The sequence below is a fragment of the Mytilus galloprovincialis genome, chromosome 10 (assembly GCF_965363235.1).
Source record: "Mytilus galloprovincialis chromosome 10, xbMytGall1.hap1.1, whole genome shotgun sequence".
Classification (NCBI taxonomy): Eukaryota; Metazoa; Mollusca; class Bivalvia; order Mytilida; family Mytilidae; genus Mytilus; species Mytilus galloprovincialis.
The window spans coordinates 50,470,804-50,542,892 of NC_134847.1; the positions used below are offsets into that span (position 1 = coordinate 50,470,804).

The 72,089-nt window shown below is 32.2% G+C and overlaps 3 protein-coding genes across 3 annotated transcripts; all 3 read right to left on the reverse strand.

Annotated features, from left to right (window-relative positions):
- Positions 1-29,029: 29,029 nt before the first annotated feature.
- Positions 29,030-34,910, reverse strand: LOC143047749 (trypsin beta-like). The gene is made up of 7 exons (XM_076220983.1): positions 34,770-34,910; positions 34,122-34,192; positions 32,816-32,979; positions 31,962-32,040; positions 30,741-30,918; positions 29,582-29,718; positions 29,030-29,212 (listed from the first exon to the last, which is right to left on the reverse strand). The coding sequence occupies exons 1-7, from the start codon at positions 34,807-34,809 to the stop codon at positions 29,060-29,062; spliced, it is 822 nt and encodes a 273-aa protein (XP_076077098.1). The 5' UTR covers positions 34,810-34,910; the 3' UTR covers positions 29,030-29,059.
- A 12,843-nt stretch (positions 34,911-47,753) lies between these two features.
- LOC143047750 (trypsin beta-like) lies at positions 47,754-53,203 on the reverse strand. Its single transcript, XM_076220984.1, has 7 exons — positions 53,088-53,203; positions 52,277-52,347; positions 51,559-51,722; positions 50,721-50,799; positions 49,519-49,696; positions 48,935-49,071; positions 47,754-47,935 (listed from the first exon to the last, which is right to left on the reverse strand). The coding sequence occupies exons 1-7, from the start codon at positions 53,125-53,127 to the stop codon at positions 47,783-47,785; spliced, it is 822 nt and encodes a 273-aa protein (XP_076077099.1). The 5' UTR covers positions 53,128-53,203; the 3' UTR covers positions 47,754-47,782.
- Positions 53,204-63,657: 10,454 nt separating this feature from the next.
- On the reverse strand, positions 63,658-69,289 carry LOC143047751 (trypsin beta-like). Its single transcript, XM_076220985.1, has 7 exons — positions 69,140-69,289; positions 68,060-68,130; positions 66,976-67,139; positions 66,270-66,348; positions 64,804-64,981; positions 64,205-64,341; positions 63,658-63,840 (listed from the first exon to the last, which is right to left on the reverse strand). Exons 1-7 carry the CDS (start codon positions 69,177-69,179, stop codon positions 63,688-63,690), a joined length of 822 nt encoding a protein of 273 aa, XP_076077100.1. The 5' UTR covers positions 69,180-69,289; the 3' UTR covers positions 63,658-63,687.
- Positions 69,290-72,089: the final 2,800 nt, after the last annotated feature.

Genomic DNA, 72,089 nt, shown 5'->3' on the forward strand with positions numbered 1-72,089 from the left:
TATAGACTACTTTATAATGTGTATTTACATTTTCCTTATTGTTTTAGGATCAACGTAGAATGGTATTTGTTATATTTTGGTTCCTTCTTCGTTCTTCTTCTAAAAATGATGACGGTATAGACTTCGTTATGCAAATCCTTAAAATTTTCCGAAACTTTTCAGAGCCTATTGATGTAGATTTGAATGAATTGTTTTCGATGATTACCGCTCCACCTGAACGTTCCATGACAAATTCTAGAAATATATTATTTTGGGATGATCCCCCATCTCCACACCGCCAGGGGAGAAATGTGTTTGGATCATTAATTCTGCGACGTCGCCAATTTTATAATTCGACAGGAGAAACACCAGAAACATTTTTAGATATTTATCACTCATTTTATTAGAATATGGTTCCTAATTCCCGACGTAGACCCTCCCGGGTTGATCGACGAAATCAGTTGTTGATGACATTTATGTGGCTGAAATCATACCCATTGATGAACCAACTTTCTCTGATCTTTGACTTAAGCATTTCCCAAACATCACGCATTGTTCACGCAACCTGGCAATTACTTGCGGCCCATTTATGCCATAATATTACTTGGCCAAGCAACGAGGAATGGTTGGGTATGCGGGGCAGATGGAGACATATTCCCGAGGTCGTAGGTTGTATAAATGGAACCTCGCACGAAATATATCGCCCGAACAACGAAATACAACAGATGTATTACAGTGGTCATCGTCGCTTTCATTGTATACATACGCAAGTTGTTATTGACAATGAATTGCGAATACGACATGTAGATTCAGGAGTTTTAGGACATACCAACGATGCTCAACCGTTCGCTCTGATGTCGGAGATTTCCGGAAATGGACAGCTCCCTATTCCGCTACACTTTTTTTTACTTGGCGACTGCATATATCCATCGAGACATCCCCTGATTACACCATTTACTTCAGTTCAAATCAATCGACGTCCATTTGCCCGTAGACGAAGTTTAAGACATTTTAACCGTGTAGTGAGAAATTATCGTGTATATGTAGAGCATGTTATTCGGTTACTCAAACTTTTTAAAGTTGTTGGAACTTTGTACAGACATCATAGGGATACTTTAAGTAGAATTGTTTGTTTGTGTGCAGCTCTTGCGGCCCGAAGAACCAATTTGTTTATTTAATTTCATATTGGGTTTATTAGTATATGTTTGTGACTTTTTATATATGATTGATTCTTCTTACTTTTGTATTTTATGCATTATAAAATATCTTCATCGGGACCAACTTGATTTAATTTATCCCTTCCTCATATACGTGTTATACGATACGTCGATACGGATACGTCAGCAAATACTTGACTTATGCAAATGTGGGGTTGTGTCAAAACACAAAAGAGATTACCTGTGTATACATTGAATATAATTTAAAAACCTGCATTGATCCTTTTGGAGGAAATTCCGTATGGAACGAATATTCAATAACATTTTTACCATAAGAAATATGAGAAATAGATAGCAATGCAAAAATGAGAGAGGGGGAGACGTTCATGTAAATGCAGTAGATGTGCGGGGCAACGGAGACACGGGGTACATGCGTGTGTGAATTCTTCAGCGAACCATTAACAGGTCTTTCAAATAATCTGGTATTATAATCTATTTTATACCTACTCGTGAATAAGTTTCTTACGGTAATTTTTATAAAAACACGGCCGACACTCGGCTAACCGAGAGATTGGTCGGTTAATCTATATTGAGTATGTGGCTATATCGGCGGTGGGTCTGTTAATCGGGTTGGCTAAAGTCTGTTAATTAGGTGTTATCGAGGAAATCATTGGAAATTCTGCATGTTTCATTGTATAACTTTTTAAATATATGTTTATCATAAAAATTATTCATGTCTAACAAAACAATTCAATGTACCGAATCCAGTGGTGTAATTATTATTTTTCTAGCTTCGATGTACGATCTATAAAATGAAAAGGCGTGTTACTCATCAATAAATTTATTTAATGAATGGCTGTTATTTATTTTGAATTTATTGAACCATAAAATTAATTTTTGACTCTTCACATTGAATATCCGCGAAGCGGATTATGTTAAATGTGAAGAGTAAAAAATTTATTTTATGGTTCAATAAATTCAAAATAAATTATTGCCATTCATTATAAATAAATGTCTATCAAAAATAAGGCTCAAAGATATATATTAATAAGGATAACAACGTACACAGATGTTTGCGTATGAATACACAACGTCAGAGTGGGCGTGTCGCCATAAAAATTGATAACATTGAAAATAAACCTAATTCTTTTAACCAATCAGATGACAGTAAATACACCAAATTTATTTATACACATTTTACACACACAAAATGTACACAAAAAGACACGTTGGTTGAATTTACTTGCATGCGATATTTTGAACATCGAACAAAGACAGGCATTATGTTTGTCAACCAAAATTGATATCATTGTGTGAAAAATCTACACAAAAATCTGTATTTTGGTGACATAAATCAATCTTTATTTAAAACCTGGTCTGTTAATGGGTCGGATGTATAAAACCCGGTCTGTTAATCGGTCTGTTAAGAGTTATGAATGGCAATAAAAGTATAATTTTATTGCTGTATGGGGTGTTATCGGATCAAATGGGTAGGCTCAAGACGAGTGGCTAAAATACACGGAAACAACACATGAGCAATGAAACATAATATATACGGAAACACTGACATGAACAATGAATTTAGGCCATGAATATTGAAAACTGACATAAAAAAAAGTGTAATATTAAAGTATTATTATACATCATGTTAAAATGCCATATTTTGATTGCCTAATACGAAGGTGTTAATTTACTCTATCACATGGCTGAGCGGGTGACAATTTTTTAGAATGTCACCCTCTCGGCTAGACCAATCAAAAATCGGCAGTTTAAACGACAATGAATTGAATCTACATCAAGTTATTTTATAGACAATGCTTAAAGTTCTAATTTACTATACAACGAAACGTGGAACGACTCAAACTTATTTCTTTTACAATTGTTGGAAAAACGTATTTCACTTGTTAACATTTTTACTTTAAAACCTATAAATCATTGTGTGTTATGCTTATTGTTGATATTAAACGCATTCGTTCACCATCGATGGGTTTCAACTGGTGATGTACATTTCATCATGTTCATTGTGATGTATATTTCTCAGCCAGATATGAGGCCTTTTGAAAGGGGTATTTACCCAAAATTTAAATAAAATAAATAACAATAACAAAATAACAACAATTGAAAATATTTTTTTTCTTGATAGCAGAGCTTTTTTCCCGTTTCGGGCCTAATCCTTGTATCGTTTATATGTCAAGTCAATGCACTACTATTGTCTATTTACTTCACTTCTGATGATTTTTCAAATACCCGTTACGCTGTCAAGTACGTGACTACATAGAAAATACTTTATAATAAAACTCATCTGTTAAAGAAAATGATGATAGGACATTCATTATAATATATCAAATATCACATAGCTGAGAGGGTGATAGAGCAGATCGGTATCCCTCGAAAAAACATTGTCAACCTTGGCTTCGCCGCGGTTGACAATGTTTTCTCGGGACCCAATCTGCTCTATCACCCTCTCAGCTATGTGTTATTTATATCTTATCACATATTTGTTACGGATACGGATAAATTTTTAAGATTTACCTGTTATGTTTCATTAAATTGTTATAATGAACTTTTTTTCCCTCTTTTCTGCAACACTTAAATATGTGATAAATAGCTTAAAGATTATAACATGTTTTTCCATATTTGCCCTGGTATCATCCCTCGACCCATATCGGCCCTCGGCTAAAGCCTCGAGGCCGATATGGGAGTCTCGGGATGATACCAGGGCTAATATAGAAAAGGGCATGTTATAATCTATACATATTGATTTCATCCAAGAATGGTCGCATATATCATGTGGATTCTGTTTAGGTTGTCATGAATGACACTAATTTGTATCTAAACAGCTGAAGGACGCCTCCGGGTGCGGGAATTTCTCGCTACATCGAAGACCTGTTGGTGACCCTCTGCTGTTGTTTTTTATTTGCCCGGGTTGTTGTCTCTTTGACACATTCCCCATTTCCATTCTCCATTTTATTAACCAGTATATAAATCAGAGATAAACGTCGTAATGTAACTAAACATCAGTAAGTAAAATATATTGGGATGCTAGAATATATAAAGAATAAAGAAATAATAATGAGTAAGATAAAATAAAATGTAGAGAAAAGTAACAGACAATTTAAAGAATATAGAAATAAACAACACCCCCAATCCGGACCCTCATTGTATACACGAGAATCTGGATGGAAACACAGAATATATAGAATAATAGATAAGGACAGTAGGAAGTGATGCATTAATAAAAAAAAGATAGAAAGAAAAAGAAAAAAATAATAACTGTTTGAGAATAAAGACATGAAACTTCCCTGAGTGTTGAAACAGTAACGGATTGCTATGTACTCATATTGGTAATAAATGCTAAAAGTTTACATGCGGACAACTGCAGTTCTCCTCTGCACTTATGTAGAAAGGAACTAAACGGAATAAAATGAATTAAAACTTAAGATAACCAAATGTAGCTGCATTCACTCCTTTCCGTTTACTTCTTTAGACTGATTTGTAAACAACAGATGATTCAGTAATAGAAGAAAAGAACCAATCGGATGATGTTGACGATTTATAGTTTAACTCCAGTGACAAATATCATGTGCATATGAGAACAACAACACGTTATATGTGCCCTGTGTTGTATTAGAAAGACACTTTCGGACGGATTTGAGAACGTGCTACTTTGAACAGACAAAAAAATTAAGGCTGAAGAAAACGTTAATAATACATTCATGCATATTCTAGAGGGCAATCCATATCCATATATTGAAGTGACACACTCCTTAATAAAATGCAAAGGAAGTCAAAATAAAAATGTTCTTACTAGAAGGATACTGTTGCAGCGTATTGTCATTTTTTTTTTACTCAAGAGCATCTCATTCTTAACTTTTTCAAAGGGAAAATATAAAGGTAGCACAACTATTGTCGTGGCTAAATAACTCTTAACTGACACAATTTCAATTGTCCAACCCATTAACAGACTTTATTCCCATAATGTTTACTAAAACGTGGTATTACTGACATTATATTACAATTATGAAATATTTACTAATTTCAATTTATATTTTAGAACCAAAGTACGATTTTGTGTCCTTTAAATGATATCTAAAATTGTTTTTTTTCGCCTTTCATTACAATAATTGCTATGCGTATAAGCATAAATACTACATACTTGCGCGACGCCTTTTAGTTTTACTGAAAACTGCGTAGACTATGAAATGTTTTTACAGTTGGAAAATGTTCTATGATATATATCATTTTGTCAGACACTTTTCTTTTTTTGATTTGATTCTTATAATGTACCTAAAATCTGTATATTAAATAGATTTTAATATTAAAATTGTGCGTTTTACTCTTAACAGACGTATAACCAACCCGATTAACAGACCAACCGCCGATATAGCCGCATACTCAATATAGATTAACCGACTATCTCTCGGTTAGCCGAGTGTCGGCCGTGAAAAAGCAAACAAAGGAGTGAATGCATTTCGATCCACTTGTTTACCACCTATTTTTTATTTAACGGGATCTATTTTAAAACATCTTAAACAGGATTTTGTTTTACAATTTCAACTTGAAACATGTTGCATTATAGTTTTAGGAAATTTACTCGCGATCATATAGCTTCGTGTATTTTTTGCCTTTATTTCCTTACAACTTTGTCTTAATTTGAAAAGTTACAGCTCAATTTGTATTTTCTTTATAAGAGGTTTGTGATTTATTGATTGTTGGTTGCTTTACATCCAGTGGCAAATATTTCATGCGCGTTCAGAACGGTAAGATGTTTGTGTAATACATGCCCCACTACTCATCGGTTGAACATCCCTGCAGCGTTTCAAATGCATGATAGCATAATGACTTTGCATTTACACCTTAACACCACTTCATGCAGATATTTTGTATTTTATAAATTCCTGAAACGTTTTGTGAATATTCGCCAACCGTTTCATTAAAAAATGACGATAGTAAAGTTAACACCGATGATCGATGGGTCTTTTCTCTATTTAAGATAACAATGCTAGGGGTTCTCTAAAAATATTTATGGCGTTTTTATATCAAATCTGTTGGATGTGTACCTATTACTACTCTACGCAGGTACCTTTTTTCAGGGAGGGAGAGGGGGCAAGGATTCAATTTGAAAAAAAGACAGGACAGGAGTTTCGAGATTAAAAAAATGGCAGAATGAGCAACTTCACACAAAATAGGCAGGATGACAATTCATGTCAAACAAGGCTGAATAAACTAATAAAAAGTCCGGATAGAATAGGGCGATAAAAAAGCAAGAAATACATAACAAAAATGTTAAAGCCCGCAATAATTTTCATTAGCCTGTCCTAAGTCAGGGGCCTGTAGTTCAGTGGTGGTCGTTAGCTACTGTCTGTCATATGTGTTCTTCGAAAATGTTTACCCCTACAGACGCCACCAACTTGGAAGCTTAACCACGAGTAGAAAGAAGAAAATGTAAACAAATGAATTGTCTATATCAGAGTGTCGGATATATGTCGAACACGCTATAAAGCACTTAAAAACTTTAAGTCATTGGAAGCTTATGAGAGACCCGAGAGAGAAAAATCAACCAGACTATAGAGCTCTGTGTATGATTAGTGAAGCGACAGAATAAACTTTTTCAGGAACTGTAATACAACAATAAAACTAATATCTATTTAGCTTAATATGTATATTATCAATCTATAATCGAATGAACTTGTATAACTCTCAGCCCCCCCCCCCCTTTTTCTAGCCCACACACTCCTGCACGAATATATGTCTTTTCATGTCTTATGATAGCCAGAAATGATATCAAAAAAAGCAATTACCATCATAGGATGTTACATTATGATGTTCTAGATAAATGTGATTTGAATTTACCAAGACGCACAAGATTTAAATTTTAGATGGACAAAGAACAATACAAACATGTAGCATTGAAAAACATGTTAATTTTTATTACTATACCTTTTTTGACAACATGCATACTCTTTACAGCTATCATTTTATATACTAGTATCTTGGTTATATATTATATTATTGCATAGCAATATAATATTTCCCATAGAAAGTAACCAAAAGTTAGCGTGCAATAAATTCTAATATCAATAAATCGTTACAATTCATGACGTCACCAACGACAAAATGATAGTTTAAACCAATTTTTACTTTCAAATATTATATTGCTATACAATAAAGTTCATATATATATTGAAATTATAGTTGTTTCTCACATTATACATTTCACTTATTCTGTTAACATTGGTAACTAATATATCACATTCGTAATGTAATGAAACCTATACATATAGATATACAATGTGATTTATATTAAGTTGTCTTAAATAATTAAAACAGCAAGCTAATAACAAAATGGCGATGTAACTAATGGTTTATTCATGTATAAAAAATCCAGAAAAGGACGTGAGAGCATCCCCATGGACAACTTCTGAAGCTCCAGTACGTCTATGTTTGACGAATACTCGATCTCCAACTGTTAGTTCTATGACAGCACTAATAGTACTCGAGTCCGGAGCAGATCCTTTATGTGAGTAACCATTTATATATTTCTTGTCATTTTTGTTCAGTTCATAGTGTACTACGTCACCATCATTTGCCAAAATCATACAGGAGAAATGGTAAAGTCCTGGAACCCTCGCTGTAAACACGCCTGTTGATGGGTCATATGCTTCACCTCTATTCACTTTGACATCATCGAATTTTAATACGGCCTTTATTCCAGTTAATGTAAAATGCCGAGTTAGTGCTGCAAAAAACGCTGGCTTTCCAGTTGCACAGACAGCTGTAAAATTCAACAAAATTAAAATCATGTCTAAAAAATAAACGAAGAATTGTTGAAATATTTAATTCGATCAATTTTAACAGACCAATCAGTTGAATTTTTAAGGGCGCAGGAATTTTTGACAATATGGGCTGGCTTATTTAATTTCAATACAATTGTTTCTGCATTTTGTAGGGTTTAATGTGTGATACAAGTGAGAGGTTTAGCTAGCTTTAAAACCAGGTTCCATTTTCTACATAAGACAATGCCTGTACCAAGTCAGGAATAGGAAAGTTGTTATCTATTCGTTTGATGTGTTTGAGCTTTTGGTTTTGCCGTTAGATTAGGGATTTTCCTTTTTGAATTTTCCTCGAAGTTCAGTACTTGAGCTAAAATGGAAGCCGTAAAACTAGTTAAATAAATTTACAATATATTGTGGTTCTGGATCTCTTTTATTACATCTAATTACCTGTTCGAACATGATTCAATTCGGCTGAAATTTGCCGCATTCTTCTTTCATTCACGTATACATACAGGACCATCAGTGCTACTATATATATATATACAAACATGGCTGTTGTTGCTAAAAAAAATACAGTAAAGAATACAACTGCAGTTTTTGAATTTTATCTGAAAGATCACTTTGGCAGGAGCCTTTCTATGGGAACATTTTCATAAAGAATCGGATAACACATTGCTGAGGTAGTAGCCATGAACATGTTTTTCTCATGTTTAACAAGAACTAAACTTTGATAAACTGATACATTTTCTCTTTTACTTTCTAAAATGTTTTTGAAAGAAATATTTTATTTGTATAGAATGCCCGTTGAATTGTATTTAATGTTCTTCATATTAACTGAAAACCAAAAACACATTACATATATAGTTTTCTTACAAATTGCCTGCGGACTTCCTTTTTACTAGTACACTTGGTACAATCAAATAAAGGCAACAGTAGTATACCGCTGTTCAAAACTCATAAATCCATGGACAAAAAACAAAATCGGGGTAACAAACTAAAACCGAGGGAAACGCATTAAATATAAGAGGAGAACAACGACATAACACCGAAACGTAACACACACAGAAACGGACCAAGCATCAGACAAAACACCACGAGAATAACAAATATAACATGAAAACCAAATACATGAATTTGGGATAGACAAGTACCGTGCCACGTCTTATCTCAATATCTCAAAAATAAGAGAAAACACAAACGACTCAACGTTAAAATGCAACACACACAGAAACGAACAATAATATAACAATAGCCTTCAATTCAAACACCTGATAATGAATTGTTTAAATAATTTTCCTTTCTTTTTTAACTCTTTGTGTTGCACAATGTTAACATGGTTAAGGATAATTGACTGATTATTAAGAACTTTCTAATGGCATAACATTTATACAATAGAAACTTACATTAAATTTAGCATTACAGAAGCAACTTTTCTACAGACTCATGTTTTATTGTGGATTTTCGTCATTTAAAATCATAAAAATGGTCACTTTTATTAAAAAATAATAATTCAAGAGAAACAATTCCTTAATTAAATGTTGTTAAAATTGCTCCTCTTATATTTAATGCGTTTCCCTCGGTTTTAGTTTGTTACCCCGATTTTGTTTTTTGTCCATGGATTTATGAGTTTTGAACAGCGGTATACTACTGTTGCCTTTATTTATAAAAACACAGAGGGCTAATTTGTCAATTTAATATTTTTATCTAAATTCACATTTCGCCTTAGTTCAATTCCCATCTGGCCTTAGTATATTTTTTACTTTTTTTACCTGGAATTCACAGCTAAGGCGAAATGAGAACACACCTGCAACTTCGAAAATAGTTGAATTAATGACTTTTGAAGTGTCAAAACATCGTTTGAAGTACTTGCATGATAATATATTTTTCTACATATATACCTCTTTGCCTCATAATCTCATTAAAAGCCAAATTGCGAATATATATGCTTAAACTCTTTAAGGATTTTCTTTTAATAATAACAAACAAAGGAACTATGTCAATTGGACCTGCTTTGATACGATAACTGTACTTGAAATTTTACTTGAAAACATTTTTGTTCGCTATGGAGATTCCGTATAATAATTATCTTCAAGTAATGGGAATTGCAATGGGGTCACAACATATTGCGGACCGATTTCTGTCTGTGTTGTTATGAGTTACAACTTAAGCTATAATCATCAAAGACCCATCAAAACATCATCTGATATAAACATTTCATAACACTTTCAGAGATTTTGATGATAGATTGGCTCTCAATAATGACTAATAGTAACAATAAACACTAGCCTTCCATAATCTTGATATCTATATTTTAAACTGGAAGATTTATACCAAAACAATAACGATAAAAGAGATGATTTTTCTTTTTCTATTGTTAATTTTCCATTTTTAGATGGTGATCTTCCCCTGTCATCATCTTATGGTGTTTATATACCTCAGCTTGTTCGATACGCTCGTGTTCGGAACAACGTATTTGATCAAAACGAAAAAAACATCTGTATTACTGAAAAATTATTACACCAAGGTTTTCGATATCACAAACTAGACAAAACATTTACTAAAATTATTATCGATACAAGGACAAAATTTTGTAAATATATATAGATTATAACATGCCCTTTTCCATAGTGGCCCTGGTATCATCCCGAGACTCCCATATCGGCCTCGAGGCTTTAGCCGAGGGCCGATATGGGTCGAGAGATGATACCAGGGCCACTATGGAAAAGACATGTTATAATCTATTTATCACATATTTAAGTTTTGTAGGAAAGAGGAAAAAAGTTCAATTATAATAATTTAATGAAACAAAACAGGTAAATCTTTAAAAAATATCACAAAAGTTTTATCACATTTTCAAATTTAGTTTTTATCATTTACTCCATAGAAATTTATTGTCACATTTCCACTTATTTTAGAATATGGCAATACACAAACGCGTGAATTTGGCATAATTGGGTCTAAATCTATAACTGTTGGTTGTGCACTGTTGCTAGTTGCCATTGTAGCAGAATTTGCCTCATAACTTTCAATGCAAGCAACCATTGCATCGACATCTACATTTGCTCTAATAGGTGGAAAAGTGCTGTCAGGGGTAATATTGTGTCTGGTGTCAAAGTATCAACAGGCCGTCTTTTCATGAACTCTTTAAAAGCATTTACAGGACATCTTGGGTCACCTACAAAGAAGACCAATGGTTAAACTTACAAAATAAAGAAGAAACTTTTTTTTTCAAAACATACAACACTTTTTATAAATATTCTTAAATGTAAATCGCAGAGAATATATGTTATGTTATGTTATGTATTAAGAATTCGATTTCGGCTTTTTTTGTGTTCTGTTCCTATTGCTGCAAAGTAGTTTTATTGTGAGTTTATACATGAATTGATACTTTATTAACACTTGATCATAAAAACTTACTTATTCCTAGCAGATTTTTGTTGAACAAGGAATCAATTTCATCAGAAGTGAAGGGGTCTGCACGTCTTTTTTTTGTTTCCAAGTCCTTTCCCTTTTAATGCTTTACGCTTCGCTCCTAGAACATCCCGAGAGTGTGCAAATTCATTTTCCTTTAATATACTGATGTTGCTTTTTTCATTCAGATATCTGTGTATCGAGGATTGTATGCATTTTAGTGAATCCGGCTCATATTCTTTTCTATCTTTTGTACGTAGAGTGGGGTGCTCATTTTCGCCATATCTTTCCATGTTTTCTACAGTTTATGTTCAGGTCTAAATGTTTTTGAAGTATACTGATATTTCTATATGAAGATAACTTCAAATGCAAAATATACTTAAGCTTGAAAACCGGTTTGTTTTAAAAAAAATCATCTGAAAAGTTAGATTAAAGGGTGTTTGAAATTTCCGGATGTTTTGTCAATGGGGGACACATATTCGCCGTTTTTACACATCTATTTAAAACCAAATAACCGCAGCTTTTAACAATTTTTATCAAATCAATTGCATTATAGATGAATACTAAAGAATTCAAAATTAGGGCATTCAGTCAAATATTTAATTAGAAATACTTCTTTGAAATCGTGTTTTTTATTCAGGAAATTGTCCGAAAATCGTTGTCCGTTTTTCGGTCATTTTCGGTAGGAGCCGCAATTTTGTCTCAGTTTAAAAAAATATTATATTTGTTATAAAAATATAATTTACGGGTACATTTCTTCCATTTCAGCCATCCTTTGAAGTTTTTACACCTCAAAATCCTTAAACGGCGAAATTGTGTCCCCGGCGAAAATGAGCACCCCACTCTACTGCTATAAAAAAATCTGGCCAGATACATATTCATCGCTTCAACTATCCTCCGACACTTGTTAACCAGTCCTTCAGAATTTTAATGTCACTTACTGGTTTTTTTCTCGTATTGGCGTTTTTCATTAGTTCCACAAAGTCTCCCGTTTCGCCTTCTCCCACTACGACAAAACGAGAACCGTCACCGTCATTGTTCGCCATTGTCGTTAAGGACGCAATGACGTCACGTCATTTAGAGGGCACAATATCAATATCTCTTTTTTGCCCCAGGCAATTTTGAGGTTATTGCATATGCAAAACCTAAGGTATTCATAACAAATATGTGATATGCAGACATCTTATACGTCCAGGTATTTCACAAGCAATCTTTTATGGTTATACTCTATACAAAACACAAAATTAATGTCATTCAACTCAAAAGCTAACCAAAGACATAAAGATTTTTTCAGAAGGGATATAGTTACAATACTGTTGTCAGGTCAATAAAGATGGCATACTTTGGTATTAATATGGATTAATATGGTCTTTGTATCGAAAATAAACACATTTATTCTAAAACTAGTTGTTGGCATGATACGGGTTATGTTCTCCACATACGATGATCTGATAATCAGGATAAAAAGCCTTTAAGGGAAGTATTGAACTTGATTTTCACATGATGAAGACATATTATTAATCTTTCAACTAGTTTAGTGGAGGTCTGAAGCTGGTATGTCGGTATTGCTAGTAATCCTTTGTTAATTTATGTTTTTATTTTCTGTAACCTATTCTGACATCGGACTCGGACTTCTTTCAAACTGAGTTTTACTGTGCATATTGCTAGCTACATTGGATATTAGTATAGAGGGAGTGGGAGATCTAACAAAAATGTTTAACCACACCGCATTTTTGCGCCTGTCCTAAATCAGGAGCCTACGGTATTTGTTAGTCTTGCATGTTTTTTTTTTTATAATTATTTACATGTTTCGGAGTTAAGAGTGAGATCCATTCCCACTAAACTAGAACGCATTTTTGTTGAGGAGTCGGGTGCGAGACCAATTGGTCGCCTTGTTGGATTATTGTCTCTTTGACACATTTCCCATTTTCATTCCCAATTTTAGACATGTTCTAACATCGTAGTTAAATCCCTAATGATATTTCTGCATGTCAAAATTAACATATATTTCATTATGAAAGACTTACAGAATTTTACGAATTTTGTAATTGAGGAGCTAAATCGTAGAACCTTTGTTTAGCCTGCTATTGTTTTATCAGACATGCTATTGTTGATATTTGAATTACATATGCATACTATATGTCTTATAGAATTGAAATACGTGTCTGCTGACAGTGAACGCATGCCTTCTATTCAATATACTTTACTGCAGTACATAGAGTAGATTATATAGAACAAAGAAAGGCAATATGTAGTAAAATACGATACAATCTGAATTATCTGTGTTGTCCTTGGGCTGTTGTCTACTCTATTGGTCGGGTTGTTGTCCCTTATGAAAGAGAGTTTAGAAAATGCACAGAAATTTAAATGAAAACTTTTGGTCGTGTTTCAACATGTGACTACATTAATCAAACTATTTTTTAAGATAAGTGATTTGGATTTATTTTAAAGATTACTAGAGAAGGTCCCGATATTTCGGCCTAAAATTCGAAGTACGTCTAATGAGAGATATTTTACATTTTTTAAACCCTTAAGTGTCTACTTCATTTAATTCAAATGGTTATTGTAAAAGTGTAGGACTGACTTGACTATTGAAAACCTTCAATTCAAGATTAAAGGAAAATCCATCAAATATGTCATTTTACCGCACTTTTCAGACGGTTTTTGTTTAAAATGGAAGTGACGCATTCGTGTTCACCCTCCAAATTTCTATATGTTGAGTATAAGCATTGAATACAACATATATTTAAATATTAAACTGAACACACGTTTGGCCACATTCATTTTAGACGAAAAATAGTCCTATAATAAACACAAATGTTGAAATTGTGAAGATACCAGTATGTCTTCATGGAATAAGGATGCTAGTACCTGGTGTATATCCATTGTAATATAAAAAAGAAACAGCACACATTTATGTAACAAAAATATTCTACTTTCCAATAAATAAGTTATATCTTAACAACTTTGTAAAAACGCTATATTTTGGGTCCAAAAAGGGGTCTTATCGGGCCTACTCCTTTGCAATTTTCAGGTCTTTATAAAAAATAAATCTTAAAAGAATGATATACCTGTTACAAATAATGTTTATCCTGGAATTGTATTAAATCTCATTACCTTTTATGTCCTCTGTGGATCTACTTGTATCATGTGTGTCTGAAATGTCCCCTTGTCCTCTTCCCTTCTCATATATGTATACGTACATAGCCATCAGTGCTACAACAATATATGGAACGCCAAAACTGTCTTGTTACAACCATTTTCATTATATGATGTGCATTTACCTTTATATGATGTGCATTTACCTTTACATGATGTGCACTTGTCATTATATGATATGCAAACACCTTTATATGACGTGCAAATATGCTTATATTATGTGCAAGTATCTATATATGATGTCCAAACATCTCTATATGATGTGCAAATATACTTATATGATGTGCATACATACTTATATGATGTGCAAATGTTCTTATATGATGTGCAAGCATACTTATATGATGTGCAAACATTCTTATATGATGTGCAAAAATCCTTATATGATGTGCACATATACTTATATTATGTGCAATGTACTTATATGATGTGCAAATATACTTATATGATGTGCAAACATCCTTATATGATGTGCAAACATCCTTATGTAATGTGAATTTTCCCTTATATTATGTGCAAACATGTTTAAATTATATGATGTGGTTGTGTCATTATATTATGTGCTTGTAATCTTATATCATGTGGTTCGGTTAACTTCATTATATGATGCCGAAACGTCATTATATGATGTGCTTTCATCGTCGTTATGGTCAATGAACATGATTACGATTAGAATGATTACTGTCTACGTCATAACTGATTCCGATCTGCTTCTGCAGAATTAATATAAACCCGGATCAAATCTGTAGCTATCGTTTGGAAAATGGTTGAGATGTAAAAAGAAAAAAACCTTGACATGTTTTTTTCTCGATTTAAGATGAAAAATAACACCAGATATTATTGGAAAATTGTCAAATTGTGAATTGCAAAGTTTAGTTTTAATCAACTGGTCTACATTAATGAACATAAGAGGTCTGCAATAATGGGCATACAGTTAAAGTTATTAAATTATTCTTTTATGCCATGCTCTATGCTTATTGTACTAGGCCTATATGTGACAATATCTTTATATCTTGCGTTAGCGGCTTTTTTTTTAAAGAAGTAAATACATGAATTTCAAGTATGTTCATTGTTTTGTAAAGTTTGCTTTGCTGATCATTTTAGCTGTGGAAGTTTGTTTTTATATATCACTGTTCTGAAGAAAGACACAAAAATGGGAAAAAAACGGACATTGATACTTGGTAATGACCAATATAATGGACCGGTCATTTGCAACTCTCATAAAGAGGGGATAGGAAAAAATTAAGGGAGCCTTTAATTTTGATTTTTTTTTTTTTAACAAAGTGGTGGTATTCAATTGTATATATTTATAGATTTGACGCAGTATAATGTTTTTGCGATGTGTTCGTTGTCCGTAAATACTTTGTTGCCAGTCAAAAACTTTTTAGAAATAAGGGGCCAAAACGTCACTTAAAGCAAGCAATGCTTACGGTTCTTTGATATGTTGAATCTAGCAATATATTTAGATTTCGGATATTGGACAATATAATAGGTAATTGCACAATTTTAACTTTTGAAAATCTTAGACCACATTTATTATGTGTCACAAACCTATGATGTGTCAGATATTGAATAATGAATTAATTCAAATTCAGACCTGTATAAAGCTGGAATGGTTATGTCCATACTTGCCCTAACTGTTTAGGGTTTGACCCTCATCGTACTCCCCCCCTCCCCCCCCCCAGTAAAAATTAATAGATTTGACTCGAAAGACGTCAATTTTACGCCTAGCTCCGCTAGCCTCATCTGTTAAAATCTAAATCCTTATTTTTTCAACAAATTTCTTCTAGCAGTGTATGGTTTCATCTGGAACTAGTAATATTGAATGAAGGTGTGATAAATATCAATTAGACCATAACCGGCATATCCAAATTAAATTTTAAGTCGCAAACAACTTCCACACTTGAAGTTCTAGATCCACTATTGACGTGCTATTTTAAACTTATATAATGCGTTTTTTTGTTGTTATTACGCACAAATGTATTGAGAAAGGTGTGTGTAATTGTTCTCTGGTGTTTTTTTAGCGGGGTGTAAAGTTTATGTCTTAGGAATGATTGTGTTTTTTTTCCCTATTTCACGGTAATGACTTGAAATTTTTTTTAGAGGAATTCCCATATTTCCTACCCCGTCCCGACCACCAATGATGAAAATTGAAAATGACAATACTTATAATTTACTTATTTTTAAATCTGTTCTTATAATTTTAAAAAAAAGAAGATGTGGTATGATTGCCAATGAGACATCTCTCCACAAGAGACCAAAATGACACAGAAATTAACAACTATAGGAAACCGTAAGGCCTTCAACAATGAGCAAAGCCCATACCGCATAGTCTAAAAGGCCCCATGATGACAATGTAAAACAATTCAAACGAGAAAACTATTTTGCTAAGAAAAGATTTCTCTATAAATAAGTATCAAGATAATAGGCAATAAAACAACAAAACTCTTCAGAGCCAAAATTGCCCAAAATGGGACCTTAACCATAGAATATATTCAGACACATTGCATTCATTTTTTTTTAATCTATTGTAGTTTTAAAGATAAACGCAAAATATTAAAAGTCCCCGCCGTATATCTTCACTTAGAAAAATTGAAAACACAACTCTCTATCTGTCAGAGACCACCAGGCCGCAGTAAACAAACATAAATACAGTGTTTTTATGTTCATTCAGACACAAATCTAATTTAATTACAGATATTGTGTGTCCAAGCTATTCTTACGCGGATCTGAAAACGCTCCATTCTATTTTCTGTTTAAAGACCATTGGAATTCTCGGTTTTGTCGGATTTATATACACCTTCAAAAATGTGAAGGCTGAATTTCATTGGCTGGTGTAATATTTACCAGAACAAACAGCATCAAAGGACTGAAGTACTGAACATCGGATGACTGCAAGTTCTCGTGGATGGTCACACGCACTTGTCTAAAAAAATCACATCTCAATACCTGAAAGTGAGGTTAACTTACAGAGATATTTTTTATGAGACAACTTCGTGCTTGGATGATGAATAAAAGACAGGGAATTCAACCGCACAGTAATAACTATTATATTGTAGTGATACAAATCAGTATACTCTGGTTTGTTGTTATATATTAAAGTAATATTTGTAAATAACAGTTACATGTATACATAATTTTGATCAAAATGCTATAGCATTATATTCTAGTATTCTAATAATAGTGCAGTGCAAGTGCATGGTGAAAACTCTTCTGTAATAATTCGAATTTTCTAATAGTTTGGATTGATGTAGGCATTCATTTTCCCCGCATAAACGTTCCTGAGATATTCTTCCGCATGCGTTAACACAATTGTTCTGTACGTTTGCATATATATTTTACTTACACATATGAAGTGTGGGCAGGAGGACGTGTACTTCCCTTTTCCAGGACAAACATATTTTTCGACTTTAATGAAAAATCTCTTTTTTAAAAATAATATGTTTTTTAATTTCATTATTGTTTTATTTTTTCTCTCATTTTCAATGGAAACAGTTATTTTGATTCCCTCCTGAAAAAGATACAATATCTTTCAAGAAACTTGGAATTAAATATTACAAAAAAAAAAAAAATGCCCCCCCCCTTTTCCCCCGCAATCACCCCCAAAAAATCAATGGTCAGTATGTTAGCCCCTTTTTACGGAGTTGTATATCTGAACGGCTTTCTTTTTATATTACGGGCAACTGTCTAGTGGCGGTGCTTTCATGGTAGCATATTAGCCTCTAGTGTTGCTGATCGTAGGTTCGAATTCCGGCCGGTTCAAAACCAAAAAATTTAAAATTGGTATTTGCTGCTTCCCTGCTAAATTAAGGAGTAAAATCAAATACTTGTTCGGCTGGAAATCAGAATAATCTGTCCGGGAAACACTGCAGGTGAAATGGATTTCTGCGAAGTAGCATGTTAAAAATTCGACTCAGGGTGTCGGTCTATTACAAAACAGGGTTAATATTCATTTCACATTAATATGTTACCGTACGAATATACACCTGTCCAAAGTCAGGAGCCTGTAATTCAGTGGTGGTCGTCTGTTGATGTGTTACATACGATATTTGTTCTTCGTTCATTTTTTGTACATAAATTATGGCGTTAATTTTCTCGTTTGAATTGTTTAACATTTGTCATTTCGGGGCCTTTTATAGCTGATTATGCGGTATGGGCTTTGCTCATTGTTAAAGGCCGTATGGTGACCTATAGTTGTTAACTTCTGTTTCATTTGGTGTCTTGTGGAGAGTTGTCTCATTGGCAATCACATAGTCTTTTATATATCAATTTTCCGCTGGACGTCAAGCATACATTCATAATCATGTAAGTGTGCAATAAATGCATGAAAACATAATAAAAAGATGCAAACAAATGTAATGCACCGAGTTGAAGCTCATCCAATATCTCCTTTCATTCCGTTTGGGGGGGGGGGGGCTCGGTGGCCGAGTTGTCCAAGTATCTAGCCTGTCAACACTTACATGTAGGTTGTGAGTTCGAATCCCACACGTGGCAGGTAAGCTCGACTCCAATATCAATTGATAGAATTATTAGTTTTTCCTACCGAAAGTCAATGTTTCTTTCGGGGACTTCGGCTTCCTCCATCAATATAAACTCACTGTCACGAATTAGAATGATAGTGTTGAAAGTGGCGTTAAAAAGCAATCAATCAAAAAATTATATATGCAAGAGAGGATAATTTTGTAGCTATCGTTATAAAATATTTTTTGAAATTGACTTTGAGTTCATTGATGTCTTTTGAAATGAATAGAAATAGGACGATATGATATGAGTGCCAATGAGACAACTCTACATCTAAGTCATAATGTGTAAAAAGTAAACAATTATAGGTTAAATTACGGCCTTCAAAATGGAGCTTTTACTCAAACCGAACAGCCAGCTATAAATAAGAGCCACACAATTTGTTTTATCATATTATCGCCGCTGCCGGGAAATTCTTCAATAAGTTCCTGCATTAATTGATCTTAATCTTCCTCCGAAATGTTTGAAACGTTAATTTTTGTTAAAATGCACTGTCTCACTTTATCTGAAAAATGCACTTTTGCTTAAAAGATTAAAGATCTATTTCTAAAACGTAATAAGTTAACTGTATGCTCATTATAGTAGATCCCGTATATTCATTATTGTAGACCCATCGATTAAAATTCATAATTTGACAATTTTCCATCAATATTTGGTGTGACTTTTTTCATCTTTAACTCGAGGAACAAACATGTCAAGGTTTTTCTCTTTTTAAATGACTTAAGATTTGACCCGGGTTTATATCAATTCTGCAGAAGCAGATCGGAATCAGTTATGACGTAGACAGTAATCATTCTAATCGTAATCATGTTTATTGACCATAACGACGATGAAAGCACATCATATAGTGACGTTTCGACATCATATAATGAAGTTAACCGAACCACATGATATAAGATTACAAGCACATAATATAATGACACAACCACATCATATAAAGATGTTTGCACATAATATAAGGGAAAATGCACATCATATAAGGATATTTGCACATCATATAAGTATATTTGCACATCATATAAGGACATTTGCACGTCATATAAAGATGTTTGCACATCATATAAGTACATTTGCACATAATATAAGTACATTTGCACATCATATAAGTACATTTGCACATCATATAAGTATGTATGCACATCATATAAGTGTAGTTGCACATCATATAAAGATGTTTGCACATCATATAAAGATGTTTGCACATCATATAAAGATGTTTGCACATCATATAAAGATGTTTGCACATTATATAAAGATACTTGCACATACTATAAGCATATTTGCACGTCATATAAAGGTGTTTGCACATCATATATTGACGAGTGCACATCATATAAAGGTAAGTGCACATCATATAATGACAAGTGCACATCATATAAAGGTAAATGCACATCATATAATGAAAAATGGTCATAACAAGACAGTTTTGGCGTTCCATAACAATAGCATTAATGAATAAGTATACGTAGCCCATGTCTTTTCCGTGATTTCTTCAATAAATTATATTACTAGAAAAGTTGATAAGTAAACCACACAATCGTAGTAATGAACAGTATAGAACAAATGGTAATTCGTATAGAATTCATAAGTAGTCAGGTAAGACTGCAGACAATAATAATACATTTAAACGTAGCGTTAACGATTTTTACACACTACAACGTTACAATACATCCAGAAAACAATTAAGTTACATATCATTGGCATTAAGGGAGTTCGCTTATCAGTTTTAGAGTAATTAACTTTTCAAAACATTAGTTTATATTGATAGGGAATAAGTAAAGAGATTCAAAGAGCAAAAAAAATATATAGGTCACCGTGATTGTTTTCGAGATATAAGCAATTGAAATTTCGGCGGGAAAATATTCTCTCTTGACTTTTCATAGCTTTATCATTAACAGGTTGAAGTTCTAAAAAACTGTTAAAAAGTAATTAAAATTTTATAAGACTTTTCCAGATGGCTTATTATTATACATGTAAAAGATTTACAAATAAAAAAATGGGGGTCACCGGGCAATTTTTTTCAAGGCATTCAAATGGATAAAACCAGAGGATTCCGAAAATCTGACAAAAAATCTAAAACATGACAAGCCAGCTTCCTTAATAAGTATAGTCAGGTTTAAATGTTTATATTTTTTTATTGTAATTAATAATACTACTATTGCAAGATCATTACCGTTCATGTATCAATTTACTATCAGATCTTAAGTTATAGAGGCATTAGGTTCAATTCAAACAAAACATTAAAATTCCTTTTGTTTCAAGTATCAATAAAAGCAGAATTTCAAAATAATGTCTTTATTTCAGCAGTAAGATTTGACCAAATTTGTCAAAATAAGCTCCAAAACATCACTGATGTATTACTGACTTGCAATTCATTCAATCCGTATTCATGTCATCCGGCTTCAATTCAACCCCTTACAAAGAGATGGGTTACGCATGTTTTGCTGTTACAAAATGTTAGAAATTATTATGAATTAAGGAATGTATCTCCCTCATGCAAAGCTCTGATTCCTGTCATGGATTTGGCTATACTTTTTGGACCTTTTGGATTATAGCTCTTCATTTTTTATATAAGCTTTGGATTTCAAATATTTTGGCCTCGAGCATCACTGAAGAGACATGTATTGTCGAAATGCGCATCTGGTGCAGGAAAATTGGTACCGTTAATTTTATTAATTCTAGGTGTCTTCAGCTGTAAAAAGGACAAGAATCTCAACATTACAGATGAAACAAATCGGGATACTTAATTTGATGCCCCATTAGGTGATGGAATTAAGGAGATATTTCTTATTTATTTTAAAGATCGTGGTCTTGTCGACGTATTATTCTATACCGTCATTGGCGGATTACGGTTGGCTTAGCTCATCGCTATTTATATACTTTAGTTTAAATAACACCCCCTTGTCTCAGTGCATCCGTTCACATTTGATATTTAAATCACAATTGAAATTGATAAATGTCAGATACCCTTTTGACTTTGAAACTTTCCGGATTGATTAATCCAAAGTAACATGTATATGACTTGGCATTTAAGATTTTGGGTACTTTGTTTAACCTTTCACAAACTAGATTTAGTATGGTTGGGTCAAACTACTTCACATTTTACAAATTTTTGTTAGATAAAGTAGAAGTTAGCAACTATAGTTCACCGTTCGATGTTCACCAATGTGAAAAGCCCTAACTATATAGCAATTTATAAAAGGCCCCGATATGAAAATTTGAAATGATTCAAGCGAGATCACCAACGGCCTGATATATGTACAAAACAAAAATACGAGATACAGTTACAAATGATAACCAATGAATTACAGGCTCCTAATTTGAGACAGTCACATATTATACAGATTTGGCTAGGTTAACCATATCAACAAAAACTTAAATATAGAAAGGGTTGATAAATTTAGAACTTAAAGACAGAAAATGAAACTTGTGTATGGAAACAGTGGGAGATGAACACATTTTTTTATTAGAGTGTCATATTCTTGAAAATTGTACAGAGCCATTCATCAATGATCTGAATTGAAAATATTATTTTTTATCGATCTTTCTTTAGGGGATAGATTAAAACTGCTACTAAAAATGATATATGAACTAACAGAAAATCAGGATTTATTACTAAAACGAAACCTCGCATATGAAATATTAGAATGATGAAGTTATATATAATGATATAAACTCTGATTTAACAAATTATCAACCACTTTAAAGCTAAAACAACTTTTAAATCCTGAATCTTATATTTTGACAGAAGTTGGTGACCTTATAAAGCAATCTTCAGAACTTCGAAAATGAGGTTAATGTCCATCAAAGGGTACATTACCATTCATAACTATGTTTTTATGTTTATATTTGTAGTTCTTCACTATCTGTATTATATATATGTTTGTATTTGTGTTTGCTTGACCCATATGGGTGTATTTTGCAATTAAATTGTGATATTATATATCAGTGTATGTAAAGTGCGGATCCTAAAATATCATTTTCACTGTATATGCCAGAAATTTTTGATGTAGAATGGTAAATAAACAGACGACTTTTTTTTATTTTTGAAGAAAATGAAGAAAATTAGTTTAAAAGTATATGTTAAGAAACACATAATACTAATAAAACAAAGTAAGAGATGCGAACGTGGTTTTTTCGCGCCTAAATCCAAATAGCTGTGAAATATATACCAAAATAGGTGAATATTTAGGACATTTCACGAACAGATCGTGCAGGTGTTTTATAACTAACAGGTAAGATGTTGTTGCAGAAAAAATATTCATTTCAACACAATTATTAAAGTTGTATAACGTAGAATAGGTTTTGTCATTCAGTTTCTTCACATTTAACTGAATTCCACTATGATACTTTCTTTATGCGAGTCATGTTTACTGTCGAATAATGATACTATTCTTTCATTTTCACTGTAGAGCGATTCATTAGTATTGTATATGCGGCGCATTTTCACTGTATGATATATTTATTTTTTATCTATTACAACGTATTTTTTTAAGCATGTAAAGCAAGACTTTAGTTAGCGTGCTTGCTTTGTTTTTTTTTTGTACAATCATTATGATACATTGTAACACCCAATTTAATTCAAATATAATAATTATATAAATACAGGTTAAACTATGCCGAAACATATAATAATTGTTTAAAGATGTCAATCTTATTTACAAAGCTTGTATAAACAATTATACAAACTAAGCAATCAAGTCAACCAGAGTTTTGCTTTACATGCATTAGGAAACTAGCCGTAAAGCCTTAATTTAGCCGACTTGCTCAAACAATAGGTAAAGTAAAGAGACGGATTTGATAAAATTTAACTTACGGAGAAAAGTTTGGTTTTAAAACACTCTAAATAAATTTAATAGAAATAACATTTATTTCAAATGTATTCCATTTTTAAAATTTCTTATGAATCGTATAGGGATCTTTATCCTTGTTTTTTTTATCCATTTCCATATCCTTGTTTTTTATCCATTTCCATGACACTTCACCACTAATTACGTACATCTTGATAAAGATTGAATCGTTGGTTTTCCCGTTTAAAAGGTTTAACACTGGAGCCCTTTATAACTTGCTGTTCGGTGTGAGCCAAGACTCCATGTTGAAGACCGTATTTTGACGTATAAAGGTATACTTTTATAAATTGTGACTCGTTTTGAGAGTTATCTCATTGTCACATATGACATCTTATCTATCTGTGGCTCAGCCCGAAACGAGACGGGATAAAAAGGGATAAAAACCACACTTTTTAAATATATTTATAATGGGCTTAATATGAGTCAGAAAACAGTAGAATAGTGGGTCGCGTTAGGGTATAAGCGTGACGCGGAATTGCCGATTTGTTTGTAAGCGTGACACGTGATAGTCAAATGATTGTGTCGTGAAAACGAGAAATAAAGTATAGCGGAACACGGAAAATTTTAAAAAATGAGAACTGCATAGTATAAGCGGGATACGGGAATCTGATAAAGCAGTAAGGCGAATCAGGGATCAGACCCCCCCCCCCCCAATGAGACCCCAGAATAAGATATTTTTTTTTATCTTCATCCTATTGTTACAGTCATGCCTTCAATAACAAATGTATCCCATGCATGCATTTTTATAGACAAAAGACCTTATGGATATTTGGGGTTCTTTGACATGCTGAATCTAACCTTGTATCCAGTTTGGGGATTTTTACCAAGTTAACGAAATAGCCCACATAGAGGTGTAAAAGGTTTAAGATCATCAAACATGAATTGTAGCATGCATGTTGTGTACAATTATCCAAATGTGCATTGTTTGACCTCCTTTGTGGTAGTATCCACTCGCGGATCTAGAAATTTTTATAAGTAGGGGTCCAATGACTACCTAAGAGGGGGCCCGCTCCAGTGATTCCATATAAAAGTAACCAAATGTTTTCCCAAAAAGGGGGCAACCCCCTGTCCCCTTAAATCCTCCTCGGGTATCGAGCTGTTCATTACGGATAATTTTTTTGTATCAAGGGTACTCTAATTCACGTACCAATGCAAACAAAAAAGTTCGCCCACACCTTACATTTCATGTTTTGATGACTGTGGATAATTTATGTCACATACCGTTTCACCTTATACAGTTAAAATCATGCAAGCAACAATCGAGTCAAGAACATTTGTTCTACCAAAACTGTCTTTTTCAGAATATGGAAATTGAAGCAGTTGAGGGTACAACTGGGGAAAGTTAATCGTTTATAAGCTTTTCTGTCACCGTTGCGTTTAAGATGAATATTTCTCTGTTCGCAAGTGTATTTATTGCGTGGAAGATAACGTCCTCAAATGTTCTCGTCTCTATTTTACACAGACATCACTTAAACTCCGCAATATCAACCTTTGACTTAAAAAAAATACAGAAATATCTTTTAATTTTTTTTTTAATCAAGGAAAAACGTAATTTGAAGAATACAATATGACATTTTGAGAAACGTTTTTGTTACAAGTTTGAAAAGCTATATATTTGGTAAAGAATGAATGAGGAGTTTGTATTTCAATTTGAAAATACATTTATCATAAATTCTAAAGTCATCAACTAAGTTTTTTCATTTGTTTCAAGTGCATTTATCACATAATTCTACAATAAAAATTCCTCGCATCTTCGAAAATTCCACATCAGAAATGACTGCACTAACAGTGATAATTCATCGCATCTATAGTTAAAATGGATCGCTTTCAAAAATCGATATGCTATATTATGTTGCTTTTATAACACTTATTTGAACTTTAATGCTATGTTTGTACATAATAAAGACATATCACAATGAAAATATGTAAAAACTTTCCTTCAAATCAACTAATTTGGTATTTTCAAAACGTAAACAAATACAGTTTTCCCATGATCCTTTATTCTACAATAGACATACCCGCATATGACAGTGAAAATGAACTAGCTGGATTTGCACTTTATATACACTGATATATATAGTTTTACATATGTATATATTAATGTTGACATTTTTTTTCTCTAGCTTTTTTTATACAATCAATACAGTTATAGTTCTAATGAACAATTATTGTCTTATTATTTTATTGTTTAGTTTGTGTATTATGTTATAAATATTTACATTGTAATTAATCTGCCCTTTAAAGGGATTGTTTGGTTGATAAAGTTATTAAGATTCAGGATTTATTGATAAAGCTCACACACATAAATGTGTTACATGAGGTCAAAGAATAATACATTAACAATAAAATTATCCATTCAGCATGCAGTATTATTTAAACACATAGAAATCAATTTGTTGATATTTTAGAATAACAAAACAGTCTTTTTTATTAAAAAAAAATGTACACTTGCACATTACATATGGAAAATGATTCTTCGATTTTGATGTATTGTGGATTAGAAGTATAGTATCTAGGTAAATTTCTTGGTGTCTTGCAAAATCAAGATAATTATGCTGACATAAAAATAAAAGATAAATTGAAAATTGAAAAATCACCTGTTGAATTATTTTCAAATTTTCAAAACCCCTAACTTCAAAACCATAAAAAAGAATTGAGTGTATCAAAGAAAACATAATTTCAATTGCAAATCAATTGGAATGTTTTCTTTTCTAACCATTCGATATATAAAATACATCGATTTTTGCGCTTGGTAAATAAGTTTGTATTTGTATCTAAAACAGTACCGGTATATTTAAAGAAAACACCTATATAAGAAAAAATGTCAACAACCGGAAGTACTTTGTGATGTAATCTTCCTGCTGTCAAAGTTTCTGGAATAATACCTGCATCCAATACCACAATATATAGCTTAGTGTAAATACATATCAAAATGGTGGAGTTTTTTCAAAAACTACTTTAGTATTCTGTCTGTACCAGGAGATTTATCATGTTTCAAGTATCCATAAGTTCTTGTTCTATAATGACTCCATTTAAAATTGGTTCACTACTCAGCGCATTTATATCAATATCATTAAAATCTTGGTCACTTGCATTCATGACTTTGAAATATTCATGAAAGGATTTAATACGGATAGAATAGTTGTCTTTTTTGTAGCCATCATGTTTTTCCATGTCCTTCAAAATACCTGAGAGTAATTTGTGGATAATTATCCCAGTTCATCCGAACAGTTTGTTCTATACCAATGTAATGTACCGGTAATTTTAAGTTTCTTGTGGTATTACTTTGCCTTACTATTCATTGCTAGTTTATTAGCACATGACTTAATTATATTATACAAGTTTCTAGTCTTGCGAAAGTCATTGCGTTTGTCTTTACAATTTTTATCAAACCATGGTTTATTTTACGGTCGGGATGAACCAGTTTTTTTGTCGTCTTTTGTAAGTACTATTTCTGTCGTATCTTATAGTTATTATCATTTTCATTAACTATACCGTTACAAGAGGAACATTATTTATCTCAATATTACTCAAAACGTGATCAATCTGTTGTAAAGCTTGGGCAAGGTAGTTTTTGATAAAATTGAAGTCCAATTAACTTGAAACTTAGCACAAATGTTCCGTCTGATCTGATCTTTCTAATTGTAATGCTAAATTATAGTTTTACCCCAATTTCACGGTCCACAGATTATCTCTGACAAACTGCATTGGTCTTATAAGGGTATTACACTGCACTGAAATTGTATTTAAATCATAGGTTTTACTGACTGTGCCTCTGATGTAAGAAATGATTGAAAGGGGTTCTGAAAGTGGCCCTGCTTTTAAATGAACACATCGAGGAAGTTCCTTGTAGAGACGGGAAAATATCTGCTATTTTTCTTTTGTCCCAGGTTTAAAAATAAATGAGTGTTGATTGTTTTTGTTTAGTGTTTATGCTCGTATGTACTCGGGACTTTTTAGAGCCTGACATATTCGATAGATTGTGTCGGTCTATTGTCGGAGAACGTAATCGTAACTATATTTTTTTTAATCACATTCTGGTTAGAAATTAAAACATGTGTATAATTCCTATAAAAAAGACAAGAAAGAAGAATGATTTAGCATTTACAATGACGCCAAACTTTTAGGAATGTATCAGTTATATTTGTGTGCGTGTTTTTTCTTGAAAAGCTTGCCTGATTTAAGGATTTATTTTTTCGATTGACGCCTTCCTTCCTCTTTAACGAAAATAAAAACCAAACAAAATAATAAACTCAATAAAAAGAAATAAAACAACTATAATTCAACCACCTGAAGAAATGCCTTTGACGACGGCTGTGAACGGCTAATCAAGACATTTACCAAAACAAGTTCGTCCAGTCGCTAATGCATGGTTTGAGTACACACATTTAATATCAAATATGGCAAAGCCTTTCATTTGCATATGAATTGGTGTTTTGAAAATTCAATTGGTAATAGGCAATTCCGTAGTTTGGTAGAGATATTTTCTCATTCAATTTCAAGATTATAACACCCAAAAATATCCTGTGTGTACCATTCGATTCTTAATGTCATTTATTCATCTATTCATCCCTGCCATAATTCGTAACCAACATACGAAGATAGTTTTTGGAGTGTCAGGACATTTGATCTACCATGCCTTTTCCAGTTATATATTTGTTATAGCTAAAAGGTCTTTTGATACCAAACATAACCAATATTTTTCATATACAGTTAACTGCTCACAACCATTTAATTAATTTAAAATGCTGCTTTTCTTTTTAGTCATACATCTGAAAAGTTGATTAATTGTGGTTTTAAGGACAAATTCTAACAAACTATCAATATTTACATGAAGCTTATGTGTTTCAATTCTATCGGAACCATGAAAAAATTTGGAACATTGTCAATTTTTATATTATAATTTTACGTCTATTTTCAACAAATACATTTTTAATAATGAAAGCTTGACGAAAAATATTGAAACAAACATTTTCGTTATATTTTGAATGTTGAATTGTAGAGAACGTTAGACGTTACTATCGATAAAGCTATCAATGACAAATTATCTTTGTTTAGCTCTTTACACGTAGCCACGTGCCCTCTATCTTTGAAAAGCTGTGTAGTTAAATAAAGACCAATAATCAATCAAAGGGTTGGCTTGCTAACAATTAAAACAAAAATAGAATAACATAAGTATACTGCATTGTTTATTCGGAAATTTTAATTAGGAATTTGAAGCCATCACGAAGTCCATCCAGCTTTTGTACACACCAATTCTAGTGTAAACGCTAGGACGACTTCCTGGACATCCACTCTGACCCCAGGATGTAACACCAGCCAGTTGACCAGAACAAACCATTGGTCCTCCACTGTCTCCCTAATGATAAATATAGATGATATATATATAATGGACGTGTTAAAGAGTATATATATATATTTATGTTAGATTTCTGTCGAATAAAATTACATTATTTTTTATATAATATAACATCTACACATACTGAACACACATGTCTTATGTCTAATGTTTGTCTCTTGATATCTTAAATATTTTATCATGAAGCGTTTTTTTTTTATTAAACACGTTGAATATTGATAAATGTCAAGGTTATAACTTTCGTGCGAACAATTTCTCAGTAAAGAAACAATTTAATCCACATAATAAATATGAAACGCTGTAATATATATATATAAAACTTCATACAGAAACTTAATCAGTACCTATGTAAGAATATGAATCACTTACATTACAAGCACCGTAACCAGTTCCTTGGAATATACAAATATGGCCGTCAAGTATGTTGTTACCAGTCCAATAGTTTTTGCACTCACTATTTCTTAGCACTTGCATGCTTAATGATTTTAAATTAGTGGGTAAACCGCCTGGAAAATAAAAATTGACAATTTCATACAAAAGGCGTACTAGAGAAACATTATTATAGAATGGTCATACAGATGAGTTCCACAGCTGTCTCAAAATTGGCAGTATTCAATCAATTTTATGATATATATTTAAACAAAATTGGGAAAGTAAATGGGGCATGTGTCAAAGCGACAACAACCCGACCATAGAGCAGACGACAGCCGAAGGCCACCAATAAGTCTTCAATGTAGCGAGAAACTCTCGCACCCGGAGTCGTCCTTCAGCTGGCCCCTTAAAAATATGTATACTAGTTCAGTGATAATGAACGTCATACTAAACTCCGAATTATACACAAGAAACTAAAATAAAAAATCATACAAGACTAACAAAGGCCAGAGGCTCCTGACTTGGGACAGGTGCAAAATTGCGGCAGCGTTAAACATGTTTATTTAAAGAATATTCCCTAGGAGCATGTGGCCCTTTTCTAAGGAACCATGGACTTATCCCACCAGTTCTGCCAGACTTCGTTTTAAAAATGTACTTACATATGTTCAACAAGTTCTGCAAGACTTTGTTTTAGTAATGTATTTACATGTTCCACAAATTCTGCCATTTGTGTTAGTAACGTACTTGCATGTTCCACAAGTTCTGTTAGACTTTGTTTCAGTTATGTACTTACATGTTCCACAAGTTCTGCCATACTTTGTTTTAGTAATGTACTGACATGTTCCACAAGTTCTGCCAGACTTTGTTTTAGTAATGTACTGACATGTTCCACAAGTTCTGCCATACTTTGTTTCTGTTATGTACTTACATGCTCCACAAGTTCTGCCACACTTTGTTTCAGTTATGTACTTACATGTTCAACAAGTTCTGCCAGACTTTGTTTTAGTAATGTACTGACATGTTCCACAAGTTCTGCCATACTTTGTTTCTGTTATGTACTTACATGTTCCACAAGTTCTGCCACACTTTGTTTCTGTTATGTACTTACATGTCCAACAAGTTCTGCCAGACTTTGTTTTAGTTTATATGTACTTACATGTTCCACAAGTTCTGCCCCATCCAGTGATTTCACATGTCTGGCCAGCAAACTCGTCAGGACTTCCTGTTGCCAAGGTAATGGCTGAAATACTTCCGGTTAATGACAAACTGGATGACATTTTCATCAAGGCAATGTCATTTGGGAATGTTCCAGCTCCTGAGTTGTAATTTTCGTGCTAAAAAAAGAGTTGATAAAAGGGTTTCATTTCGCTTTTTTCACAATACAAAAATGCAATGTAATATTGCTTGTTATATACAAATTTTGTGCGTTTTAAGTAAGCTGTTTTTCAGTGTATTTTCCGAATGTTTGATATTACAATCTGTTTTACAAATCAAATATCTTGTAAATATATTACATAGGATATTTTTGTTAACGCAAGAGCCAGTTGGGTTACCTTCTTCGACATTGGTATGTCTGTATGACATTACTTTCACCTGACATATAACAGTATATAAATGAAAATTTACATATTTTTATTTATTTACTTATTAGCTTTCATAACAGAATGCAGACAATATATGAATAATATTTCAGAATGACTTATATATTATTGTATATGATGATGCCATGGCTTTTATCTTATGCCCGATGATTATATTCGGACCCAATTCCAAATATTCCATCATGACATATCGGTATTTCTACATGTGTATGCTTCTGTGATGCCGAACACGTAATAAATGAGGAAATCAGGATATTAGTAATTTTTGTCCATTTAAGATATTTTTTTTGCCAGAAACCCGTTTTTAAAGGTTGACCCAGATTCACTGTAGGGTCGTATAGATATATACTGTTTATATTGGACAAAATTAGCTTTCTTTCTTCTTCAATTTTGGTACTGAAAAGTCTTGAAGGTAGCTTATATTTTAATACCTTCATGTATGTGATCAAAATGATAAACATTATTGTCGACTCTAAAGTATAATGTAATGGTGGTGATTTATATTTAACATTATATTGATCCGTCAAATCTCTAAATGAAACAACCTTGCATCTTAACTCCTATAAATTTTTAGGAATATCATTGGATAGAGACAACCGCGTGGAGACCGTGTATATTTCAAAGGGATAAGTAGGCATGGTTTCGTATTATGTCATAAAATCACTGTGTAACTAATGATACACAACTGTGTTTAGAGTGATATGTAATTTTGTCAATACTTAACAAACACATATATTACCCTGAATCATTAAATATATAAATGATCAGAATATTACCGATACGATGAGCTCTATACTTCTCGTAGTCCCACCACTAGCATGAGCTGAAGATCCTGCTCGTATCCTGTAGTCCTGTCTGAATACAGAGAAAAAAGAAAATATGTGTTTTATTATCCATCAGCAATAAGGGAGAGCACTATGTGGTTTCATACGACTGGTGGTCTTTTACACGTTCAAACTATATGAAACACACTACAAAGGGACCTTCAACTAATAGTCTTATAACAAAGGGTTTTGCTATATACAAGTGGTTACTTTAGAAGGTTTTACTCTATAAATTCCAAATTGACTTCATATTTTCCTCTATTTTATCATTAGATTAAATAACGTTAAAGCCTGTTATGTGGATCGGTGGTTACCTCAAACCAATCCGGAATAGACCAATTATGAAAAACTGACCGCCACAAAACAGCCAATGAAGTCAATGTGGCGTTAAACACAAAATAATCCATTTGATGTGCTGTACTAGTATATTAGTTTTTTTTATCTTCGCAAACGCCACAAAACATGGCTTGAATATTGATTTTTATTTACTTGTAAAACAATGTCAAAACAAAATAAAAAACATGGAGACTGAAAAACCCAAATATAATCCGTTTGGAAACGGTTTAAAAAAAACTGTCAAGAAAGATTTAGTGTAAACCGATACTCAGAAATATGTTGAAAATGAAAGCAATAAATCAGATATAGAGATGTTACTTTTTTCTGAAAAAAGTGCATTTGACCAACCACCAGTCCTTGCAGTCATTCAATGTTCAGTTCTTCATTACTTTAATCATATATTAGTAGATCTTGATGTGGGCATTTAAGTTAAGAATTTTTGTGTTATCACAATATATCTATTCACTTACGGTCTAGAGCTGTCGACACAATGTGCAGCCGTTACAATCCAGTCAGCATTCACAATGGCACCTCCACAAATATGGCTATTACTTCTTTGTAGGGACACTTGATGAGGGTGCTGGGAAATTGTTGTATCTACACCACCGACGATTTTCCCTTTACCGTCATCGACCTAGAATAATAAAATATCAAACTTTATAATAATAATAATAACTATTTATGCATTAGTTGTAGGAACAATCCGAGGGTTGTCAACATGTGCATACATATTCTATGTCTTTCTGTCCGGACATCATAAAGTGCGAAATTATGTGCCAACTTCTTTCACATTATTAAGGTCATTTTTTTATGATAATGATAATAAAATATCAAAACTTATGATGATAATAATAAATTTCAAAATTTATCATAATAATAATAAGATATCAAAATTTATAATAATAATGATAAAATATCAAAATTTATAATAATAATAATAAAATTTCAAAATTTATATAATAATAATATCTATTTATACATTAGTTGTCGAAACAATCGGAGGGTTGTCAACATGTGAATACACATACTATGCCTTTCTGTACGGACATAATAAAGTGCAGATTTATGTGCCAAATTCTTTCTCATTCTTAGGGTCATTTTAATCTATCTTTTCCATGTTTGCCCATTATACTTATTTCGTCATGTTTTAGCACCCCATTATTCTCTATTCTTGATTTTTTATTTGTATTTGTCCTTTTTAAAACCAATTTTAAACCCCATCCAACAGTTGCAAAGAGGAATGCCAATAATTCCTGGGTTTTTTTTTTCACATCAAGATCAATTTTCCAAAAGACTTTCAATCTTTACTGTTAAATATATCACAAAACTAAAAACGCCTAACGACAGATGAAAATCATGAGTTTGACAGAAATGTTGGCAAATTTTGAGACTTATCCTAACACAAGTGTTATGATATCTTTGATTAAAACCAACAATCTGTAGTTATAATTAGCGATGTCCTCCGATGCAAAATTTGAGACCAAATGACACAGAAATTAACAACTACTGCTATAGGTCACCGTACGACCTTGAACAATTTACAAAGCCCATACCGCATAGTCAGCTATAAAAGGCCCCGAAATGACTGTTTTTAATTTAATACTATATAAACAATAAAGAATGTGACACTTTTTTAGACTTCGACCCTCGGAGTGAACCAACTACAGGGAAAATTGTTTCTATTTCTTTATTAAAAAAATAGGAGATGTCGCATGATTGCCAACGAAACAACTGTCCACAAAATTATACCCAGTTATTTACAAAAAGAAAGCTTACCGGCCATTTGTCTCCCCTTTCTACACTTTCTATCAGCTCTTTCGCCGGTTGCCATATGTCAACAGCGGAGGCTATAATAATAAATAAAGAGTAAGAAATGCGATAAATTATTTACGACAAACCAAAAAGACACAACGCGCAATGATAATTTACAGTTTGTTGCTCGCTTTTGTAAAATCAATAATATTTATAATTTATTTTATTAGAATAATACTTGATTCCAAAAGTAGCATGTAAAGGTAACAGGATAACTTTAAACAATGTTAGACAAATTAATTATATATGCACCATATAACATACAAATACATCAACAAGTGGCCTTGTTCTCATTTTAGCCCACTTTATATAATTAATCTTAAGTTACAACTCACCAAAAATGTATTTACCCACTTCCACTCAAATACAATTCTTTTTATTTAACTTCAAAAGGCAAAATGACGCATCCTTAATGTACTTTTTTATTCTATAAATGTATAAATACCATTAAAAATGTTCATCTCAATGAATGGATCACCTAATTTTAGAGTTTTTTTTAATATATTCGGGTAACATAAACAAACATATATATGAAGCACCAAACCAAATGTAATAGACTAGAATGAATGAATAAAGAAACAATAGATTGAACAAGTTCTATCAAAAACATACCAGCTACGATCAGTGTAAACACAAGTACTAAGACTCCCATCTTTCTATTTCCTAGATGTCCGATTAGTAACAAACTTTTAAATATTTAGCTTTTTATACATGGTGTAAAATGAAACTTGCACGTTGTGCATGACACTTGTGTATTTCTTAGTCACCTATAATACTTAAAATTGAAATTTATAGACTCTGGACAAAAGCTTGAGATACTTTAAATTACTGCTTAACACAGTTTATAGTTTGAATTAAGTAATTTATTGTCGGCTATCAGTTTGACGAAAAATAGCTAGAACTGATAACACGTGTGGTGGAAGACAATTTTCGTCATGTTATAACATGTACTAAATATTGCTTAAAATGGTTTAAATTAAACAAAACTTATAAAATAAATTCAAGTAAAACAGAATATACATTTGAAATTTATTGAACAATAAAGAACAATAATTAAAAGCAAAGAACGTTTTTCTTTAGAAAACTGTGATCACAAAGTTTCAGAAATATTTTCGTCGCTACATGTCTTACAGCAGTATGATTACAAAAAAGAAGATATGGTATGATTGTCAAAGAGACAACTCTTCACAAGAGGACAAATGACACAGAAAGTAACAACTACAGGTCACAGTACGGCCTTCAACAATGTACAAAGTCCATGTCGTATAGTCCTGACGCTGTTTGATAGTTTCATGCATTTTCTCAATGACATTAAACAGATCACTGGTTCATCTATACTTTTTATGAACAAATCCTTTACAATTTTGATAATTCCCCTCCCCTCTTCTTTGTTAAGCATGCAAGAAATTAATAACATGTACAAAATCGCAACTTGTACACGACATATATATACTAGTACATCAATGTGAATGATTTTTTTCTCTCTATTTCTATATAATCATGACAATTTATTAATCTAATGAAAAATTAGTATGTTTTAATAATTGTTTATTTTGCTTATTATGTTATGAATAAGTATATTACGGAGCCCCGATAGGGACATGCAAAGAAAAAAAATATATTGTGCGCACAAAATAATATATTGTGCGCACAACTTAAATATATTGTGCGCACAAAATATTATATTGTGCGCACAAAATAATATATTGTGCGCACAATTTAAATATTTTGTGCGCACAACTTAAATATATTGTGCGCACAAAATATTATATTGTGCGCATAATTTAAATATTTTGTGCGCACAACTTAAATATATTGTGCGCATAATATAATATACTGTGCGCACAAAACTAATATGGTGTGCGCACAAAAACAGTTTTCACTTGACCATGACCTCATTTTATGGATCATTGAACAAGGTTAAGTGATCATGGTTGAAACCTCAGATACCAAATTCAATAGTTCTTCTATATTTGACTGTATGGAACGAGTTTAATGTCTAAATGTCCACTCGACAGATGTCATCTGACATTGACCTCATTTTCAGGGTTAAGTGGTCCGGCAAAGTAAAATTTTGTGTTTTGGTGTAATTCTCGGATACTTTACGCCTTTAGTTAGATAAATTTAATGTTTGGAATGTTTGAATGGTGTAATTGTCTATCTTGCAGTAATTATAACCTGACCATGGGTCATTGGTTTATGTTATTTGAATCTTGTTTGGTCAGTTTTTCAGATACTATGAGGAATATGTGAATTATATTTGTTTTATGGAATGGTTGGGATGTATATGTTACAGGGAATTTGTAAAATCAGGGATTTTGTAAAATCACTGGACTAATCAGTGATTGTGTAAAATCACTAACAGTTTCAGTGGTTTTGTAAAATCCCTGAAATTGTTAGGGATTTTACAAAATCACTGAAAATAGAGCTAGGGATTTTGTAAAATCCCTGATTACAATAAAGTATAACATGCTATTAGAAATGTGTTTTTTCTTAATATAAAGATTGACCAAATGAATGATCACTAATGATTTAGAAATATATTTGTTTAATAAACACTATGAGCTAGAACTTGTGTATAATGATAATGACTAAAAGGCATATAAACGGGTATTTAGACCACTCTGAATTTGCTTATTTTTGTAAGACAAATTTGGGTGACATTCCTACCACTATAAGCTATTGATAAGAACTTCATACCTTCATTTATCAACAACATATTTACTTTATTTGGATTAAAAGAGTTGAGAAATTTTAGAAACTTATTCAAAGTTATACCACTTTGTGATAAAATACATGTGTCTGATAAATGACCAAAGTAGGTAAAACTTTGTTTATTTTTGCTTGGTTAGATTAACCTATTCATAAACATGCAAGTACAAAACGAAGTATTATTATCAATATTTTCTGTTGTCTTTTTTTATTATTATTTTGTGAATATAAATGTTATTTTGTAGGCTGCAAATTAATAATACAACACTTATTTGCTTTTTATTTATCAATTTTCATGCACAATAAGATGCTCTTGATCTGATATGCATGTAATATTTGCCACTGGATCACATACCCTAGCCCACTCAATTTCTTATACCTTACATATGTGTTTTTCTTCTCTAATGACAGCAATCAACCTAATGTTCAGTTTTTATATTTGATTTAAAAAAAATTGATAGAATTGGTTTTATTTTCTACAGTAATTATACAGAAAAACTATAATAAACAGTAACTTTCTTTCAAACACGGTAGTGATAAGAGCTTGTTTTGTCTTCTTTCTGTGGCTCATTGACAAAATATTCCCAAATTTTATCATATTTTCCCTGGTTCCATATGTTGCACTTTAATTTTACCTCAATTATTAAGGCTAGATTAACCTCAAACTTATTGAGTGTTACTGTTGTAGTCTTTTTTCACAGAAATTCTTAATAAAAATGAATGAATGTATTTTACAAATTCCCTGAATTTAATCAGTGAATCTGTAAAAAAGATCTTAATTATTTTAGGGATTTTGTAAACTCACTAGTCAAAATCAGGGATTTTATAAAATCACTAATCAGTTCAGTGATTTTACAAATTCCCTGAAATTTCAGTGATTTTACAAAATCACTGATTTCACAAATTCCCTGTAACATATATATATATTTGTCTGGTCGGTATCATTTGATTTTTACCTTATTTTCATAGTTTATTAGTCAATGTTAAATATCTTAGAGTTGGTATATTTTTCAGTTACGATAATAAAGATATAGTTTTACTGTATTTAATGTACAAAATGATTATAAGGCGAGCATGTCGTATAAGTTATTGTTTCTCAGATACATTTGGTTTTCAATGCAGCAAGAAAATTCCGCACACAAAGGCGTGCTTTAGCTGGCCAATAAACAAAAATATGCACTAGTTCAGTGATAATGGACGTCATACTAAATTTCATAAGTGTTTTTCGTTTCGCGTTTTTTATATGATTAGACCGTTGGTGTTCCCATTTGAATGGTTTTAAACTATTAATTTTGGTGGCCTTTTATATCTTGCTGTTCAGTGTGAGCCTAAGATCCGTGTTGAAGACCATCCCTTGACCTATAATGGTTTACTTTTATAAACTGTGACTTGAATGGAGAGTTGTCTCATATCACATCTTCCTTTATCTATCCAAAAATATATACAAGAAACTAAAATCAAAAATCATACAAGACCAAGAAAGGCCATAGGCTCCTGACCTTAGACAGGCACAAAAATGCGGCGGAGTTCAACATGTTTTGTGAGATCTTAACCCTCCTTTTATACCTATAGTCAATGCAGACAAAAAACCAAACATATGTATTGAACCAATACCGACAGTAAAACTCAGTTTCAAAGAAGTCCGTGTCCGATGTCAGAATAGGTAACAAATGAAACTGAACAAAATGACAATTATACATAAATTAACAAAGGACTACTAGCAGCAAATGTCATGCCAGCTCCACACCTCAATTAAAATGATTGAAAGATTATGTCTCAATCATATGAATATCAAGCACAATCCCTCCCGTTAGCGGTTGTGCATCATACCATCATAAAATATATGAGCAGAGTACAACCCGTATTTGTATGAACTATGGTGTATATGTATAGAGTTGTCTCATTGGCAATGGCATAGATCGCGATCAATCGCACCACAAGTTTTTCAATAAATGATGCCCCTAAACGGACCATATTTGGAAAAAAAGAATCATAACTGTTTCGTTTGTTTTCAAAATATTCCACTGAGGAATACATTTTCATTGACTATTTCTAAATTGCTTCGTAACATTTCAGTGTCATAATGTATACGAACAATATTCTGTAAAATTGTATAATGAAATCGATCAAAAATAGATACTATAAGTGACCTCTTGTCCTCTTTTCTATTAATCAAAAATAAACTATAACTTGACCTGAAACATTTGTTTGGCTTTTTAACTTTTTTGGTCTGAGCGTCACTGATGAGTCTTTAATGTATGTAGACGAAATGCGCGTCTGGCGTATTACATTATAATCCTGGTACCTATGATAACTATTGTACACAACTCTTAAACATTTCAAATCATAATAAGCATATACTTATCTATGTCGGGAGCTTGTTATTCATTGATTGTCGTTTATTGATGTGGTTAATATCTGTTTATCGTTTTGTTATAGCCATTTTGGGCCTTTTATAGTTTGCTGTTTGGTGTGAGCTAACGCTCGGTGATGAAGACGGTACTATAACTAATACTGTTGATTAGTCATTATTCGTTGGATACCAATATTCGTGGGTTTCGAGGGTACAGGGGAACCACGAATTAAAATGTTCAACGAAAAACAAATTTCTAAAAAGATGTATCCAGACTTTGACAGAACCACGAAATCAAATATCCACGAAAATGCAAGGTTTCCGCAATCAACAAAATTTGGTACCAACGAAAATTAAAGATTCCACAGTAATTGTTAACTTTTAATAAATTATGACTTGTAAGGAGAGCTGTCTCATTGGCATTCATATTGCATCTCAGTTTTATCTTTGTTTGATCACAACTTCATGTTGAATTTCTTAGACTGAACACACCGTCACATTCCAATAACGAACAGTAAATTTTGGGTCAAAACCGTACTTAATCAGGATCAACCATAGTCATCTTTAATAAAACAAAAAACTTGATATCTTTAGAGAAACCACATTATTCATTTAAGTTGATGACACTAAAACTTTAGCATAAACCAAAACATTTACCATAAAAAGAGACGGACGTAAAGACTTATAAATATAATGACCATCTCTATCGTCGATGAAGTATAACAAATCAAAGTCGTGAATTGAGTAACATTTCAGTCTTGTGTCAATAAACATAAACAAAATCTTGAGATTTTCAGACATAAAGTATAATGCATAAGTGCAAATAGTAGTTTTATATTTGGTACAAGAAAACAGGTACAACCATATTATGAAAGTCTCTCGCTCTATTGCCAAGTCGATCTTAAACCGTTCCAATAAGCTCGGATATTAAGTGGAGGCTTCCAACGCATCTGTTGGTTAACCAAGTTTCAGACGAAATAAACGTAGCTTCCTCAGTATTCCTGTCAGGAGTCAGGAGTCGATAAAAATGCAGTGATGATTTTTTGCTGGAGAATTTCCATGTAATCTAGCCCCATTTCAAAAGAAAACCTTATGCATTTCTCCATTCTGTCATTTTAAAAAAGGAGACATTGAAGCCCCGTACCTTGTGTAAAGGTAAAAAAATTTAACGCACAATATATTATTATGTGTGCACACTATATTTAATTTGCGCGCACAATATGTTTAAGTTGTGCGCACACTATATTCAAGTTGTGCGCACAATATATTTAAATTGTGCGCACAATATATTATTTTGTGCGCACACTATATTATTTTGTGCACACACTATATTATTTTGTGCGCACAATTTATTTAAGTTGTGCGCACAATATTTTTTTTTCTATGCATGTCCCTAGCGGGGCTCCGTAGTATATTGTATTTAATCTGCCCTTTAAATAAAAGGACACCTTGATTGGTTAATAAAATTATCAAGATTTATTGATAACGCCCACACATAAATGTGTTACATGAGGTCAAAGTATAACACTCAAACAATATAATGAGGCATAATGCATTCTGTACTTTTAAACGGATAGAAATAAATTTGTAGATATTTTAGAATAAAAAAGCACTTTCTTTGTAAAATTAAAGTCGTACGAATAGACTTGCGCATTACATACTAGTATGGACAATTGATGTATTGTGGATTAATAGTGTAATATCTGGGTAGATGTTGGTTTCTATAATTGCCAATAGAATCATGCTGACATAAATAATTAAACGTAAAATTTATCACCAACACATTCACGACATAAAGTACGTATTTTCCATGGTCTAGGTACATTTTGTCAAAATCTCGTCTCGATTGTAATACGTAAGCCTGATGTCCTTGTTAAATACCTTTTTTTTAATCTATGATGACTTAGATTTTCTGTTCAGATAGTCTGATCCATTTGTTTTCCTTCAAATATTCTATTGTCCTCGAGATGAATATGCTATATCGCCAAACCATTATGTAAAAACTGATAACTCAATATTCGATCAAGTTTTTTTTATCACAAAAGGCAATCTGGTTCGTAAAAAGATATCCATCCAGTGTTTTGAATTTGAAACATAATAACAGAGATTTCTTGATTCAAGCAGCAGCCTGTACTTAGCTCTACGGAGTTCATCCCTTTTTAATACTTTACACCGGTATAGATAAAAGCAACAGTGGAATACCGCTGTTCAAAGTCATAAATCGATTGAGAGAAAACAAATCCTGTTTATAACCTTATGTTTTATTCTACTATTTTTCATGCTGTTAGGCTACTGGACTTGTAGAATCCTCGGGGACAGATTGTCTTCCAGCAGAGATTTTGGTCCGGTGGTATTAATAAATAAAGGCAACAGTAGTATACCGTTGAAATCAGTCTATACCTTACTCGATTGGCAAAAGAAATTTTCTCAATTTTTCATACACCACAAATTTAGGTTCAGTATTTCTAATTTTTATACTTCTTTTGGAAAATTTCGAGTGCATCTGTTGAATTATTTTCAAATTCTCAAAATCTAACCTCGAAACCTTAAAGAATTGAGTGTATCAAAGAATCACAAAAAATAAGTTGCAAATTTATTGGAATGTTTTCGTTTTTAACCATTCGATATATAAAACGCATCGAATTTTGCACTTAGTCAATAAGTTTGTTTTTTTGTACCTTAAACAGTACCGTTATATTTAAAGATTACACATAAATAAGAAAAGTCTTCAACAACCTCGTCCATTGTGATGTAATCGTGCTGCTCTTCAAGTTTCAGGAATAATTAGATACCAGGCTAATAATTAATACGCCAGACGAGCGTCTCGTCTATATACGACTTACCAGGGACGCTCAGATCAACATAGTTATAAAAACAAACAGGTGCAAAGTTGAAGAGCATTTATGACAAAATTTTCCAGAAAAGTTGTGCCAAATACGGATAAGGTCATCTATGCCTGGGATAATCCCTGCATGCAATATCACACTAAAAAGCTTAGTGTAAATACATATCACAATGATAGAGAGTTTTTGAAAAACTACTTTAGTATTCTGTCTGTACCAAGAGCTTTATCGTGTTTCAAGTATCCACAACCTCTTGTTCTACAATGATAAAAATGAAGATGTATTATGGTTGCCAACTCTCCACAAGAGACCAAATGACACTGAAATTAACAACTATATGTCACCGTACGGCCTTCAACGATGAACAAAGCCCATACCGCATAGTCAGCTATAAAAGGCCTCTATAATGACAAATGTCAAACAATTCAAACGAGAAAACTATCGGCAAAATATATGTACAAAAATAACTCCATTTAAAAGTTCATTATAAATTGGTCCACTAAACAGAGGCATTTATGTCAATATAATTTAAATTGTCTTTATCACTTGCATTCATGATTCTAAAATATTCATGGATTGCTTCAATACAGATAGAGGGTTTGTCTTTTTTATACTCATACCATTTTTGTGGTGTCTTCCAAAATAACTTCCAGTAATTTTTCGATAATGATCCGAGTTGATCAAAACAGATTCGTAAATTGTCAATTTGTATATTGATGATTTGTACCTTGTCGATTCGTTAAATGACAATGTGTGAAACGTCATCTTTGTATTATGCTAACGATCATTATGACGACAGATGGCGCTCGGTTTCTTCTTCGGTGTACAAACCTCCTGTAAGTAGGAGCACCTCCATATAAAATATAAACCTAAGTAATTTTAATTAGTTAATTATAGCAAATGCGTCTAAAAGAAAACAAAACAAAAATTGCATGTTTACAGGATCCCAGTTTTGTTTTGTTAACTGATGTGGACTTTCGTTCAAGAACGGACTGAACTATATAAAAATGCATCCCGATTAGTTTAGTCCATCTATCCTAATTGCGAGTTTAATGAAATAGTCGTTGGTCAGCGGAATACAACGACTTGATTTTTCAGGTAAATACAATAAGGAGATGTGGTAATAAACCGAATGATTTCCAATGAGACAACTATCCACCAAAGTGAAGTTCAAATAAAGACGATGTAAGCAAGAATATGCAATCTACGGCCTTCAACAATGAGAATACCATATAGTCGGCTATATAAGGCTACATCATTACTGGAAAAATCAGGTATTAGTAATAAGCGATTTATATTGATCCTAAAATCCTATCATCGGACCATTTTTATTCTGACAGGAGGGGAAAGGACTGACATATATATATTAATATACATGCCTACTGAATAGTTCTGGTCAAGAAGCTTAAAAATTGCCGCTACCAGATTTCCTTTCTATAAAAATTTACAACCAAAAGGACCAAAATATTCACGGTTCCCTCGATCTCAACAGCTGCTTAACGCCCAGTCATCCCGATATGAACTCCACCCGGTGCCACACCTCCTTAAAGCCCGGCAACCTTACCAAATCTAATATTTTGTCGATCAACTAACCGCAATGATTCACGATGTTAATCAATAAAGCTATTTGTTTTGAAATTTGCATGTCATATAAAAATTTAAAAAAGCATTTGCAATGAATTTGTAACAATATAATCATAATATCCAATTCACAAACCATGTTGTATTCCGCCTGTCTTTTCTGTCGAACAGTCAGTCAGGATCCCTGGCTACCATTTTACTCTAAAATTACCAAATACATAACCCTGGGCCAAACCCCAAATCATGTGCAAATATTTTCATGGAGAAATAAAATTAGTTTAAGCATTTTGGAGATAATTGCCACTCTCATGCAAATGGCGAGATGGCGAGATCTTTTCTGACAAGTCAAAGGGAAAGGGCGTCATTTTGGTTCAAAGTGAGTGTATAAAAGGGGGGTTGAGATCTAAAAAAAAGTGTTTAACCCCGCTGCATTTTTGAACCTGTCCCAAGTCAGGAGCCACTGGCATTTGCAAGTCTTGTATGTTTTTTTAATTCTAGTTTCTTGTGTATAATTCGGAGTTTAGTATGACGTCCATTATCACTGAACTAGTATACATATTTGTTAAGGGGCCAGTTGAAGGAATTCTCCGGGTGCGGTAGTTTCTCTCTGCATTGCAGACCCATATTGGTGGCATTCCGCTGTTGTCTACTCTATGGTCAGGTTGTTGTATCTTTGACACATTCCCCATTTTCATTCTCAATTTTATGATAAGTGTTAAATTGGGCCCTTGGCAGCAATTCAGTGATCTTTTTGAACGAGCTTTTTTTTAATTGTCTGGTTCTATAGCACTGAGAAACCAGCCCCTGGACTACCTCGTACAGAAATATAAGCTTCTGGCTTGAGCTTTTTGTCTGTTTGTCTTGTATAGTTCAGTTTGATGAGCGTGTTTGAGACGCAACCAACTTCTCTGAATTTGTCTCCTATTATAAATCTCGCAGGTTGACGCTGTATTCTTTCAAGCGTATTGGTGTTTGAGATTTGTAATGGTCCCATACTATTGACCATATGATATCCCATTATTGATCTGACCATTGACATAAATGCGTTTTTCTTGCCTTCCGATAAACCACATCTTGAATTTCTTATCAGGAACCTTAGTGTTAATTTGCCTTCTTGGCTACGTTGGAAATATTGGTAGTCAATTTTAGGTCCTCGTTTAGTTTTCTAGTTCCTTTAGATTTTATTACAAAATAGTGCATATTCAATACAGTTTTGATATATAGTATACATTAACTAAGTGACTCATTTAAAATAATTTTTCACTTCAGTTTGTTTTTTGTAAAGTACAAATATGATATGATAAAACATTTTTTATCTTCATTACTCATGCAGAAGCCAAATATATAAAGTTTGTTCTTCCATGTACTTATTGTATTAATAGATCATTAGATAATTACATTCTTTTCTGAAATTTTCATATTGAGATTTTATTAAGTTAAGGAATAATGGGTGTCAAACCATTTCTCCCATTATACATTTAGTCCAAAATTTGCGGCCCAGGACAATATTAGTATCAATTTTTAAGCCCTATGTTATATTTCATGTATTTAGTCTTATTTTGACCCGGTTAAATATCAAGTAGAAATTTCCTGCCGAGTGACAGTAATATATTTGCGAAGCCCGTTCCACCGACACATCTATATATAACTTAATATAGGAAGTGACAAACCCCATCCCATGTTTGGTGACCAGTACATTCGTAAACAAACATGTTTATTTGAGGTCACCTCTATATAAAACCGAGTCCCTGGTATACATGCCATATAAAACAAACAAATGCATTTATCTATTTGTTTTCTTTTATATGTATGTGGTGTATATAATTGATTTGAATTACTTTGGTGTATATTCCATATGGCGGTGCAGATACTTACAGGAGACTTATACATATAAGAAGAGACCGAGCGCCATCTGTCGTCATAATGATTGTTAACATATTACAACGATGATATATTTCAGACATTGACATTTCACGCATTGACATTTAACGAATCAACAAGTTACAAATCATCAATATACAAATTGACAATTTACGAATCAACAAGTTACAAAACATCAATATACAAATAGACAATTTACGAATCGTCATGTTAAAAAACATCAATATACAAATAGACCATTTACAAATCGACATTTAACGAATCGACAAGTTACAAAACATCAATATACAAATTGACAAATCACACAGTTACAGGTTACAAATTGACAAAACACGAATTAAGAATATTGACCCCGTTGGCTGTCCATATACATGTTCATATTTCTATGATAATTTTAATGCCAAATAAGAGTTTTTACCCCAATTTCACGGTCTACTGATCACAAATAATGATACTGCGAGTAGACCAACCGTGTACTATGGAGATATTCTTGTTAAATTTGTCTTTCCAGAAAAGATTATTCTGTAACAAACTGCCTTAGGCTTATATTGGTATTATACTGCACTGAGTTTGTATTTTAATCATAGGTAGCAATACACAGTTTTTTGACACTCATCATTTCTAACAACCTTTTTCCCCTTCTTTTTAAAAAAAATAATAATACTTTATATTGTGTTATGCATGTGTATATTACTGGAAAAACATCTTCCATAAATTTAATTTCAAATAGTTAAAATGGTGAAATATAATCTTTTTTTTGTTTAACCATGGCAACAATCTGCTTTTATTTGATACATAATATTCCAAACGAATGGGATGGTGAAAATGTCATAAAAGTCTTAAAAAATGGTCTAAAAGGAGAAATTAATATCCATTACAGTGATACCTTTCATGAAACCATAGACATTTATCTAGCAAAAGGTCCAAAAAATCCCATAAAATGTAATGAAAAGGTCAAGGGTGAAATCTTTGTTGAAAAACACTACACTAATTTCTGGACCTGTGGGCGGTAAGGATGTGAAAAAAAGACAAATGGCCTATAAAACACAATTTAGATGTTTAAATTAACCCACTTGGAAGGCTTTATTATTCTTCAAATATCTCAAAAATCAATTTTATTGTACAAAACCTTGCATTTTAAAAAAAAACATTCCCAATGACAAAAAAAATAATTATAACTGTGTATTGCTACCATAGGTTTTACTATCGGTGTCTTTGATTTATGTAATGATTAAAAGACATTGTGAAAGTGGCCCTGCTTGGAAATGAATACATCGAGGAAGTCATATGTAGAAACGGGGGGAAAACTGATTTGATTGGTTTTTGTTTAGTGTTTGTGCTCGTATGCACTCGGGACTATTTGGAGCCCGACATATTGTATAGATTGTGTCGGTCTATTGTTGAAGACTTGGGAATTACTCATTTGTCTACTTGATATAAACTCTGCGTACAGGTAATCGTTATATTTACCCAAAACATTCATGCAGTCGAACATGCATTTTTTGTACACAACATATCAATATTAAATGTGGCAAATCTTCTTATCTGATTATAGCTTGGTGCTTTGAAAATTTTCTTGTTGACAGATAATTCTTAGGTTTTATAGAGATTTTTTCTCATAGAATTACAGGATTATAGAACCCGAAGGTTTTCTGTGTTTATCATTCGATTCTTAATATTAATCCCTGCCTTATTTCTTAACCAATATATGAAATAGTTCTAGGAATGGCAGGACAATTGAATTATATGCTTAGACCAGATATATAACTGCTAGATCTTTTCATACCATACATAAACAAGATTTATCCTTATACAGTTCATCGCTTACACCAATTTAATTAGTTAAAATGCTGCTTTCGATATGGTAAATCGATTAATTGTGTTTTGAAGACGCATTCGAATAAACTATCAATTTTTCCATGAAGCTAATGTATTTCAATTTTATCCAAACAATGATAAAATTTGGAACAATTACAATTTTTGATATTATAATATTACGGTTGTTTTTAGCAACCACAATTTTAATATTGATAGTTTGAAGGAAAACATTGAAACCATTCTAAATTGAACGTGCGATGTAACTATCTGTGACGCTATCAATGACAAATCATTTCGTTTAGCTCTTTCCGCGTAGCCACCTATCCCGTAAACGTGAAATATGGACCAATAAATCAATCAAAGGGTTGGCTCGCATACATTTAAATCAGAAAATAGATAAACACAAGCATACTGCATTGTTTATTCGGACATTATAATTAAGAATTTGAAGCCATCACGAAGTCCATCCAGCTTTTGTACACACCAATTCGAGTGTAAACGCTGGGACGACTTCCTGGACATCCACTCTGGCCCCAGGATGTAACACCAGCCAGTTGACCAGAACAAACCATTGGTCCTCCACTGTCTCCCTAATGATAAATAAAGATGATATAATATAATGGAGGTGTTAAAGAGTGTAGATGTATTTATAGAAGATTGCTGGCAAATGATAAAACATTATGTGAAAAAAATATTCTAACATGACGTCCTTCAAACGCTTTGAGTGCACACCCGTTGTAAAATATGAATATATTGTTTGGGCTGTTCCGATCGTACTCCCACGTCATATGCTTTTTTATGAATGAGCTAACCGACGTCTTGGAACTATGACGTCAGAATATAAGCATTTTGCGGGAAAATTCACGCTTGTGAAACCGAAAATCATCACAAACACTGAAACGTAAACAAACGATGCTACAATGTGTTATATATATATATAAGCCTTTTTTGTATACTTATAAGACATAACATTAAAGTACAATTGTCATTTAGAATAATCCAAACTTATATAAATAATCTATTGTAAATAGTTTAACCATGACATTTTTTTCAGTTTGTTCCGTATTTTACGTCAATTTAATAGTGCGTTTATTTGTGGGAACAGCAAATAATGCCTTCACTTAGAGCGCTACAATCCAAAACAATAGCCGTATCTGTCCTATTAGAATCAAAATAATTCATGGGTGCTTGAATATATCGTGATTTTTTTCACGGGTTGTCCCTTTATGTCGATATTTTACCCTTCGCTATCGCTGAGGGTAAAGTATTTGTGATAAAGTGCCAACCCGTGGTAAAATCACGATATATTCAAAGCCCCCATAAATTATTTCTTAAATATAACATCTACTCATTCTGAACACACATGTCTTATGTCTAATGTTTCTCTCTTGATATCTTTAATATTTCTCAGCGTTTTTTTTTTTTTTTTGTTAAACACGTTGAATATTGATAAATGTCAAAGCAGATAACTTTCATGCGAACAATTTATCAGTAAAGAAACAATTTAATCCACATAACAAATATGAAACGCTGTAAAACATATATACAGAAACTTAATCAGTACTCATGTAAGAATGTGCATCACTTACATTGCAAGCACCGTAACCAGTTCCTTGGAATATACAAATATGGCCGTCAAGTATGTTGTTGCCAGTCCAATAGTTTTTGCACTCACTGTTTCTTAGTACTTGCATGCTTAATGCTTTTAAATTAGTGGGTAAACCGCCTGGAAAATAAAAATTGACAATTTCATACAATAGGCGTACTAGAGAAACATTATTATAGAATGGCCATACAGATGAGTTCCACAGCTGTCTCAAAATTGGCAGTATTAAATCAATTTTATGATATACAATGTATATTTAAAGAACATTCACTAGGAGCATGTGGACCTTTTCTAAGGAACAATGGACTTATCCCACCAGTTCTGCCAGACTTTGTTTTCGAAATGTACTAACATGTTCCACAGACTTTGTTTTAGCTATATACTTACATGTTCAACAAGTTCTGCCAGAATTTGTTTTAGTAATGTACGTACATGTTCCACAAGTTTTGCAAGACTTTGTTTTAGTAATGTACGTACATGTTCCACAAGTTTTGCAAGACTTTGTTTTAGTTATTTGATTACATGTTCCACAATTTCTGCCAGATTTTGTTTTAGTTATGTACTTACATGTTCCACAAGTTCTGCCCCATCCAGTGATTTCACATGTCTGACCAGCAAACTCGTCAGGACTTCCTGTTGCCAAGGTAATGGCTGAAATACTTCCAGTTAATGACAAACTGGATGACATTTTCATCAATGCAATGTCATTTGGGAATGTTCCAGCTCCTGAGTTGTAGTTTTCGTGCTAACAAAAAAGAGTTTATAAAAGGGTTACATTTCGCTTTTTTCACAATTCCAAAATGCAATGTAATGATGCTTGTTATATACAAAATTTTGTGGGTTTTCAGTAAAAAAAAATTTCAGATTATTTTTTAAATGTTTGTACTACGATTTGTTTTACAAATCAAATATCATGTGAATATATTTCAAAGGAATGTTTTGTTACCGCAAGAGCCAGTAGGATTACTTTCTTCGACATTGGTATATCTGTATGACATTAATTTCACCTGACATATAATAGTTATCAAAGGTACCAGGATTATAATTTAGTACGCCTGACGCGCGTTTCGTCTACATAAGACTCATCAGTGACGTTCAAATCAAATATAACAATATATTAATGAACATTTACATATTATTATTTATTTACTTATTAGCTTAAGCCCAATGATTATATTCGGACCCAATTCTAAATAGTCCATCATGATATATCGTTATTTTTACGTGTTTATGTTTATGCTTCTGTGATGCCGAACACGTAATAAATGAGGAAATCAGGTTATTAGTCATTTTTTCAATGTTGGATAATTTATTTACCAGAAACCAGATTCACTGTAGTGAGTGTCGTTTATATATACTGCTTGCATGGGCAAAACTAGCTTCCTTACTTCTTCATTTTTGGTACTGAAAAGTCTTAAAGTTTAATTATATTTTGATACTTTTATGTATGTGATCAAAACTATAAACATTATTGTCGACTCTAGAAATTTAATGTAATGGTGGTGATTTATATTTAACATTAGCTTGATCTGTCCAATCTCTCAATAAAATAGCCTATAAATTATAGGAATATATTTGGATAAAGTCAACCGTGTGAAGACCGTGTATATTTCAAAGGGATAAGTAGGCATGGTTTCGTATAATGCCATAAAATCACAGTGTAACTAATGATCAACAACTGTGTTTCGGGTTGATATGTAGTTTTGTCAATACTAGACAAACACATATATTACCCTGAATCTTAAAGGAATAAATGATCAGAATATTACCGATACGATGAGCTCTATACTTCTCGTAGTCCCACCACTAGCATGAGCTGAAGATCCTGCTCGTATCCTGTAGTCCTGTCTGAATACAGAGAAAAAAAAGAAAATATGTGTTTTATTATCCATCAGCAATAAGGGAGAGCAAAATGTGGTTTTATATGACTTGTGGTGTTTTACACGTTCAAACTATATGAAAGACAATACAAAGGGACCTACAACTAATAGTCCTATAACAAAGGGTTTTGCTAAATACAAGTGGTTACTTTAGAAGGTTTGACTCTATAAATTCCAAATTGACTTCATATTTTTCTCTTTTTTATCACTGAATTAACCTCAAAGCCTGTTATGTGGATCGATGGCTACCTCAAACTAATCACGAATCGACCAATCATGAAAAACTTACCGCAACAAACTGGCCAATGAAGTCAATGTGGCGTTAAACACAAAATAATCAATTTGCTGTGCTGTACTAGTATATTAGTTTTTTTTATCTACGCAAAACGCCACAAACGATGGCTTGAATATTGTTTTTTTATTTACTTGTTAAACGATGTCAAAACAAAATAAAAAAAAACATGGAGACCGAAAAACACAAATATAAATCCTTTTTGGAAACGGTTTTAAAAAATGTCAAGAAATATTTAGTGTAAACCGATACTCAGAAATATGTTTAAAATGAAAGCGCTAAATCAGATATAGATAACAGTGCATTTGACCAACCACCAGTCCTTGCAGTCATTCAATGTTCAGTTCTTCATTACTTTAATGATATATTAGTAGATATTGATGTGGGCATTAAGGTTCAGAATTTTTGTGTTATCACAATATATCATACACTTACGGTCTAGAACTGTCGACACAATGTGCAGCCGTTACAATCCAGTCAGCATTCACAATGGCACCTCCACAAATATGGCTATTACTTCTTTGTAGGGACACTTGATGAGGGTGCTGGGAAATTGTTGTATCTTCACCACCGACGATTTTCCCTTTAACGTCATCGACCTAGAATAATAAAATATCAAAATGTATAATAATAATAATAACTATTTATGCATTAGCTTTAGGAACAATCGGAGGGTTGTCAACATATGCATACATATTATATGCCTTTCTGTCCGGACTTTATAAAATGCGGAATTATGTGCCAAATTCTTTCTCATTCTTGGGGTAATTTTAATCTATCTTTTCCATGTTTGCCCATTATACTTATTTCGTTATGTTTTAGCACCCCACTATTCTCTATTCTTGATTTTTTATTTGTATTTGTCCTTTTTAAAAACCAATTTTAAACTCCATTCCAACAGTTGCAAAGAGGAATGCCAATTATTCCTGGTTTTTTTTCCCATCATGATCAATTCTTCAAAAGACTTTCAATTTTTATATAAACAATAAAGAAAGTGACACCTTTTTTAGACTTCGACCCTCGGAGTGAACCAACTACAGGGAAAATTGTGTCTATGTCTTTATTTAAAAAAAAATAGGAGATGTTCCATGATTGCCAACGAAACAACTGTCCACAAAATTATACCCAGTTATTTACAAAAAAGAAAGCTTACCGGCCATTTGTCTCCCCTTTCTACACTTTCTATCAGCTCCTTTGCCGGTTGCCATATGTCAACAGCAGAGGCTATAATAATAAATAAAGAGTAAGAAATGCGATAGATTATTTACGACAAACCAAAAAGACACAACGCGCAATGATAATTAACAGTTTGTTGCTCATTTTTGTAAAATTAATAATATTTATAATTCATTTTATTAGAATAATACTTGATTCCAATAACAGGATATCTTTATACAATGTTAGACAAATTAATTATATATGCAACATATCACATACACCAACAAGTGGCCTTGTTCTCATTTTTCCGGAGCACCTGAGATCACCCCTAGTTTTTTGGTGGGGTTCGTGTTGTTTATTCTTTAGTTTTCTATGTTGTGTCATGTGTGCTGTTGTTTGTTTGTCTTTTTCATTTTTAGCCATGGCGTTGTCAGTTTGTTTTAGATTGATGAGTTTGACTGTCCCTTTGGTATCTTTCGTCCCTCTTTTAGACCACTTTAAACAATTAATCTTATTTTATAATTCACCAAAAATGTATTTACCCACTTCCACTAAGATACAATTATTTTTTTATTAAACTTCCAAAGGCAAAATAACGCATCCTTAATGTATTTTTTTATTTTAAAAATGTATAAATACCATCAAATATGTTTATACCAATGAATGAAATGACCTAATTTTAGAGCTTTTTGAATATATTCGGGTAACATAAACAAACATATATATGAAGCACCAACACAAATGTAATAGACTAGAGAGAATGAATAAAGAAACAATAGTTTGAACAAGTTTTATCAAAAACATACCAGCTACAATCAGTGTAAACGCAAGTACTAAGGCTCCCATCTTTCTTTTTCCTAGATGTCCGATTAGTGACAAACTTTTAAATTTTTAGCTTTTTATACATGGTGTAAAATGAAACTTGCACGTTGTGCATGACACTTGTGTATTTCTAAGTCACCAATAAACACTTAAAATTGAAATTTATAGACTCTGGACAAAAGCTTGAGATTCTTTAAATTACTGCTGAACACAGTTTATAGTTTGAATTTAGTAATTTATTGTCGGCTATCAGTTTGACGAACACGTGTTATAACATGTACTAAATATTGCTTAAAATGGTTTTAACTTGTATAAAATAAATTTAAGGAAAGCAGAATATACATTTGAAATTTATTGAATAACAAAGAACAATGATTAAAAGCAAAGAAAGTTTTTTCTTTCGGAAACTGTGATCACAAAGTTTCAGAAATGTTTTTATCGCTTCATGGCTTATGTTGGCATGTATTTTCATGTAATTGTATGTTTTATGCAGTCCACCATGGCTTACAGCACTACGGCCGTCAACAATGACCAAAGCCCATGCCGTATAGTCCTGACGCTGTTTGATAGTTTCATGCATTTTAACAACGACATTAAACAGATAACTATTTCGTCTATACTTTTTAAGAACAATGCCTTTTCAATTTTGATAATACCCCTCCCCTTCTATTTTGTTAAGCATGCTAAAAATTATCGCAATGCCACCTATGCATACTCTATAAAAATCCAGAGAAAGAAAATGTTTTGACTGCATCATGTCTAATTATGAATATCTTTGAAATTGTCGAATCTGCTCTTCAGCGTGTTTTGCCTCCAGCATAACTCATGTAAATATTATGAATCAAATTATTGATTTTGATAACTAATAACATCATTACATGAGGCGAATGACATTTGATGTTCTTTATATATATATTATCTACTTTGAAAACAGGGTATTGTTTGTTGAGAAATTTTCCTCGACATATCAGGGATTTCATTGTAAATTCAATCATAGCTATATGCTTTTATTTTAATAAGTGTCAACTATTGTGCAGATATTTTACATTGCCTTCAAAGTGGAGACTCAGCATTATAATTAATCAGTTTAAAATACTGAAAAGTGTTTTTGACTGCGTACGTGTTACAAAAGGTATAAAGAAATTATAAAAACTAAATGATGAAAATATTATTGAGGTTAATAACATGCAAAATAATGTTGCAATGATAGAAACATATCTCTATTTTCAAAATGTGTAGAAGTTAAAATCATGTTTAAGCAATATGTTGTATATGTACATGTTATAACATATACGAGGTACTTTTGGACATATTATAACATGTATGTTTGGATTGTGCAATTTATATCGTGTACAATATATTTTTACATGTTATAACATGTACAAAATCGCAGTTTGTACACGACATATATATATGTCGTGTACATGTTATTATTTTGTACAGGTTATTACTTGTACAAACATTTTATACAAGTAATTACTTGTATGAAGCCATCATACAAGTTATTACTTGTACAAATACAATTGTACAAGTAATTACTAGTACAATTTTTACTGAGAAAAATATAATAACTTGTACAAATCATTATATTTGATGTTCTAAACAAATCGTTTCCCTTTAAACAAAAAACTTATAACTTAGACATAAAGGTATAAACTTTCATAAAAATAAAAAATATGATATCGGATATGTTCCTTACGTCGTAACTACAATCCCCTTCCCTTTCATGAATGTGACCTACCGAATTAAGACTACATTGTATTTACCGGATTTGTAATCACATAAGCAACACGACGGGTGCCACATGTGGAGCAGGATCTGCTTACCCTTCCGGAGCACCTGAGATCACCCCTAGTTTTTGGTGGGGTTCGTGTTGTTTATTCTTTAGTTTTCTATGTTGTGTCATGTGTACTATTGTTTTTCTGTTTGTCTTTTTCATTTTTAGCCATGGCGTTGTCAGTTTGTTTTAGATTTATGAGTTTGACTGTCCCTTTGGTATCTTTCGTCCCTCTTTTCAACATGTGTGTACTTTGTGAACAACAAATATATAAGCAAAACTTAAGTGAAAAGATGGAAAACAGTGTAGAAAAAAATATCAAGAAATAATAATCTCTAATAATTCGCTTTCACACGCCTAAGATAGAACAGAGAGAATGTTAGTAATGTAAAGGAAGTCAAAGTCAGTTCCATAAAGACAGCACTTCAAATATACTTCTTATGACAGAATGGTGTTTTAAATGTACCAGTAATTGAAAAACACAGTCGCAAAGGAGACAAATTGTTTATATTGTGCAGTTGATGAATTTTCCCCTTTGATGAGAACAGCACATGGCAAAAGATGATTAAAAGATTTAGAAATTGGAGACAATGTTACAGTGAACTGGTACACAGAGGTCTGATTGACTGTAGAAATATCAAAGGAGTTGTACTGAATATTGCCGAAAGTTGAAAAATAGGAACAAAAGTTGTAATCATGATTGGATAATTGAGTCGAAATCAAATCGAAAAGATTCAGAGAAAGGATTTGACAATGTTGGACATATCAGAGAGCACTGCGGTTAACGTCATAGAAGCAATACAAGCGCTTTCGTTAAGTGGTGACCAAGATCATGTTCATTGCAGTTGTCGGGGTGGCTGTAAGACAGGCAAATATAAATGAAAAGATCAAACTTATTGGGTAATTTCAGATGTCATGATTCCTTGTCTTGTGCAAACACAAAGATTATTTGATCTATAAGGTTTAAGCTTTAATTCCAATATGTCTCATGCTAGGTTATGTTGTTACTCTGCGTTCCTCGTATGTGTGAATTCATCTAACATTTCAAAAACAATACTAATATAAAAAAAAGATGTGATATAATTGCCAATGAGCGAACTCTTCATACGAGCCCAAATGACACAGAAATTAAAAACTATAGATCTCTACACGGCCTTCAACAATGAAAAAAGCCGATACCACATTGTCAGTTGAAAAAGGCCCTGAAATGGCAAATGTAAAACAATTCAAACGAGAAAACTAACGGCCTTATTTATGTACAAAAATGAACGAAAAGAAATATTTAACATATTGACAAGCGACAACCATTGAATGACAGGATCCTGACTTTGGACAGGCATATACATAATGTGGCGGGGTTAAACATGTGAGCAGGATCCCAACCCTTCCCTTTCCTGGGACAGTGGTGTAACATTACAACATAAGAACGAACTATAAAATTCAGTTGAAAGAGGCTCATCAGATGGATACAATCGGAAATACTACACAGAGTGGACGTGGCGGGGTACTTGTATATCCCATACAACAACAACAACAAAAAACCCACTAAGCACAGAATACACATTTGAAATAAAAGAAAAGAAAAAAAAACACAATATAGATTTCAAAAATACATACGTTCTATGATAAAAAAAAAATAAACAAACAGATAAATAAATACGAGAAAACAGTAAAAAAAAATAATAACCGACAATTGACAAAACAGTCCCAGACTTACTAACTCAAAGATAGGACTTTTTTAAAGAAACATATTTTTTAAAGCAAAAGTAGAAGCACATACAACCCAAAGATATTGTGTTGTACAAGTTTTTATCTTTTTCTCAACAAAAATTGTACAAGTAATTACTGGTACAATTATATTTGTACAGGTAATAACTTGTATGATGGCATCATACAAGTAATTACTCATACAAAGTTTTTGTACAAGTAATAACCTGTACAAAATAATAAAATGTACACGACATATACATCAATGTGAATGATTTTTTTCTCTCTATTTCTATACAATCAGCACAATTTATTAATCTAATGAAAAATTAGTTTGTTTTAATTATTGTTTATTTTGCTTATTATGTTATGAATAAGTTTATTGTATTATATAAATATACCCCGAACGATGCAATTCAAGAGGATACGGGCTGGAGACTTTCAAGTGTTAAGCAGTGGACTTTTATGACATTGGGCTAGATGTTACATAATGTGCACAGATAAATTAAATTATAGAATATTTAAGTAATACTCTTAATAAGAGAAGAAATTGGTGTTTTAGGATTATGTCTAAGTTTAAAGAATGTAATTTAGATTTGTATACAGATTTAAAGAATGTATTGTATAAACAAAATATTACGCAGATAGAAGAAGTTTTATTTGATAAATAAATTGAATATTACGCAGATAGAAGAAGTTTTATTTGATAAATAAATTGAAAACTGTCAAAATAGAATATTGACACAATATGTTGGTTAAAAATTGCGGACTTATAAATTGTTTAAAGGAAGTGAATTATATTTATCTAAAAATTTATCGTATAGATATGTAGGTGCTTTTGCTAAATTTAGATGCGGAGTGGCTCCGTTAAGAATTGAAACAGGGCGGTATGAAAATAAAAATGTAGACGAAGGAGTGTGTTTTATGTGTAATAATAACATAGAAGACGAAAAACATGTAATATTATCATGCCCTTTATATGCAGATTTGCGCTTTTGTTAATATAACGAAGCTATGAAATATAATGTAAATTTTAATGATTTGTCTGATGATGATAAATTTGTGTATTTATTTAAGAACATTAATTGTTATGATATGGTTGCCAAAACCTGCTTTGATATTTTAAATAGAAAAAATACCTTTTTATATTCTTTTAATGAAATTATTTTAATAATCGTATGTATTTAAACTAGTTGTATTTAGAAATTGGTTTACAATCTCTCATAATTCTTAATAGAATGGTACGTGTATTTTATATCTGTGTATTGTCTGTTTTATATTGTGTATATACTCTGTATGTACTGTATATTTATGTATTGCAAGTAGTGAGACTTTAATAAAATATTGAATCTAAATCTACAATTATCAAGATTTATTGATAACGCCCACACATAAATGTTAACAGGAGGTCAAAGTATAACACTCAAACAATAAAATGAGGCATAATGCATGCTGTACTTTTAAACGGATAGAAATAAATTTGTAAATATTTTAGAATAAACAAGCATTTTCTTTATAAAATTAAAGTCGTATGTATAGACTGACGTATTACATAATAGTATGGACAATTGATGTATTGTTGATTAATATTATAATATCTGGGTAGATATTGGTTTCAATAATTACCAATAGAATTATGCTGACATAAATAATAAAATTTAAAATTTATCATCAACACATTCCTGACATAAAGTACGTATTTTCCGTGGTCTAGGTACATTTTATCAACATCCCGTCTCGATTGGAATACGTAAGACCGATGTCCTTGTTAACAGCCTTTCTCATTTTTATTCGAGCTTACTGATGAGTCTTTTGTAGACGAATCGCGCATCTGACACAATTGCAATATTTTAATCCTAGAATCTATGATGAATTAGATTTTCTGTTCAGATAGTCTGATTCATTTGTGTTCCTTCAAATATTCTATTGTCCTCGAGATGAATATGCTATATCACCAAACCATTAGGTTAAAACTGATCACTAAATATTCGATCAAGTTTTTTTATCACAAAAGGCAATCTGGTTCGTGAAAAGATATCCTAACCCAGTGTTTGGAATTTTGAAACATAAAAACAGTGATTTCTTGATTCAAGCAGCAGCCTGTACTTAGCTGGACGGAGTTCATTGCTTTTTTACTATTTTACACCGGTAAAGATAAAAGCAACAGTAGTATACCGCTGTTCAAAAGTCATATATCGATTGAGAAAAACAAGTCCTGTTAAAAGCCTTATTCTTTATTCTACTATTTTTCATGCTGTTAGGCTACTTTAGAATCCTCGGGGACAGAGTGTCTACCAGCAGAGATTCTGGTCCGGTGGTATTGATAAATAAAAGCAACAGTAATATACCGTTGAAATCAAAGCAGTCTATACCTTACTCGATTGGAAAAGGAAATTTTCCCAATTTTTCATACACCACAAATTTAGGTTCAGTATTTCTAATTTTTATACTTCTTTTGGAAAATTTCGAGTGCATCTGTTGAATTATTTTCAAATTCTCAAAACCTAACCTCGAAACCATAAAGAATTGAGTGTATCAAAGAATAAAAAAATTTCAGTTGCAAATTTATTGGAATGTTGTCGTTTTTAACCATTCGATACATAAAACGCATCGATTTTTGCACTTAGTCAATAAGTTTGTTTTTGTACCTAAAACAGTACCGTTATATTTAAAGATTACACATAAATAAGAAAAGTCTTCAACAACCTCGTCCATTGTGATGTAATCGTGCTGCTCTTCAAGTTTCAGGAATAATTAGATACCAGGCTAATAATTAATACGCCAAACGAGCGTCTCGTCTACATACGACTTACCAGGGACGCTCAGATCAACATAGTAATAAAAACAAACAAGTGCAAAGTTGAAGAGCATTTATGACAAAAAATTCCAGAAAAGTTGTGTCAAATACGGATAAGGTTATCTATGCCTGGGATAATACCTGCATGCAATATCACACTAAAAAGCTTAGTGTAAATACATATCACAATGATAGAGAGTTTTTGAAAAACTACTTTAGTATTATGTCTGTACCAAGAGCTTTATCGTGTTTCAAGTATCCACAACCTCTTGTTCTACAATGATAAAAATGAAGATGTATTATGGTTGCCAACTCTCCACAAGAAACCAAATGACACTGAAATTAACAACTATATGTCACCGTACGGCCTTCAACAATGAACAAAGACCATACCGCATAGTCAGCTATAAAAGGCCTCTATAATGACAAATGTCAAACAATTCAAACGAGAAAACTATTGGCCAAATATATGTACAAAAATAACTCCAAAGACATTTATCTAGGAAAAGGTCCAAAAAATCATATGCAATTCTGCTCGTTTTTCCATAAAATGTACTTAAAAGGTCAAGGGTGAAGTCTTTGTTGAACAACACTACACTAATTTCTGGACCTATGGGCGGTAAGGATGTGAAAAAAACGGACTGTCAAACAGACACATGGCCTATAAAACATGCTAATACAATCTAAATGTTCAAATTATCACACTTGGAAGGCTATATTATTCTTCGACTATCTCAAAATCAATTTTATTGTACAAAACCTTTTACATTTAAAAATAATCCCAATGACCAAGAAAACTAAACTTGTAACTGTGTATTGCTACCATAGGTTTTATAATCGGTGTCTCTGATTTATGTAATGATTGAAAGGCGTTTTGAAAGTGGCCATGCTTTGAAATGAATATATCGAAGAAGTTCTGTGTAGAAACGGGAAAATAACTCTTCTATTTATAAATGATTGTTGATTGTTTTTGTTTAGTGTTTATGCTCGTATGCAATCGGGACTATTTGGAGCCCGACAAGATTAAACCGCACATCTCCTTTGTTTCATATTCAGAATATCTATAGGATTCTTGAAAGTGTTATTTACTAATTAAACACATTCTCGTATGAAATAAAAATGAATTATTAAAGCGTTAACAATGGCATTAAATTTGAAACACATCAAAAAGAAATAAAACAACCAGGAGTTTTCCACTTGATAGAAACTCTGCATACGGCTAATCGTAACATTTACCCAAAAAGTGTATTCAGTCGAACATGCATTTTTTGTACACAACATATTGATATTAATGTGGCAAATCTTCTTATTTGCTTATAGCTTGGTGGTTTGACAATTCACTTGTTGACAGATAATTCCGAGGTTTGAAAGAGATATGTTCTTATGGAATTGCAGGATTACAGAACCCGAAGGTTTTCTGTGTTTATCATTTGATTCTTAATATTGATCCCTGCCATATTTCGTAACCATTATGTATGAAGATAGTTTTTGCAATGGCAGCACAATTGGATTACCATGCCTATACCAGATATATAACTAATAGGTCTTTTGAAACCAAACATAAGCAAGATTGTTCATATACAGTTCATCGTTTACACCAATTTAATTAGTTAAAATGCTGCTTCTCTATTTAGTAATTTGGTAAATCGATTAATTGTGTTTTAAGGGTGCATTCGAATAAACAATATTATTTTCCGTAAGGGATATTAGCCGATAACAGTCCGTTCTGTAAAATATTGGACTGTTAGAGGCTTATATCTTACTTAAAACATTTTTAACACGTCGAAAAAGGTGAAACAAAAGAAAAAGCAAGCAAAGATTTATTTTCATCAAGTATGAAAATTCTTTTGTGAATAAACTTTCTTTACATTAAAATATATCCAACATGTTGGCCCCTTTAAACAGTGGCTCATCAAAAAAAATAGACAAAAAGAAAGTACAGCTGAAGGTAAACAACATGCACTGCTACATAATGAATAAGACACAGTGTATAATGATTTTTGCGTGCGCAAGGACAACTCATATTTTCCGCTCATAGTTTCCATAAACATCTTTACATGTTTTGTGTTTCAATGTGGATAAAGTGATGAAAATATATTCTTAAAACAAAAACGAAGAAAGAGATGTCTTTATAATATTGTTAAACGATGATGACTGATGTACCCATATTTTGACTATTATATTTATTGTGTCTGTTTATTTAACGCATCAATGTAGAAATATCGGAAATTGATGAGACTGTCATTACAAAAGTGAGAGGGTTAGCGCTATAGAACCAGGTTTAATCCACCATTTTCTACATTTGAAAATGCCTGTACCAAGTCAGGAATATGACAGTTCTTGTCCATTCGTTTTTGATGCGTTTTGTTATTTGATTTTGCCATGTGATTATGGACTTTCCCAATTGATCTTCCACTAAGTTCAGTATTTTTGTGATTTTACTTTTTATAAGTGATTGTGTTGTTTCAAACGTTGGATTTAAATCAAATGTGTATTCAGAATCTATTCAGAGACATAATTTCAGTGTGGATTACAAAGAGGATATAGTCAAAGCAGCTAATAATGGAACGTTTTATATATATTATATTTCGAAATGTAGTCCTCTCCTAATAATTTCTTCTTTCTTCTTATTTTACACTACGTGAATGAGAAAAAAATACCAATTCTTGTTGAACCATATCGAGTGCACCGCAGTCGACTTTATTTCAATTATATAATTAATATAAACAAATGAATAGATAACAGCATGCAACCAGTTATATTCTTTTGTTGAAATTTACAAGAGACTATTATTGTTTACCAAAACGATACCACCTGAATATCCCCCCTTTTTTTTCTCCTTTTCAGTTTTTTTTTTCTTTCTGCAAAAATGGTGTCTGGCGCTCTTTTTTCGTTTATTTCTTTATCGAGTCCCGTGTGTGGTTTTTTTTTTTAATATTACTGAAACGTAATTTTGTCTCGATTTTTTTTTGAAAATAAATCTTTTATAAAACGATCACTGCAAACAAAGTGCGAATCGGACACACGATTGTTTTTTTGACAGATAAAATGCTGTATTGTTTTCCTTTATTCTGCTTCCCATTTTCATTGTCGTTCATAAGCGAAGTGTTGCATTATATTCATATTTAAGCAATAATATAAGACTTAAAGAAAACAATTTGCAAATCAACGCCGAAACTTGAAAATTATAAAAACTATTATAGTCCTGTAGTTCATGAAGGAAGTTATAGATTCGCACTTTGTACACAGGATAAGATTTAGGTTGTACATTGCCCTTGTATTGCGGCATGATCTTTCAAATTTTAGAAGCATTACTTTATTGCTTTTTTTCATTTTAATTATAGTTGAAAATGATGTTAGGAAGAATAAGAGCAACACCACAGGTCAATTTTGATAACCTAAAGATGGACGAGGATAAATCTTTTAAAAAAAGAAATTCATAAAAGCAACAAAAACAAGACTTACAACGAGCATAATCAACTTATTGAATTAGTGCTAAAAGAGAATCACAAAAACATGAGAAAAATGGCGAGGATATAAGTATTGGTAATGTTAAAAATCAATTTGAAAGTGTTTTTTTTTCCCAAAAAAAACCGTTTTGATGAGTGACAAAACTTTTGTATTGGAATTTGACTCTATAATTGTCATTTGTTTTTTTTTGGTTGTATTTTTGTTAACATTATGAAAACAATTAGAGTAATTAATGGGTTTTTTTTTATTTCAGTGATTGAACTAACATGTACCTGTAAGAATCAGTTATGCTACCTTTAGCTGTCCGATATTTTCAAGAAAGAGGAGAGCTATTCTTGAAAATATTGGACAGCTAAAGGTAACATAATGGTTTCTTACAGGTAAATGATAGTCCATTCACTGAAATAAAGGCGGGTAAAACAATAGAATGACGTCACAACAATGTTTTAAATGAAGCTAATATGTTTCAATTTTATCCAAACAATGATAAAATTTGGAACAATGACAATTTTTGAAACACAATTTTACGAGATTTTTTTTAGCAAACACAATTTCAATAATGAAAGTTTGACGGAAAACATTGATTTTAAATATTTTCGTTACTTTTTTTAATTCTAAATTGTAGAGAACGTGAAACGTTACTATCTGTGAAGCTATCAATGACAAGTTATCTTGTTTAGCTCTTTCCACGTAGCCATCTGTTCTCTGTCTTGAAACAAACTGTGTACGTGAAATAAAGACCAATTAATCAATCAAAGGGTTGGCTTGCATACATTTATAACAAAAAATAGAATAACACAAGTATGCTGCATTGTTTATTCAGACATTATATTTAGGAATTTGAAGCCATCACGAAGTCCATCCAGCTTTTGTACACACCAATTCGAGTGTAAACGCTAGGACGACTTCCTGGACATCCACTCTGGCCCCATGATGTAACACCAGCCAGTTGACCAGAACAAACCATCGGTCCTCCACTGTCTCCCTAATGATAAATATAGATGATATAATATAATGAAAGTGATAAAGAGTATAAATATATTTATAGTAGACTGCGGACAAATGAAAATACATTGTATAAAAAATAATATAGCATCTACACATACTGAACACACATGTCTTATTCTAATGTTTCTCCCTTGATATCTTAAATATTTTATCATGAAGCGTTTTTTTTATTAAACATCTTGAATATTGATAAATGTCGAGGCCTATTACTTTCGTGCGAACAATTTCTCAGTAAAGTAACAATTCAATCCACATAACAAATATGAAACGCTGCAATATATATATATAAAGCTTCATACAGAAACTTAATCAGTACCCATGTAAGAATGTGCATTACTTACATTACAAGCACCGTAACCACTTCCTTGGAATATACAAATATGGCCGTCAATTATGTTGTTGCCAGTCCAATAGTTTTTGCACTCACTGTTTCTTAGCACTTGCATGCTTAATGATTTTAAATTAGTGGGTAAACCGCCTGGAAAATAAAAATTGACAATTTTATAAAATAGGCGTACTAGAGAAACATAATTATAGATGTTTTTTTATGAATAATGCAATTGTCCAAAAAAAATTTACTCCCTCAGCTTAAGTTGACCATGAACATTTTGAAATTTTAAGTTTCGTCTCATTTGGATTTGACACTCTCTAAAATTGTATACCGAATGTATGGGTTTCCAGAAAAAATGTTGTAAACTACGAAATAGGTGTCGCATGTTTTAATATTTATATGAAATGCTTAGTGTCGCTGCTGATGGAACGCCACTTACAATGGTTCATGTGAACATTTTCTAGGGATCCATGGACTTATATGTTCCAAAAGTGCTGCAAAAATTTGTTTGAGGTATGAATTAACATGTTTATGCCGGGCTTTGTTTTAGTTATATGTTCTTACATGTTCCACACGTTCTGTCAGACTTTGTTTCGGTTAATTACTTACATGTTCCACAAGTTCTGCCCCATCCAGTGATTTCACATGTCTGGCCAGCAAACTCGTCAGGACTTCCTGTTGCCAAAGTAATGGCTGAAATACTTCCGGTTAATGACAAACTGGATGACATTTTCATCAATGCAATGTCATTTGGGAATGTTCCAGATCCTGAGTTGTAATTTTCGTGCTAAAAAAAAAGAGTTTATAAAAGGGGTTCATTTAGCTTTTTTCACAATATAAAAATGCTATGATGCTGTTATATACAAAATTTTGGGGGTTTCAGTAAGCTGTTTTTCAGTCTATTTTCCAAATGTTTGTACTACAATCTGTTAGCATGTGAATATATTACAAAGAATTTTTTTTGTTACGCAAGAGCCTGTAGGATTACTATCTTCGACATTGGTATGTCTGTATGACATTATTTTCACCTGATAACAGTATATTAATGAACATTTACATATTATTATTTATTTACTTATTAGCTTTCATAACAGAATGCAGACAATATATGAATAATATTTCAGAATGACATATATTATTGTATATGACTTGGGATCCCATAGTTTATATGTAACTACAATCCCCTTCCCTTTCCTGAATGGGACCTACCGAATTAGACTATTTACCGGATTTGTTATCACATAAGCAACACGACGGGTGCCGCATGTGGAGCATGATCTGCTTACCCTTCCGGAGCACCTGAGATCACCCCTGGTTTTTTGGTGGGGTTCGTGTTGTTTATTCTTTAGTTTTCTATGTTGTGTCGTGTGTGCTGTTGTTTATTTGTCTTTTTCATTTTTAGCCATGGCGTTGTCAGTTTGTTTTAGATTTATGAGTTTGACTGCCCTCTTTTATATATTATGCCCTATGATTATATTCGCACCCAATTCCAAATAGTCCATCTTGACATAATAGTATTTCTACATGTTTATGTTTAGGCGTATGTGATGCCGTACACGTAATAAAAGAGGAAATCAGGTTATTAGTGATTTTTGTCAATTTTGGATAATTTATTTACCAGAAACACGTTTTTAAAGATTGACCAGATTAGCTGTAGTGTCGTATATATATATATATATATATATATATATGCTGTTTGTATTGGACAAAAAAAGCTTTCTTGCTTCTTCATTTTTATATATGTGATCTAAATTATAAACATTATTGTCGACTCTGAAAATATAATGTAATGGTAGATGACATTTAACGTTAGACTGATCTGTCAAATCTCTAAAAAAAAATGACCTTGTATCTTACCTTCTATAAATTTCTAGGAATTTCATTGGTTAAAAGCAACTGCGTGGTGACCGTGTATATTTAAAATAGGATTAGTAGGCGTGGTTTCGTATAATGTCAAAAGACCGCTGTGTAACTAATAATACACAACTGTGTATAGGGTGGTATGTAGCCTTGTCAATACTAGACTAACACATATATTACCCTGAATGATTAGAAATAAATGATCAGAAAATTACCGATACAATGAGCTCTATACTTCTCGTAGTCCCACCGCTAGCATGAGCTGAAGATCCTGCTCGTATCCTGTAGTCCTGTCTGGATACAGAGAAAAAAGAAAATATGTGTTTTATTATCCATCAGTAATAAGTGAGAGCAAAATGTGGTTTTATATGACTTGTGTTGTTTTACACGTTCAAACTATATGAAACACACTACAAAGGGACCTACAAGTAATGGTCTTAAAACAGAATTTTTATTCATATTTTCCTCTTTTTTATGAATAAATTAACCTCAAAAAGTCTGTTGTGTGGATCGGTGGTTACCTCAAACCACTCCAGAATCGACCAATCATGAAAGACTGACTGCCACAAAATAGCCAATAGTGTCAATGTGGCGTTAAACAGAAAAATAAATCAATTTGTGTACTAGTATATTAGATTTGTATTTTCGCATAACGCCAAAAAACATGGTATGAGTATTGATTTACTCGTAAAACAATGTTAAAAAAAAACAAAAAAAAAACATAGAAACAGAAAACCTATATACAATCCGTTTGAAAACGGTTTTAAAATTGAGATGTGATTTTTTTTCTGAAAAAAATTGCTTGTGACCATCTACCAGATTTTTCGGACATCCGAAGTTCAGTTCTTCAGGTCTTTGGTTATGTGTTAGTATATCTTGATGTGTGCACTTAAGTTCATCACAATATATCTAAACACTTACGGTCTGGAACTGTCGACACAATGTGCAGCCGTTACAATCCAGTCAGCATTTACAATGGCACCTCCACAAATATGACTATTACTTCTTTGTAGGGACACTTGATGAGGGTGCTGTGAAATAGTTGTATCTACACCACCGACGATTCTCCCTTCTGCGTCATCGACCTAGAAAATATGATAGCAAAATTTAGAATAATAATAACTATTTATACATTAGTTGTCGTACCCAGCAGAGGGTTGTCAACGTGTTAATACACATGCTATTCCTTTCTGTCCAGACATAATAAAGTGCGCCTTGATGTGGCAAACACTTTGACGTATTTTTGGGTTATTTTTCTCTATCTTTAACATGTTTTGCCTATTATTCTTTATTCTCGAATGGGCCCATTTTTCATTAGTATTTGCCCATTAACTCCGTCCAAACACCTCTGAATTAATTTAGGCTTTTTTCTTAATATATCAGCAAACTAAACGCCTAATGACTGATGAAAAGTTTTGCAGAAATATTGTTAAATTTTGAGTATTTATCGTTAAATAAAGTGTTAGGACATCGCTCTCCCATGTAAAATTTGTAGTTTTGAATCAATATCAACAGCAAAATTTAATTTAAGAATTAAAACGGGGAATGTGTTATAGAGACCAAAGTGTATAGAACATCCAAATGCAACCAATGGGCAATGAGTCTTAAACACAGCCTGAAAATCCAACACTCAGAGGCGGGCTTCAGCTAGCACCTAAATAAACAAGTATTCTAGTTCAGAGAAAATTGACGTCACACTTACCTCAAAAATATATAAATTAACCAAAATGAAAAAAAAACATACAAGACTAACAAAGGTTGAATAGAATTTTGAGTGTATGGAGATGTTTAGAATTGTAAAAAAATGTTTCGGACTATTTATGACTTGAAATTTAATATACAGTATAGAATATGACATCTTTTTTCGACTTCGACTCTGTGAGTGAACCAATTACAGGACAAATTGCCTCTTCTTCTTTATAAAAATAAGGAGATGTCGTATGATTGACAACGAGACAACTATCTACATAGTTATACCCAGTTATGTTCAAAGAATATAACTTACCGGCCATTTGTCTCCCCTTTCTACACTTTCTATCAGCTCTTTCGCTGGTTGCCATATGTCAACAGCAGAAGCTTTAATAATAAATAAAATGAAAGAAATGTTACAAGGTATGTACAATAAAACAAAAAGACACAAAGCGCAGTGATAATTTACACTTTGGCCTTGCTAAAGTTGTTTTTTATTCCAGGGTCACTGATGAGTCTTTTGTAGACGAAACGCGCGTCGGCGCAAATCCAAAATTCCAATTCTATTACTATTATCTATGATGAGCCTTTTTACAGTTAGTTTTTATTTTTTGTTAAATTAGTTATATTAATAATAATAACAATTTATTTCAAAAGCAGGAAGAGACAACAGGATAATTTAATACAATGTTAGACAAATTAATCATATATGCACCATATCACATACACATACACCAATAAGTGGCCTTGTTCTCATTTTTAGTCCACTTTATATAATTAATCTTAACCTTAAAGTTACAATTCACCAAAAATGAATTTACCCAACTCCACTCAGATACAATTATTTTTAAACTTCAAAAGGCAGAATGATGCATCCTTAATGTATTTCTAAAATTTATTAATGTATAAATACTATCAAAGTAAAAAAAAAAACAATTTTCAGATCAATGAATGCAATTTCCTAATTTTAGACGGGGTTTTTTTTTACATTATTTTGTTTAGGGAATTGAATTTTGATATTTTCGGATAACAAAAAACAAACATAGATGAAACAAAAAAAAAATGTCAAAGACAAGGATGAATGAATAAAAAAAATTAAAAACATCAAGACTTCAATGGACAAGAAAGTATTTAATCAAGTTTCTATATGTATGTTAATCTTGTTTAAATGTTTATAATGCAAACCTAAACTTAGACAAGATAGCAATTATGTATTTGTAATATACTTTTTTTTATGTCCATTTATCGTCTATATCTAAAGTTAAATTCTATCAACTATTACTTGATACAATATACAAATATATACTGTGTCAATATTATAGTCCTGACAAAAATTTAACAGAATAGGGAAGAGAAACGATAAACAAAGATCGAATTAGTTAAAGCAAAAACATACCAGCTACAATCAGTGTGGACAGAAGTATTAAGGCTCCCATCTTTCTTCTTCGTAGATATCCGATTGGTGACAAACTTTAAAATATCTAGCTTTTTATACAAGGTGTAAAATGAAACTTGCACGTTGTGCATGACACTTGTGTTTTCCTTAATCACCTATAAACACTTAAAATTTAAATTTATAGACTCTGGACAAAAGCTTGAGACACTGTAAATTACAGCTTAACACAGTTTACAGTTTGAATTTAATAATTTATTGTGAAAACATAACAGGTGAAATTTATCATGTAAAATTATTTTTCTAACTTATTTATTTATACGCCCATCTGTCGTATCGCATAGTAAAACGGTCATGGAGTCATTTGCATATTTCGAACCTGTCTATAGTCGCAGATCAGTTCGAAGAAGATTAGCAAGAACTGAAGACACGTTGTGTGGAAGAAAATTTGCGCGTTTATGTATCGTACATCGGCGAGGACAGTTTTGAAGAAAACAACTTTTATGAGGTCAAAAGCATAATTGAAATGTTACCTATATCATGTTAGTGCACCTAAATAATTGCAATTGCATGTCAGGTAGTACATGTCTACACATAAAATGACAATGAAATTTGACATTTTCATATTTCAAATAACCACAATTTCTACAGTGTAGGTTGCTGTGTGGTTTACATTTCTGACGACTTATATTCAGGTTACATCATATGCAGATATATATTAAATAGACATATAGCAAAACAGAGATGAAGCGAAATATAAGAGAAGCGTTGCCGCAACGAGAAATACATTTTGCACACATTTTGTATCAAACATCTGTACATATAGGAATTGATTGTTTGTTTGACAAATTATACGAACTGAAATCAGGTGACGATCACAATGATTCGACCCTTTTTGCAAGATATGCCTGAAGGTCAATCACTTTCATTTCGTATAAAATTTCAATGAATAGAATTCCATTAATATATTATATAGGGAATTCATAGTGTTATATTAAAGTATATACTAGGGGGGAAAATCTGAGACAAGTGCCTGTGAGGGAACTGAATGAACATATTTTGAGTTTGACTTCCAAGAACATAGGACACATTTTTTTTTTTCATTATTAGTCGTTTTCTACCTTACATGTTGCATTTTATACTTTTTACCATGATTGTTGATTGACAAACAGAATAGACCAAGGGGTGTTAAAAATAAAAAGTCGAAGAAAAATAAAAGCATCATAGCAAAAAAATGTAAAAAAACAACGAAAAGAAAACTAAAGACTGAGCAACACTAACCCCGCCAAAAAAACAGGGAGGTAAATCACTTGCTACGTAAGAGCTAGTCGAGGATTATGCAAGAAAGAAGACGTAAATACTCTTTACAAATGGATCAAAGATGTGAGGTCGTTAATATCAATCAGAATTAAGAAACTAAATGGGTCTATCAATACCCATGCTACGTCAATCTTTAAAGACCCAGATACTGCAAGACACTTGTCCTACATGCATGATAAATATGTTGCTGTTCCCGCAGATAAAGCCCTAAACAACATCATATTTGTTTGTAACTCTCATTACATAAACTGCTCGATGAATCAATAGGGTAGGGATAATTCACATGGAAACTCAACATATACCCTCACGACACTTACCAAAGACGAAATCCTGGATAATTATAGGTATAATATTCCATGTTCCTTTGGAATTCAACCAAAGATGAAGAATTGAATCTTACATCACTGTGCTACATAAGTGTCCCTTCAAACAACAGTACATTGCTTGGTCTTCCAAGTGCACCATGAAACCTCTTTCTAAATTATTAACATCTATTTTATCAGCAATCAAGCTGGGCTTCAAAGGTATTGTGAAACTGATGAGTATACTGCAAAATTCCAAAGATCTTAAGAGTACATACAATCTATGACTCTTTCATCTTGCAATACTATTAACACATTTAACTTTTATACACTTTACACAAGAATTACACATTCAAAACTGATAGACAACTTGAAAGGTAGTACTGCTTTGTTTCATTAAAATGAATGGCCAACGTAGATACAAGTATCTTGTCTAAGGGGGATAAATCCTACTTTGCAAAAAATCACTCTGATTCAAACAAAATATTCTCTGAAACTGACATTATCAAGATGCTTGATTTTTTATTGACAACATATTTGTTACATTTCGAGGATGTGTTTTTCAACAGACTGTCGGCATTCAAATGGGAACCAATTGGGCCCTCTTCTTACCGACTTGTTCCTTTATCCTTATACGGCTGACTTTATACAGGAACTTCTTAGGACGAAAGTCAGCATTATCCTTTAACTTTACTTTCCGCTGTATAGATGATGTTCTCTCACTTGCAATTGATAACTCAAAATTCATTGCCTATCTTGAACGCATATATCCCATCGAACAATAAAATTAACAGTACCAATTTTCATGCACCAGATGCGCATTTCGACAATATATGTCTCTTCAGTGATGCTCGTGGACAAAATATTTGAAATCCAAAGCTTATATAAAAGATGAAGAGCTATTATCCAAAATGTCCAAAAAGTATAGCCAAATCAGTGGAAGGAATCAGAGCTTTGCATGAGGGAGATACATTCCTTAATTTATAATAATTTCTATCATTTTGTAACAGAAAATTTTAATAACACAAAAAATCCGTATTTTCATGCCAGTACCGAAGTACTGGCTACTGGGCTGGTGATACCCTCGGGGACTAATAGTCCACCAGCAGAGGCATCGACCCAGTGGTAGTAATAAAATTAATCTCGGAGCCGTTTGTATAATAGTTTCCCGAAGGTCCAAGTGAGCTTTTCCCATCACTTGGCGTCCGTCGTCCGTTGTATGTCGTCTGTCGTTAACTTTTACAAAAATCTTTTTCTCTGAAACTACTGGTTCAAATTTAATCAAACATGTGTTCGATGACCCGGCTCGCCAACCAACGTGGCCGACATGG

What these genes read in the sequence shown, in the direction of transcription:
- LOC143047750 (XM_076220984.1), bottom strand. Translation starts at nt 53,127, where the DNA reads ATGGGAGCCTTAGTACTTGCGTTTACACTGATTGTAGCTG. An exon ending in AAAGGGGAGACAAATGGCCG is followed by an intron (nt 51,723 to 52,276) that starts GTAAGCTTTCTT and finishes TTATTATTCTAG; the next exon opens with GTCGATGACGTTAAAGGGAA. An exon ending in CTGGTTACGGTGCTTGCAAT is followed by an intron (nt 47,936 to 48,934) that starts GTAAGTGATGCA and finishes ATTTATCATTAG; the next exon opens with GGAGACAGTGGAGGACCAAT.
- LOC143047751 (XM_076220985.1), bottom strand. Translation starts at nt 69,179, where the DNA reads ATGGGAGCCTTAATACTTCTGTCCACACTGATTGTAGCTG. An exon ending in AAAGGGGAGACAAATGGCCG is followed by an intron (nt 67,140 to 68,059) that starts GTAAGTTATATT and finishes CATATTTTCTAG; the next exon opens with GTCGATGACGCAGAAGGGAG. An exon ending in GGGCAGAACTTGTGGAACAT is followed by an intron (nt 64,342 to 64,803) that starts GTAAGTAATTAA and finishes TTTATTTTCCAG; the next exon opens with GCGGTTTACCCACTAATTTA.
- LOC143047749 (XM_076220983.1), bottom strand. Translation starts at nt 34,809, where the DNA reads ATGGGAGTCTTAGTACTTGTGTTTACACTGATCGTAGCTG. An exon ending in GTTTACACTGATCGTAGCTG is followed by an intron (nt 34,193 to 34,769) that starts GTATGTTTTTGA and finishes TTATTATTATAG; the next exon opens with CCTCCGCTGTTGACATATGG. An exon ending in CTGGTTACGGTGCTTGTAAT is followed by an intron (nt 29,213 to 29,581) that starts GTAAGTGATTCA and finishes ATTTATCATTAG; the next exon opens with GGAGACAGTGGAGGACCAAT.